General features: G+C 34.1%; 6 protein-coding genes and 1 long non-coding RNA gene across 20 annotated transcripts; 2 read left to right on the plus strand and 5 right to left on the minus strand.

The window, feature by feature from the left end:
• Positions 1–6,132: 6,132 nt before the first annotated feature.
• LOC129292206 (homoserine kinase) lies at positions 6,133–10,183 on the minus strand. Of its 7 annotated transcripts, none has more exons than XM_054929767.1 (3): positions 10,004–10,183; positions 7,504–8,676; positions 6,133–6,493 (listed from the first exon to the last, which is right to left on the minus strand). In XM_054929767.1, the coding sequence occupies exon 2, from the start codon at positions 8,621–8,623 to the stop codon at positions 7,514–7,516; it is 1,110 nt and encodes a 369-aa protein (XP_054785742.1). In that variant the 5' UTR covers positions 8,624–8,676; positions 10,004–10,183; the 3' UTR covers positions 6,133–6,493; positions 7,504–7,513. The 7 variants fall into 7 exon arrangements, with proteins under 7 accessions (XP_054785742.1, XP_054785745.1, XP_054785744.1 ...); XM_054929770.1 differs by having other exon boundaries at positions 6,133–6,454; positions 9,999–10,183; XM_054929769.1 differs by having other exon boundaries at positions 6,133–6,486; positions 9,999–10,183.
• An 8,337-nt stretch (positions 10,184–18,520) lies between these two features.
• LOC129292941 (glutaminyl-peptide cyclotransferase-like) lies at positions 18,521–29,798 on the plus strand. 3 transcript variants are annotated; one of them, XM_054930664.1, is made up of 11 exons: positions 18,523–18,939; positions 19,793–19,849; positions 20,634–20,669; positions 21,451–21,515; positions 22,588–22,651; positions 27,898–28,015; positions 28,117–28,214; positions 28,355–28,425; positions 28,558–28,585; positions 28,935–28,983; positions 29,424–29,798. In XM_054930664.1, exons 1-11 carry the CDS (start codon positions 18,742–18,744, stop codon positions 29,570–29,572), a joined length of 933 nt encoding a protein of 310 aa, XP_054786639.1. In that variant the 5' UTR covers positions 18,523–18,741; the 3' UTR covers positions 29,573–29,798. The 3 variants fall into 3 exon arrangements, with proteins under 3 accessions (XP_054786640.1, XP_054786639.1, XP_054786638.1); XM_054930663.1 differs by having other exon boundaries at positions 18,524–18,939; positions 28,929–28,983; XM_054930665.1 differs by lacking the exon at positions 29,424–29,798 and having other exon boundaries at positions 18,521–18,939; positions 28,868–28,983.
• Positions 29,799–30,211: 413 nt separating this feature from the next.
• On the plus strand, positions 30,212–32,581 carry LOC129293787 (probable serine/threonine-protein kinase At1g01540). 6 transcript variants are annotated; one of them, XR_008589216.1, is made up of 7 exons: positions 30,212–30,791; positions 31,103–31,204; positions 31,295–31,417; positions 31,510–31,671; positions 31,763–31,886; positions 31,977–32,176; positions 32,257–32,581. XR_008589216.1 is itself a non-coding variant. In XM_054931893.1 (7 exons), the coding sequence occupies exons 1-7, from the start codon at positions 30,235–30,237 to the stop codon at positions 32,341–32,343; spliced, it is 1,356 nt and encodes a 451-aa protein (XP_054787868.1). In that variant the 5' UTR covers positions 30,212–30,234; the 3' UTR covers positions 32,344–32,581. The 6 variants fall into 6 exon arrangements, 4 of the variants coding, with proteins under 4 accessions (XP_054787868.1, XP_054787867.1, XP_054787870.1 ...); XR_008589217.1 differs by having other exon boundaries at positions 31,802–31,886; XM_054931893.1 differs by having other exon boundaries at positions 31,510–31,701; positions 31,802–31,886; positions 31,967–32,176.
• Positions 32,582–33,617: 1,036 nt separating this feature from the next.
• Positions 33,618–36,793, minus strand: LOC129291970 (probable polygalacturonase). The gene is made up of 6 exons (XM_054929459.1): positions 36,732–36,793; positions 36,022–36,342; positions 34,911–35,031; positions 34,627–34,801; positions 34,465–34,535; positions 33,618–34,331 (listed from the first exon to the last, which is right to left on the minus strand). Exons 1-6 carry the CDS (start codon positions 36,765–36,767, stop codon positions 33,634–33,636), a joined length of 1,422 nt encoding a protein of 473 aa, XP_054785434.1. The 5' UTR covers positions 36,768–36,793; the 3' UTR covers positions 33,618–33,633.
• A 4,713-nt stretch (positions 36,794–41,506) lies between these two features.
• Positions 41,507–44,481, minus strand: LOC129293881 (probable polygalacturonase). Its single transcript, XM_054932004.1, has 6 exons — positions 44,359–44,481; positions 43,669–43,983; positions 43,117–43,237; positions 42,829–43,003; positions 42,658–42,728; positions 41,507–42,526 (listed from the first exon to the last, which is right to left on the minus strand). Exons 1-6 carry the CDS (start codon positions 44,392–44,394, stop codon positions 41,826–41,828), a joined length of 1,419 nt encoding a protein of 472 aa, XP_054787979.1. The 5' UTR covers positions 44,395–44,481; the 3' UTR covers positions 41,507–41,825.
• A 4,462-nt stretch (positions 44,482–48,943) lies between these two features.
• Positions 48,944–51,116, minus strand: LOC129293882 (septum site-determining protein minD homolog, chloroplastic-like). The gene has a single exon (XM_054932005.1). The coding sequence runs from the start codon at positions 51,054–51,056 to the stop codon at positions 50,034–50,036; it is 1,023 nt and encodes a 340-aa protein (XP_054787980.1). The 5' UTR covers positions 51,057–51,116; the 3' UTR covers positions 48,944–50,033.
• An 8,545-nt stretch (positions 51,117–59,661) lies between these two features.
• On the minus strand, positions 59,662–61,203 carry LOC129292668 (uncharacterized). The gene is made up of 3 exons (XR_008588930.1): positions 61,044–61,203; positions 60,314–60,379; positions 59,662–59,769 (listed from the first exon to the last, which is right to left on the minus strand). It is a non-coding gene; the product is annotated as an uncharacterized LOC129292668 (long non-coding RNA).
• Between the last annotated feature and the right edge of the window lie 765 nt (positions 61,204–61,968).

Below are 61,968 nucleotides of genomic sequence, written 5' to 3' on the forward strand. Positions count from 1 at the left end.
GTTTGATGTGAAACTCATTAAATTCAATTTTTGTGCTCAACACTCGACCATTCATTTTATTATTTACACTTGGCCATTTGGGAAGGAAAGGCGAGAACCTCATTGATGTGAAACAGAAAAGAGGAAAAGGGAGGAGAGAGAAGAGATAAAGGAGGAGGAAGAAAAAACTGTATAACTCTTATTCAAATGTCAAAAACTAAATACAATGGAAGAACCCTAGAGCTATTTATAGAGCCCTAGAATTAATAAAAATAATAATAAATCTAAATTTAAATTAAATCATAATATAAAAGATGAAAATAAGGTATCTAGCTAGGCTAGATATCTTATTTTATTTGAGATAATACTTAAAGATAAAATAAATCTAAGATACTAAAGAAATAATAATAATCCCTAGATATTAAATCAAATCTTAATACCCTAAATCAAATCAAATGCAATTTTCATCACTCATTCTTCCTTGCTATCCATTTCCTCGTGTGAAGGCTTTCCCTTTCTTCTTGTTGGCTTCCACCCCTATGCTGTTCAAGAGGGTCTTCATCGTCAGCGTTAGCCTAGATGCTTCATCTTCAGCGACATCTTCATCAAATTCGAGAGTCCTTCTCGTCGATGAATGTTTGAGAGCTTCACCCATGTTTCATCCTTAATTCTTCATCGCTCTTTGTGGTAAGTATGAAATTAGTTATTAAGATAATGTATTTTTTTTAAAAAAATAAAAGCTATGATCTATGATTCTCTTGTTTAATTGAGTTGAGAATAATTGATCTGTTAGTATTTAAAATCATTAGGAGAATCCAATATTGATCATGGGTGTTTTGTTAGTTCTTATTTTTGGGTGTTTTAAAGATATGTACTACTGGGAATTCAAATTGTCTACAAATTTTGGGAAGTATCATCCTTCTTGAATTAAGATAATGTATTTTTTTAAAAAAATAAAAGCTATGATATGTGATTCCCCTGTTTAATTGAGCTGAGAGTAACTAATCTGTTAGTGTTTAAAATCATTGGGAGAATTCAATATTGATCATGGGTGTTTTGTTAGTGCTTGTTTCTGAGTGTTCTGAAGATGTGCGCTACTATGAATTTTATTGTTCTGCAAATTTTGGTAAGTATCATCCTTTTTGGATGTAATGTTTAATGACATTTTCTAAAAAAAAACTAAAGAAGAAGTTATAATTCTAGGCGGCATCAATCACTTAGCTTAATAGATTTTTTTTTAATCTTAGCTTTGAAAGTTAGTTTCCTTAAGCTTATTGAACCTATGCTAGATATATTGCTTGTCAGCTTATGTCACTTTTTCCTTTAAAGAGGGGTTGAGAAAATTCATATCTAATTGTTAGATATATTTGGAATTCATTTCTTTTTTATTCTCTTCCATTTTGTTTGCTGCATGATCTGAGGCATCAATTTTTTGCTTTGTTACCTATTTAACCATATGTTTCTTTGGCCATAAATTGAGATTTCATAAAGTGTACTTCTGCATTCAGATAGTGTGATAGATAATGGCAATGATTATACAATGTGAAATTGGAATTGCAGTTTAGAAATGAAGTAGTAAATGGGATCAACTAATGAGGTATGAACAAAATGAGCTACATGACTCAAAAGAGAACAACCTAAGAGTGGCAAGTGTTGTACAATAAATTAATAAGCAACCATCACTAAAAAGAGAGAAACCCAATAGTAGTAAGTGGTATACAATATCATTCAATGAGCAACTATCACCAACAAGAGAGTAGCCCCAAGAGTGCCAAGTGCTGTATAATCATCCAATGAGCAACCATCACCAAAAGAGAGCAATTCAAGAGCAGACTACTATAAAATATCATTCAATGAGCAACCATTACCAAAAAGAGAGTAGCCCATAGGTAGTAAGTGTTGTACAATCATCCAATAAGCAGTTTTCACTAAAAAATTAGCAACTCAAGTGTAATAGAAGAAATGACTAGAATAAAAAGAACTAAACTGTGACTTATTTAGGAGGTAGATAGTTGGATTGTGAACCTGTATTTGTACCAAATGGTGTGAATAAATATTGTATTGTATTGAAATTGTAATGTGTAATAAAAGTTATATTGATTTAAATAAAGTGACTTAATTTTCCAATCAAATGTTGTAATTTACCATTTGTAAATACTTGACTGAATTCAAGTGTTTCAAGTGAAGTCATATCACAATCAAGTGTTGCCTACAATGAATAAAATAAAAGGTATGATATAATGTGTATGTTCTAAGTCAACAAACTAATACGAGTGTTAGGTACCATCAAAAAATTGGTATAAGATACTTGACTTGGAATAGGTGTATCTAAGATCATATGATCATAACATGCTTGAGTTGATGAGGTAGCTCTTTTAGGTACATCCAAGATCATAGGATTATATTGTTATTGATGATGTTGTAATTAGGGAAAAAATGAAACCATGAATACCTTATAAGCATGTTGTACTTGAAAAAAGAATAAAACCATGATGTACTTTAAAAGAATAAGGAATTCATTACTTTATGATGCTTCGTTAGAGGTCTTGTCTAATTGTGAGGCTTTCTTAGTAGCTTGTGAAATTTACTTGGAGCTTTTAACACTTCTTTTTGGAATAGACTCATCCGCCCAACTTCTATACTGTTTTTTTTTTTGTCTTTTTACCTTCTCTCTTTTTAAACCCTACCACTTTACCATCACCCTTATTATCTTCAAGGACATAATCACTCTTATAATTCTCTTCACCATCCCCAATACACCTTGATGACTGTTTTATGTGAAGCTTAATCACTTTCTTTGTAAGCTCCAATACACCTTGATGAACTAGAGAAAACGTCCCTAGACTTTCTGATGCATCACTAGCTAACTTAACAAGCATGGGGCATAATCCCTATATCTTCTTGACCTTTCTAGTTTTGGATCGACCTTAATATGCTTTGCCTTTAAATCATACATTATACTGCATCTAGCTTCTATTGTCCACCTCTTTATTATATATTTTTCTAAGAGTAACTTGATATCATGTTTATACAATACTCTCAATGCATGACAACATAATATGCCCACTCATTTAAATTTTTTGCAACTACAAGTAATTGTCTCAATTGAAAAATCAAATGTCAAACTATATTCACCTCTCCTATTAACCATGGTGATGACATAATCAAACAAGGCAGTACCATCTTCCTCATCTCCATTTTTGTTTCTTTCATTTCTTTCTTTTATACATGCAGTATCACGTAGATTACACTGGACTTGGAACAAGTCAAAACTTGGTCAAGTGTAGACCTTAGAAAGCTGACAAAGCATACATAAATTTTACAATATCAACCTTGGCAACTTATCATGTGTCTCAAATTCATGTTCTAATTCCTTATAGCGTTTGTCCTCTATAACTTGTTCAAACTATTGAAAGAATTGGTTTATATTTAACTTAGGATTTGTGCAACTCTTTACATATGAATTGATACTTTCACTTATTCGAGTACTTCTCATACCAAGTGTCCTTAAGCTTTTTATATAGCATGCTGCTGCCTATATCTCTTTTATTTCATACATGGACCTCAACCATGTGTTTTCTCCTATATCATGCTTTAATAATAATTCTTGCTATGCTTCCTTAAATTTTGTTTCATCCCAATAATGATACATGCAATTGTTAAAATTGCTTGTGATATGAGAATCATCCTTTTTTGAGTTTTTAAGGTGCTTTATTACATTCCTTAAAATATGCCATGTACACAAGCAATGCTTCACTTCAAGCATCATTTCTTGTAATGCTCGTGCCATTACAACATCTTAGTTAATAAAGACTATTAGTAGCTTCACATTTTTGTATGCACGCAAAAATGTCTCAAAGAGCTATTTAAAACTTTCAATAGTCTCATCATATAATAATGCAGCTCTAAATATCACTCCTTCTTTATAATGGTTCATGCCAGAAAAAATAACTAGAGGCCTATGGTCATGATATGTGCAATAAGTTGTATTAAGTGAAACTTCTCCAAAGTAAGCATAATTAATCAACATGCGTGCATCAACCCAAAACACATTTGTTACTTGCTCCTCCAAGTCCATTTAATGAGCATGAAAAAAAGATAGATTTTTAGCTAATTGATCTTCAAAGTAGCGAAAGATACATCTAGCTTCCTCGAATGACATGGCTTGTCGCCTTCTTGAATTAAGATAATTTTTTGCATTAACTCTTGTAAATCCCAAACCAGTTCGGCCTCTTGCATATTCACTCATTAAATTAAAAGCTGATTTTTAATTAATTCCAGCTTTGTTAGCCGCTTCTAATTCAAATGCTTGAGCCGGTGTTATTTCATAAAATGATCAAAACATGTGAATAGCTTCAAGAGACTGGAGGGAATGATTATGATCTAGAAAAACCTCACTTATTTTGTACTTTTGATTTACTTATATAACTTTCATTCTAGCTTTGCAACACGTTCTTGACTCTGGTCTAGGCTTCATGATGTTTTTAACTCATTTATCTAGTTTTCGCACCCCTTCTTTATAACAAACAAATAAGTAGAATGAATATGACCCATCTTTTTTACTTTTATTAAATCTCTCTTTTCGAGCACTAAAACCTGTTCTTCTACCATAATTACTCCAAAATTCCCATGCATCTTCTATATTGTCAAATTCAAGATCAAGTCTAAGAGTCAAATTTATATCCACAATATAAACCTGCAAAACTAACTGATAAACCCAAGATTAAGTATACTTACATATATATGTAAATAATATACAGATTATAGGAACAATATATATATAAACTATAAATAAAGAGCCATCATGTATACAATAAAAGAGTTGAACACATTCAAAACAGAGATATATAAAACCGAAAGGTAGGTTGAAACCATATAAAATCAAAGAGATATTAAGGCAAAGAGATGAAGCTATATATATATATATTACAAAAATAGAGGTATAAAAACTAATAGTAAAGCTACCGGCATATGTATAAAACTAAAGAATATACAATATCGTAAAAAACTGAAGAAGCAAGCAACCACCAAATATAAGTAAATGAAAACCATCCACTACCCTTCTCATAGATGAATGTAACAAGATTTTACTCACCAAGATCCAAGTTCAACAAAATCTTTTTTCTTGGTTGGCAATTTCTTCTCATGCACTTGGATGAAGTTTTTTTGGAGGCAAACCCATGAATTTCCTGCTCTGAAACCAAGACTTTTGAAAGCAGAAGAATAGGAAAATAAATACAACAATGATGAAGGGCTGGGATTATTTCATAAAATGAATGGCGTAGATCTTTTTTACCAGCTAAAACGGTGTGTTTAAAGGAAATGGAGAGATAGAGGAGAAATAGCTCAATGGAGAGAAGTCGATCCCTATAATATACAATATTTTTAAAATCAAACTAGATATTAAATCAAAAGGGCTAATGATTCATAGTTTTTATAGTCTAATCGGGTTAGACTAATGGTCGAACCGATAATGTAATAATTATATAAAATAATATTAAATATATATAATAAATACAAGAAAAAAATTTATAATATGTTAAGAAAATGTCATAACATGATTGTAATTAAATAATATTATAAATTATAATTTTATAACTTGTCAAATATAGATAGTGAATTCAAAAGTATCTGTACTTTCATTTATAATTGTCAACATCCTTATAAAAAAAATGATCTTAAATCATATTTTGTACATGTAAATTGTCTGAAAATAAAATTTGCTTTTTCTAAGATTTAGATATTGAATTTTTTTTAATTTTTTTAATATTATGTTTAAAACCTTTTGGTTTTTTTGAAAATCACTCCAATTTCTAATTCAACTTTGATTTTTTAATTCAATAATGGCTTAATTCTAATCCAATCTAATTCAATTATAAAAATAATTTTTTAATCCAAACCAAGCTGTTAATGACTTCAATCGACAGTCCGATCATCTTGTTTAGTCTAATTTTTAAATCATTGATAATATACATTCGGTTAACTTAATGGAGAAAAGCAGACGACAAAGATGAACTTTTCATCGGTCTCAATTCTCAAATTTTTCGTGTTAAGAGGTAGTTCGTATTTCATTATTCTTGTCCATCGTTGAAAGCTCGCAGTCAATTGCCTTATTTTCGTGTTAATTTGGAACTTTGTGTACTAGAAGCTTCATTTTGCACAATTTGTGATCAACAAAATCAAGGCCTCTACCCGTTCATGGATTTTACTATCACTAAAATGATGGATTAAAATGCCAATGATGTAAAGATCCATAAAGCACATTTTCTATGCAGATTGAAAATAAGATTGCTGATTCAGACCACAACCTCTGCATATTTTATTGTGTACTCTTTTAGCAGCAAAGATGGGTGGTGATTCCATAGCCAGTCTACCACTCAACTCATTCAGATCTTCGAAGCAATCTTCAGAAGCAACTCCCAGCATGGCGTTAATCCTTCTCCTACGCTTCTTTGTTGATCAAGCCAGCATTTAGCTGCTACACAGGAGGCCAGAGAGTTGCGATATCTGAAATCTACATCAACATTCTGGTACCATAAAAACTATAACACAGAATTAAATAACGAAGTCAATTTAATTTAGCCTACGCAAATCTGTCAGCCAAATTCTTTTTACACAAATATACAGACCTGCTACAAGAAACAAGAAAGGAAATACCAGATTCCTGCAACGAAGCAGCCGAAATACAAGGGTCTCTGGCTACATCCCTCATTCATGTATGCCAGGGGAATGCGTAAGCTCTTTTATTTCAAATACGTAAGATCTTGTTTGGTTTCTGTTAACATTTTTTGATTTTAAAATCTGTTTCATAATACAGCTTTTAAAATTGTTTTTCAAAAAAAAAAAACTGTTTGATTATGTTAATTTAAAAACAGTTTTAAAATTAAGAAATTAATCAATAGCAATGATCAATGATGGTTAATAGTGGTGGCTTAAAATAATTATTGGTCAAGGTAACTATAGTCTTCAATAATCAAATGTAATATATTTTGAAAACAAGGAAAATAAAATGAAAAAAGTTTTAAAATGTTTCTATTTTATTTTTTTCTTAAAAGCAAAAAATGAGAACAGTTTTGGAAATAATTAAATTCAAAACATTCATCCAAACAAGTTTTTTAAATTTTTTGTTTTTGAAAACAAAAAACTATTTTTAAAAACAGAAACCAAACAGGTCATTAATTTCTTTTTTCTTTTTTTCCTTTCTTTTTTTCGGAGAGAGAGAGAGAGAGAGGTTTCTGGTCAACACAGTCTGAATCAACATCCATAACAATAGCCATGGGAAAGTATGAGAAACAAAGCATGACGAAAGATTTTTTATTTTGTTTGCAAATGCAATAACAATCAGGCCATTAAACAAAATCTAAGTAGATCGTAGATAATTTTTTATGTTGTTTGCGAGTAAATGCAATGGCTTTCTCCCCCCCCCCCAAAAAAAAAAAAAAAAACAAAACTGACTTGGTTTTCTCTTTTAAAGACGTACCAAGAGATAAGTAAATGAAGGAAAATGAACAGTGTGGAACATACCTTAACAAGTTCAATTCTTCATGCTATTAATAGGTCTAGCACCAACCCGATCAAGTCGCTTCACATTTGCACAAGCCTTCAAGTTTCCCTCTTTGCAGAAAGCTTCAACCATATGTTTCCCAATTTCTTTCCCTCTCTCCTCATTATCTGTCACTGCCACGGCTGTAGGCCCAGCTCCACTGATGGTACATCCAAATGCCCCTGCCTCTAAGGCAGCTCTCTTGACAGCCTCCATCCCAGGTATCAAAGGAGCACGCCTGGGCTCAACAATCCTATCAGATGATAATGCCTTCCCCAAACCCGCCAAATCCCCTTGCAACACTGATGCCACCAAAGCCCCTGCTTGGCTACAGTTCCACACATGATGTGGCATACCAATCTCAACCGGTAAAGTAGCTCGCATTTTCTTTGTGGGTGCTTCAAACTCAGGACTTACCAATACAAAAAATAAATCCTTCTCACTTGGAAACTTCAGTTGGATCAAATCCAAGGGCTCATAACTGCGAATTAACACAAAACCACCCATGATAGCTGGTGCCACATTGTCAGCATGATAACCTGAAACCTTCTCCTCTGATTTTAAGGCAGCAAGAACCAGCTCCTCAACACCCAACTTATTACCAAAAATCTCATTCACAGCAACAGCAGCTGCTGCTGCACTAGCAGCACTGGATCCTAGCCCACTCCCTAAAGGCAACCCCTTCTCAAGGGAAAGAGAAAGACCTACTGACCGAATGCCAAGCATTTTCATGACTTCAATAGCGGCAATCCCAGCACAATTCCATAGTGGGTCTTTGCTGAGCTTTTTGTTGTTGTCGCCAGAAATATCAGAGATAAAAATCTCACCAGGGTGGACAAGAGGGTCAACACTTAGGGAGACAGTATCTCCAAGGCCATCAACAGCACAGCCTAGGAAATCAAATCCAGGACCAAGGTTAGCTACAGTGGCTGGAGCAAAGGTTTTTACAGAGGTGAATACAGGATCAGGCTCAGCAAGGAATATGGGGGTTCTGGAGGGGAGAGACAAGTTGCATCTTAGGAGAGGCTTGATTGATGACACTTGAGTTGACTTTGGGATCCCGAGTTTTGCTGTGATGTAGTAGCAGCAGCATATTGCCATTGGAGAGACTGATACAAATATGAACACTGAATACTGACCTAACTCTTCAGCACCTGCATTTGTGAATGGGGATGAGTTAAGGCTGGGAGATGGTTCCAATCTACCCCTACAATTTTAATAAGATGTATTGTATATAAATTCAATTTATTTATTAGATTTTGCGAATTTCCTTTTGTCATTTCAGCAACCACAATATCTATGAAAAGCTTTAACTATTGAATGAGGCCATATCTTTGAATCACTTTCCATCAATCAAACACAAGACAGTTAAAGCAAAATACAGCACAAATCACTCTAAACTTATTGAAACTAAATACAGCACAAACATGAAAATAAATTCGGAATTAAAAAAAAGTGCAGATCACTTCTCAAAAAACTTTACTGCAAGACAAATATGAAAATGTTCTATTCATAAAAACAAATGCCAGAGAGAATGTTTGTAGCATCAAGCAACAATTAAAGTTTGAGCAAAGGCAGATCAAAAGATGACTGACTCTAATTAGAAGTCGCTCGCTTTGAAAGGTATCAATCAACACCATTACAATCCGTAGTCAATATAACACTTTCTGATTATTCAGTCATATAAATCGTAGTTGATACTGTTTGAACCTAAAACAAGCAAGGCCCGAAAGATAGCAAACCTAACACGCCTTTATGATTTTTTCACCAATAGATACAATACTTTCTCACCATAGTTATCACCAATTAAAAACCGGCATTAAAACCATAGGAAGAGTAAGCAGTAACAAGGGACAACGCTTTCAAAAAAGTGGCCAGTAAGGGAAACTATGAAGCAAATTCCAGAAATATATGAGCTAACAGCAAATGGGTAGAAGCAAAAAGGAGAACCAGAAACACTAGCCAAATGTCTTTCACATAACCAGGAACTAGTTTTCAATAGTCATACATTGCAGAAAAAGTTAAGTTCTTCAAAGGCCATTTTAAGTTACCGCAAGAATGTTGTATCCATGCCATTAAAAGAACGCAATAAAAAGTTCAAATAAGTTGCTTGAGGATTCCATTCTAAATTTCTCATAACAGAACCCTGAAGATAGGGAAGCAAATAAAACAGGAAAATAAGCATTAGCAGCTACACTTACTGGTGAATTGATTCAGCCAAAAGACACAAATATCATAAATAAAACACTTTGATGCTCATAAGGCGAGAACTATTTCACGCACAATTCTCCCCAAGCACCGAAGAAAATGCAGAATAGATACGATCAATTGCTGTTGCTTCAACCCAAGAAGTGAAGATGCTGGTTTTCAACCAGAAGAATATAGGTAACAATAGCCGAGAAAGATCAAAGCTTGAGAGATAAAAGGGGTGACCGGCGAGGAGGACGAAGGTCTTAGTGAAAGAGAGAAAGAGTACCTCACCAAAGACGACGAGGACGAATCGGAGAGTGATCAAGAGCGCCAAGCACCTGAGAGCAGCGATGACGAGGAACGGCAAGCAGAGACAGTCGAAGTGAGTGAGGCGAAGATCGCAGCGAGAGGGATCTGCGTAAAGAGATCGCAGCGAGAGGGATTATAACTCTCACCATCTAATTATGAGCTCCCCTGAAAATCAACGGCATGTAAATACAAACTCGCCATTAAATAAAAAAGGGCAGTTGACCTTCTAAAAATTTTTCTCGGTGCAACTGTGCAAGGGGGAAAAAACATTAAGATTATGGAATAACTCTCACCTACTAATATTTCCGTGAGAATGATTAAAAAAAAATTTGGATTGATGACCGAAGGCATTAATTACCTGTATCATTTAAATTATTAAAATTTATATCAATAATTTAAATAAACTTACTCATTTATTATTTTAAGTAAAGTGTAAATTTAAAATTATTTATATAAATTTTAATAATTTAAATGATACATGCACTCAATACACATTATAAATATAGCCACTAAATCTTAATTCTTAAAAAACCTGACATATATAAATCTTAATTTAGTATTATGAGGTGTGATAATTATTATTTATTTTTTGAGGAATTATTACTATTTTTTTGACAAAATGATATATTTGCTCTTCTTGATTAATTGCATTGGGAATATTATTTTGATTAGGTTATTTATTAAAATAAAATAAAAAATAATTATTTTTTTTATAAATTTGTTTATTAATCAAGTGCAAGTACTAATAATTTAGGTTGAAAAATGACTATTTTGGTTGGATTCCAGAGGAATAAAAAATAATAGAAAATGATTATTTTTTATGTAAATTTGTGATTTATAAATGAAAATGAGTACTCTCTTTCTAAAAATGTTACTTTAATTGTATTTCATTGATAAAAAAATTTTACAGAAAGGAAGTAATTATTTTTTATTTCATATTAGTTAATAATTTAATTAAAGTTGTCATTTTTCAATACATAATAATCATGGAGGACAAATATATCATTTTATCAAAAAAAAATGCGAAACAAGTACGTAAGAATTAAATACTTTATCCTTTAAAAAATATAAGATATTTTTAATATTTTAAAGTATCATTATTTTACTTTTTTTTCTCAAAAATGTCTCTACTAAATAAAACACTTTATTTTTATTTTAAATTCAAGCACTCTATTAAATAAGGATAAATATGAAAAGATGATATTAATTTAAAAATAACTAACTACTTTATTGGGAGCAATATTTGATTGAAAATGCCTCGGGTTGCATTTGGATAAGTGAATTTAAATTAAAAATTTAAATTTAAAATCTCATATTTGAAATCTCAAATTTAAAATTTATAAATTCTAAATTTTTTGTCGCCATGATATTAAAAAATTTTAAATTATAATATTAAAATTCTTTGTTGGAATCTAAAATAAAATTTTAAATTTTAAATTTGAATTTAAAAGAAACTTAAACGATCTCAGCCATCCGTTCCTAGTCAAAATTGATGGTTTGAATGGCAAACTTTCATGAGGACCAAACCATCAGTGCTAACTCAGACTATAGCATTGGCGAAGACCGAGACCGAATGATTGACTTCAACTATGAGAAGATTAAGACTAGATCGCCATTGCCATCGAGATTGTGCTTGCAACCAGGATTGAATAATTGCTCCCACCGTAACTAAGTCGATGACTCTAATCGGGACCAGACTGGGTTGATGATTGGTCATGGTTAGCGTTAGTGGTCCAATCCCATCACAAGAGGTGGTTAGATCCCATTTAGCACAAGTCACTCGGTCTCGATGGAAGTTAATCATTCGGTCCCGATGGAAGTCGATCATCCAGTCTCAATTGTTGTCATTTTTTTGATTTCGGTGGAAGTCAGCTGTCTTGTCTTGATCGTCACTGTCGATTCAATCTTAATGGAAGTAGGCCATCCAATCCTAATTGTCGTCATTGGTGCAAACTTGGCGAAAGTCGAGCATTCGGTCTTGGTTATCACTGTTTGTATGGTCTTGGTCAAAGTTGGTCATCCGATCCCAATCATTGTCAGGGTGTGGTCTTAGTAGAATTTGACTTGATGGAAGTTAGGGGCCTATCCAAGTCATCGTTAATAGTCTAATCCCAATGAAAGTCGACCATCCAATTTAGGTTGGTGCTAGCGATTCAGTTTCGATAGAAGTTAACTGTCTAGTCTGGATTATGGCCTGCACTCCGATCCTTACTGGTGAGAACAGTTTAGTCCCAATGAAAGTCAGTCATCTAGTCCTGGTTGGCCTTGGCGGTGTAGTCTTGTTTGGCAGCGGAGGTCTAGTCTAGGTCAAAGGTGGCGGCTTGGTTCCGTTAGCTTCAGTGATTCGATCCAATTACCATTGGTTAGCCGATCAAACCTTCATGAATTTGGGTCAAATTGCAGAAGATATTGAGTTAGGATTTGAAATAATAAGGGTTTAGAAAGAATTTTAAATTACAAAGAGATTGAAGTAAAACTTGAATTTGGATTTGAGTCTAATCCAAATTCATATATTTTTAATTACCCAAGCAATAAATTTGGTTCAAATCTATATATATATATATATATATATTTAATTAGTAATAATTATCTCATTCTAGGTATTCAATTGGCATCAGCAATTCCCCCCCTTTTTTCCTAGATTTTTTTAAGCCGAAAGAAAGGCTATTTAAAGGGAGAATGATACAAAAGTACGCAAATGATAGAAATGTACTTTAAAATGAAGTATTTCTTCTATCTCAAATTATAGAATACTTTTAAAAGAATTTATCCATCCTAAAATATAAGACATTTTGTATAGATTAAGGTTTTATTAAATGTACCCATTTTAATATTACCCTCTCTTTCTTTATAATTAATTTCTATTTCTTTTTTATATATTAAATGATAGGTATTTTTAAAAGTTTATATATCTATTTTGAAAAAATAAGGTTGTTAAATATATTTAATAAAGTTTATTATTATGTAAAATTTTATCTAAAAATATTTTATAATTTAAAATAAAGGGAGTAATTATTTTGAATCTTGGAGACTTCTTTGTCATATTATCTCTTTTTAGTGGAATGGCTTTTATAGCCCTCTGTACTTTGTACAATGAAATTGAAGCCACATCACCCCTGACTTGTGCGAGAATTTAAGGTCTTGTTTGGTACACAGGCTTCAATTTAGAAGGATTGAGATTTGGACTGGTATTGGGATTAGGATTGGGATTGAGAGTGGGAATGAGGTTTTAAAATTATGTTTGGTATAGAGTAATATTTACAAGGAATACTTATCTATATTTTATTTTACAATTAAACATAAATCACAAAAGACCATAATGCCCTTAAATTAATAAAAAGAAAAAAGCTGTAATCTAGCTTCTGCTGCTCCTCCCCTAAAATCACTCTCCTCCTCCTCTAGAAGGCACGACGCTGCATTTGCTCACACTCTCCTTCTCCCCTAAAAAGCACGACAGCGCATCTATGATTACTCTCCTTCTCCTCCAAAGAGCACGGCAGTGCGTATTGTAACATCCTGATTTTTATATAATAAAAAAATTGTGGAATTTAGGTTTTGAGGAAAACAAATGATAATAATAGGAATTTATATTATTTGAGGTTATTTAGAAATGATATTATGGTTAGGTATTTCATTATAAATTTAAAAATTTAAATTTAAAATCACATAAGCAATATTTAGTTAAGATATAATATATAAATAATTTTTTTATATGTGTTAAAAAAAAAGAGAAGGTAGAAGGAACAAAAAAGGGGGGTGGAAGGTTATTGTTTCTAAGTCCCACATTGGTTAGATGAGGGAAGAGAAGAGGTGCCTTCATGTATAAAAAGGAGGGGGTGTGTGCATTAGGAAGCATGAGAGGCTAAGATGCAATTTAGAGAAAATTACAACTTTTGGCCCAAAGGTTTGAATAATTAAATTCAAACCTATAGTTTTTTTTAATATAATTTTAGGACCACAATCCCATTTTTATATTATTTTTCTCTCTTTCTCTCACGTTGCTCGGCGTTTTCTCGCAAGGGGGAATTATTTTCTTTTTCTTCAGGTATGTTCTAACTTTTCTATTTAGATTAGCATTTAAAAATTTATTTAATTACAAAATTAATTTTTTAGTTATTTTCTAAATAATATTAGCTTTCTAGTGATATGATTATTTTGTAGGATAGAGTAAATATTTTGATTAGGATTTTTCTATAGGATAGTTAATCTGATAATATGATGGAGTAAAAATATAGGTTAAAACTCTTAGGGATATAATAAATATTATAAAATATTTTCTTGAGGTTGAAACTCATGTTTAAAAATTTTTGAGTTAAAATCTAGATCTATATGGTTGAATTTATGTGGAATTTGAGATGTAGGGATAATTCTATGATTATTAAATATTTATTTAAGTATGAATAGGTATTTTTGAGGTTATAGAAGGTGATTTGAGGTTTCAGGATAATTCTAAAATTTTTAATTTATTTTTAGATGAATTTTTAGAATATAGAAGGATGAAATTATGATACTAGAAGTGAATTGAGGATAAAAAAAATAGTTTATTAGGGTACGAGAATTTTAAAAAAGAATTTGGGAAGTTAAATGAGGCATAAATCTTAAATTAGTGTTAATATGGATTATAGATCTAAGACTTTCTAACTCTTTAAATTAGAGTTATTTATTTTAATGTAAAATTAATATATAGTATTGTGAAATAATTATGTAGATTATATTGACAAAGATAGTGGTGAAAAAGGAGTTGTGAAGGGAAACTTATTATTCAAGACACAAGGTAACCATTATTAATGTGTTGTGATGGGTGTGTTTGTGAATGGTTATGTGTTGTTTTGTTGTTTGGGAAAAATTATGAAGTATTGAAAATAAATACTGTATATACTTGTTTGAAATTATTGCCAAGTGGGTTAAAAAATTTATTTTTATTTATCAAGATGAGATATTATTGTTCGGATATATTCCTGTTTGGATATTTGAATGATGCATGACTTGTCAGGGTATTTAATGTATGGTGTTAATGAGAATTTCTGTTCAGTTAATTATTACCACGAGGTAAGCTCTGATTGAACCCAATGAGTGGCGTGTCGCTTGGTCCAACTCACCTTTGGCCGGGTGATTTGGCGTCCGAGCATGGTGAAAGGAGGATATAAGGTGCAGTCATGCAAATTAAATACTTGTTCGGTTTGTTTGGAAATATGGTTCGATTAAATGTTTTTATGTGCCCACTTAGCAATCGCATGATTAGTTACATCCACATGCCTCATTACATATTAATTTTTGGTTACTGGAACTTTTAAGTCTCATTCCCCGTGGTTAATATTTTTACAGGAGCGAGTCCGGCCTAGAAAGCACCAGAGGTGTAACTATGGTGTATGAGACACCATCTTTTACGTTACCTCTTATTTTGGATTATACAATGTATCTTGTGCCAACTTAGGACATATCTTCTTTGTGAAACATGTAAACTCTAATCCTTTTTATTAAAAGTATTTATATGACCAAGAGGATTATGTCTGTCCCTCTTGATGTATGATTTGATTTGAATATCATGCCATGAGGATTATGTCTGTCTCTCATGGTTTTAATTACTTTTTTTTAGATATTTTAAAACTTGTATTATGTCTTGGATATATCATGGTAAGAAAATTTTTTACCACGATAATGGTTTTAATAATTTGTGAAAAATCGGTTTGTAAATTTGAGGGTGTTACACGTATGGCCATTCCCTTTGCTCTCTGTGCCATACTCAATGTTCTTCTTCTTCGTCTTCTTGCTGTTCCTTTTCTGGTTTTCATGTAGATAGACAGAGTGATAAAGGTCTACTTACTAGTGAATAGCGACACAAATGGCTTTCTGGTTTGCGATGCATGAAGGCCACTTATTCATTGGTGATGTAGATCGATGAAGTGATGGAGATCGACAGAGTGAGACTTTCCCCTTCTCTCTTTTCGGTCATCGACGTGGGAACAGAGACGACGTTCATTCGCTGTTATGTAATCGTTTGTCCATTGTTGCTCAACTCTTTCCTTGCGTGTTCTTCATCCTGATTCAAGCATCGATGTTGTGCCTAAACGTGGTCGCCGTCATCGTCGCCGTCTTTGTTGTGGCTGTGAGGTAGGGTGGAGGCTAGAAGGTAGAGGGAGGGCCGATGGATAGGGGGTGAAGGGCAAAGGGAGAGACGACAGAGGGGCGGGGGAGGGCATTTTGGCTAAAAATAAATCAATCCCAGAATTAATTTTCTACTATTAAGGGGTGGGTAGTATTGAGTAATCCCACCTTAAAGGGATTGGCATTGAAATTAAATTTTTCATTATTTCATACCAAATATGAAAATGTGGGATTGCCTAATACCAATCTCAATCCCACCTTTCTAATGCTTTGTACCAAACATAGCTTAAGAGTCCATAACTCGAGCTTCCAATAATGTTATTGACAAAAATTACACTTTTAAACTAAAAATTTTAATTTTTTTTGGAATACCATTTTTTTATATTTTGAATTTAAATATTATAATTATTTTTAATATGAAGATCATTTGGAATTAAATTTTTTTGATAATTATTACATTTTAAAAGTAACTATTACCAATAAATAATAAATATTTTAAACTATTTTTTAAAAAATATATTAAAGTCGCAAAATTTAATCTTGAAGAAGAGTTTCAATTTTTTTTTTTACTGACATTCACAAACTTTTGTGTATTTTTTATGGATTTGAGTTTTAGCGGATGATCTAAATCTATTCATTTGATAATGATAATAATCATTCAATTTAATTGAAAACTATTAAAAATTTTATCATATAATACTTAAAAAATATTAAATCTAAAATTTTTAGAAGAGATGAAGAGTGTTTTGATCATAATGGTTGTTTTGAATTTTAAAGAAAAATATTCTAATAATTTTCAAATACTGATGAAATTTAAAGATTATAAGTGAGTCCTTCACGAATGAGTAGATTTAGAATATTCATCAAATTTACATATGCTTTTATATTTTTAAATAATTTGGTATTACTTTTAAATAATGATTAGATTATTTTTGTACTAACTTTGATATCATTATGCATATTTTTATTATTTTTGTCACTTTAGGTTATTAGATGTTCCTAACTCACTATTTAATGGGTATTTTTATCCCTTTACCTTTAAATTTATATTTATATATAAATATAATTAACTATGTAATAAAAAGTTTTAATTTTAATCTATAACTAAAATCATCATATTGAAAAAAGCGTCAATTTTAATATAATGCTTTGTTGATGATTTATTGACTATAATTTGACTTATTTTAATCACTAATTTTTGAATTGGCGTCTTGATTAATTAAATAATCCATTAATTTTTGTTAACTTTTAAAATATTTTAAGAGAGAATAACAATAAAATCTTAAAACTTGGAATTCATGATAATTAAGTCCATAATAAAATTTTCTTGTTTTTTTACTAGTTAATTATAAATATTGATTGAGATAATTATAAATTTAAAAATTTTAAATAAAAATAATATATTTAAATTTTAAATATAACAAGTTGATAGTTTTATTTATAATTAATTCAGTTAATATTTATAACTTATTTTTTTAATATTTTTATCAAGAATTTTAATTGTCATAGATTTCAAGTTGTGGGACTTTATTGTCATTCTTCAACGCTTGAATTTTGTTGGAAAAAAAAAACAGTTTAATTAGGTTTAGGGTTTATTTGGATATATAACTTTTAACTTTTGAGATATACTTTTATAATTTTTAGACGTAGGATGTTGTTTGAAAATTTTATGATTTAGCACACTGACTTTTTGAATATACATTGAGGAAGCTATTGAAAGTAAATTTAAAAACTTAATTTTTTGAAGCTTTTTAAACTGACTTTTTGATATTGAGTTTTTGAATTTACTATACTGCCTTTATTTCCGCATAGTACTTAGTGCGTGCTCTGTTTTATTAGAATTTGAATTTAGTGCAATAGCCATGAGGCCAAATAAATTATATAGGAAAGTAATTTTGTAAACCTTCTATATATAAAAAAGAAAAAAATATTTTTAATCCTATTTAAAGGATATATCATTTAATATTAATGACTGTTAAATTATTCATTACATTTTTTTAATATTAAACTTTATATTTTTTATTTTTATTATTTAACACATTAAATTTTATGTTATTTTAATTTTTTTTTTTACATTTTTAATATATTATATTTGTATAATAAAAATTATAAATTATCATAAATTAATATCTTTTTTTATCATTATATATTCCCAAGCACAAATCAATATTAATTTAAATAATTTTTAATTTATTAAACTGACTTTTAAAAAAAATATATTTAAATATAAATTTTATTATAATAATTAATTTTTATTAAACTAACATTTATCAAATAAAATTTTATAAAATAAATTTTTAATAAATTAAAAATCAAACACACACACAGAGTCCGGTTGGAACGAGGAGTTCGGTTTCGTTCGAATGTTTACAAAATAAAGTAGTCTGCTACATTTGGTTACCCCGGCTTTAGGCTGGAACAATAGTCCATTCCCGTCGCATCATGCTTTCATTTGCCGGGAAGCCAACACCTGTCGTAAAATTCATTGTTCGCAGGGACAAAGTCAACACTCTGCTTTGCTACCCAGAACTTCTACTCCGCTCATGGTTTTCATTGCCTGAACCACTCGCCGATAGCGCAGGGCATTTTCGTTTCTTAACGATAACCATTCTTCCATGGCATCCTTGTGGCGCAAGACCGGCGCGTACACTACGCTTTCCCTGCTTCTTTCTGCTTCTCTAGCTATTGCTGTCATCGATCACTTAGCTATTCCGACGAAAAAGTTGAGCGACTTCAAATATGGTGAATCATATTCTTACGAGATGGTCAGTGTGATCAATGAATTTCCTCACGATCCTGAAGCCTTTACCCAGGTAAATTTGGGGTTTCAGTGATCTGATATAGTTGGGGATTCCTGTTATTTTCTATGTTTAACTTTCTGGATATATCCAATGCGTGCTTGATAGCTCATAATGGGGTTATCTTATAGCAGAAATTGTGTTCTTCTTGAAACTTTAAGGCAGCTATTTATTGGGACGAGTTGCTACTGTTTACTTCTTATTCTCCTTTTACTTCTGCATGCCCATGTTTGTTATTTATCTTTTCTTTTGTTATTTTTACATTTATTATGTAATGTGGGGCTGAACCGCAGAGGTATTTTTGTTCATTCTGATAATATCATCGAGAATACAATTTGAGACAAACACGGTCATTTTCTCTTCAATTTTGAATAATAAATTCGGGTCTTCGTCTGAAATATCTTAGAACAACGGGCCTTTAAATCTTGAAGGACTTTTGTAGAAGGCCCCGATTGAATTTAAGAGATCCAAATTCATCAAAGGACCACTTGTTAGGTGTTGGCTCTATGAATTTTCAATTGAATTTGAAGAAAACTACTGCTTTCTACCCAAAATAAATATAAGGACTGGTATACAAGCAGAACTAGCCTCAATGATTGCTCATGCCAGGACCTTATTGGTCATGTGAACATCTTTCTTGAGTGCTCTACTTTCAATAACAGAACTTCATGGATGATTCATGATTGCTCCCATCAAGCTATATGACCTGTGCTAAGCAGTGATATAATTTCTGATATTTTATGAAGTTAGTACTTAGTAAATGTATACCTTGCTTCACTAATGCAAGGCCAAGGTTTTGATCTAGAAATGATCTTATTTGTAACTCATGGAAGGGGAAAAATTCTCGTCTCTGCTTATTTAATTTCAGGGTCTTGTTTATGGTGGAAATGACACTTTATTTGAGTCAACTGGTCTTTATGGAAAGGTAAGGTTATTTTCTTTTCTTTTTCCTTGTTTTCCCTTTTTCCCTTTTACTTTTGTGAGCCGTTTGTCTTGCCATTTTTCCTTCTTAGATGCGACCAAATGTTTTACCTATAAAATGTAAACAGGCAGGTGGATATTGTCTGCAGTCGTTGTTTGCAATGGATGATTATGAGATTAAGTTGGCAATGCATAAAGTTCTTACAAGTGAAATGATTACTTCATCTATTGTAATTTTCTCAATGATTAGCTATGCCAGTGCATTCCTGTCCATATGGTTCAAGATGGTCACCTAAGCTTTTCATTATAAATTTATAATCGTTTGAGTGTCATAGTTACTGTGATATTTCTTTCAGTTGGATTGATGTGGTACAGTCTATATAATTTAACCACGTGACATTTTGCTATTTGGCATAAGATTTACTATGTACTAGGCAAAAATCCCCTCCAATTCTGAAATTAATTTCTCTGGCAATAATTTGTTTTTCTTATATTGGTTATGAAAGTTCTGAGTAATTGACAGCTCTTTGAATTACTGGGCACTTGTTTCTTTGAAGCTTGCTTCATGAGTAAGTTGTAAATTCATTCCTGATTGTTTGCATTCAGTACAGTTTCTTAGTCATCCTAGTCTAAAATCAACTTAAATTTAAAACTAAGCTGGATTGTCAATATAACTGCTGCTAGTGTTATCTAAGAGCCAGGATTAAACTGCTTTGGAACTTTTACGTAGGGAATCTTTCATTTTATATTTATTATATTTTATTTAACCCTTTCGATACTTGTTTCAGTCATCTGTTCGCAAAGTAGCTCTTCGCACTGGGAAGGTATGGGCCTGTTTCTTGATTCTCTCTCATTCTTTTTTAATTTCTGAGTTCATTGTTTTTGAATTATAAAAAGAATAATAATTAGTTTTATACAAACTATGTAGTTGGTTCAACCCATAGAAGAAGAGACAACTTCTTTTAAGCCTATGCTACTGACAAATTGTATATCATTGTGCATATCCTTTTCATTGCACTCTAATAGATATAGTCAAACCAAAAATAATCATTTATAAATTGTTTGGACAGAAGTACAGCATGAGCACTGCTAAAAAAGGAAATTATAGTAGTGGCTCATTGCCAAGGCACTGTGACACCTTTATGTTGAAACGACTATGAATATTAGTTTTTGTTTTTTTGTTTAATAAATTTTATGTCTTGCCTTTCTCTTTTCACTTGAAATTTCTCTGTTCATTTTAAAAAGAAATTATCTCCTGATCTTTCTGGTGGCTCCGTTTTTTACTTCTAAAACATCACAGAATACACTCATTACTCTCAAAAATAAACTTAATAATTTACAGCCATGACTTAATTGTGCCCATGGTATCTGCTATCAGAAATTTAAAATTTCTACTTAAGTATGCACAAATACATACAAGAATGTTTATTATGTTTGATGCTTGTTATTTTTTGTTTAAGCAGTGAAAACTATGGCATGGAAAACCCCCTTGTGCAGTTGTGTGTAGTGTTGTGAAGTTTGTTTGACTGGACTTAGTAAGTGGTAGTTATACAATAAGATGCCTGTGGAAAAAAATTGTCTGGTTATTATTTTTGCTACTTTCAGGTTGAGACTCTTCAGAAGATTGATGATTCTATATTTGGTGAAGGATTAACTCTTTTTGGTGAAAGGTGTGTATAGTATATATAGTAAATTACGCTGCAGCCTGGTTTATTCTTGATATGAAAGTCAATAACCAAACTTAAACAAAGCTCTTTAATTTGGTAAGGCAAGGTGCTTAGGGTTCTGTTGTGAAAATTGGATTTTAAGTTCAAGTGAAGATAGAAAAGTTGTAGATTAAAGTTTCACTGATGCTGTGGTTAGGGAAGGGCAATGTGAAGGCAACACTGATTTTAGGGTTGGGTTAGTAATTGTTTGGGTGCAGTGCAGTGAACGTATCTGCTGGTTTGATGGGTTTCAAACCAAACCCGTGGAAGAAATTACAAAGGCTTTGATATTTGTCAAAGAAATCATGTCCAGGTGGGTTGACAACTATCACAAACAGAACAGTGGAAGAATAGAAGAAGATAGCTAGACATTGCACAACCAAGAAAGGACAAAATTTGCAGCCATAAATAATAAAACTGTTGAACATACTAAAGATAAGAAGCATTACAGCTGTTTGATTAAGCATATGATAACTTATTCAACAAAGAGGGGATAAAATCCCAAACACATAAGCAAGACTTAAACGTTAAAATAAGACTTTTTAAAATATAACATAAACGCCAGTGCAATTACAACCATAGTCCAGGAAATATGGAAGTTACTAGAATGCCTCTTGGGACTGAGAATATCACCTTTTTTTCATAGAAAGTTCTAAAGCCTTGACAAATATTTGAGTAATCGAATGGCCAGTGGCACTTAAACAGTTCTAATTCTAGAAAAAAAATGGTATAATAATAGAAAGCAAACATCTACAATCCTTTTCTGGATCTGTAAGGTGACTAGAGCTTTGCTGATTCACTAACTAGGATAAAATACTGTCACCTTTCTTAGTCCTACAACAATAGTATCACCTTTGTTCCACTACATATCAGAAGTCAGAACCATTGATTTCTTAAAAACAGTAAGAATCGAGGGAATGTAGACCCCTGTGGCTGTAAAGCTGATATAGATACTATGGTATGTCGTATTTTTGTTTTACTCTTCCACTTAACAATTGGGTTTATTCTAACGAGCAATTTGTTATACTTTCTGTAGGTTGTTCCAAGTAGCTTGGTTGCAGAAGACTGGCTTCATATATGACCACAACAATTTAAGCAAAGTTTGTGCCTAACCTCACCCATGTTTTGTCTTTGACTCGTTTTGAGTTTCTATTTTTAATAAGAGATGAAGTACTCTCGATGTATATTCATATTGACTGTGTACCATGTTACGATCAGTAGTCATTGCATTATGTGCAAGGTAGGAATTTGTATTAGATCTTTCTGTTAAAAGTTTTTTCCTGTTAAGAAAAGGGGTTTTGACTTCAATAAAATATGCTGTACTTTGGTGAAGACTGAAGATTTACTGAGCAAAAAACTGAGTCCTCTATACAGTGGGTGGTCGCATACATGTATACATACTCAGCTGATATATGGCCGAGAAATGAGGGATAGAGAGAATAAAATAAAAGGCTTCCTAATATATCTGATCCTATAATAACTATCAGATATTTACATTAAATATAGTATATTTCCATACTCTCCCTTAAGTTGGACCATAGATGTTAATCATGTCCAACTTGCTGATGAAATAATCAAACTTATCTCTACTCAAGCCTTTGGTGAGAATATCAGCTGTTTGCTCCCTTGTTGGTATGTGTCTCATCTGGATGATGCCAGTATCAATCTTCTCTCTGATAAAGTGTCTATCTATTTCAACATGCTTGGTCCTATCATGTTGGACTGGGTTGTGTGAGATGTTGATTGCTGCCATACTGTCTGAATACAGAGTGATAGGTAGGTTAACATCCTTTTTTAGTTCCTCAATCACCCTTTTAATCCATATACCTTCACAAATTCCCAAAGCAATAGCTCGAAATTCTGCTTCTGCACTACTACGGGCTACTACACTTTGCTTCTTGCTTCTCCAAGTAACCAAGTTTCCCCAAACAAAGGCGCAGTATCCAGATGTAGATTTTCTATCCTCTTGATCACCTGCCCAATCTGCATCCGTGTAGAGTTCCATACCGCGCTTCTCAGATTTCTTAAACCATAAACCCTTTCCAGGAGTACCTTTCAAATACCTGAGAATCCTGTAGACCTCATTCAAGTGTTTCTGCTTGGGGTTATGTGAATGTTGACTCACCATGCTAACTGCAAAGGTGATGTCTGGCCTAGTATGTGACAAATAGATTAATTTCGCCACCATACGCTGATACCTGCCCGTATCAACAGACTTGCCAAGATTCTCTTTATTGCTTTTCTTGTCAACTCGGATAGGTGTATCACTAGGTCTACACCCAAGCATGCCAGTCTCGTTTAAGAGATCTAGCATATATTTTCTTTGAGAAATAGATATTCCCTTCGTGGATCTTGCTACCTCCATGCCCAGAAAATACTTCATTTCTCCAAGATCTTTTATCTGAAACTCTTGAGCCAACGCCCTTTTAAGATCTTTAATCGCCTCAGCATCATCGCCTGTAAGAACCATATCATCCACATAAACTAACAAAACAGTAGTTTTAGTGCCTTGGTGTTTGTAGAACATCGTGTGATCACTTTGACCTTGTTTGAACCTTGCCATTTTTAGCACCCGTGTGAGTTTCTCAAACCACGCTCTCGGAGACTGCTTTAGTCCATATAAGGACTTCTTCAATTTGCACACTTGATTCGATTTATTTCCTAGGAACCCTGGTGGCAACTTCATATATGCTTCCTCTTTCAACTCACCATTTAGGAAGGCGTTTTTTACATCTAATTGATGTAATGGCCAATCAAGGTTGGCTGCTAGTGATAGAATTATTCTAACAGTATTGAGTTTGGTTACTGGTGCTAATGTCTCCGTGTAGTCTATACCATACACTTGGGAGAACCCTTGAGCGACAAGTCTCCCTTTGTGTTTGTTTAAAGTCCCATCAGCATTGTATTTAGGTGTGAAGACGCACTTACATCCAACTGCTTTCTTTCCTGGAGGTAATTCTACCACATTCCAAGTATTGTTGTTCGTCAATGCCTCCCTTTCCTCCATTACAGCTTGTCTCCATTCAGGTACGGCCATAGCCTCTTCAATGTTCTTTGGTACTGTAACACTGTCCAAATGGGCGGTAAATCCAGAAAATTTAGCAGACAATGCTTGATAAGACACAAACCTTTAGATAGGATGCCTAGTACAGGCTCTCGGCTTCTTCCTCATAGCTATCGGTAGGTCAATATCATTCTTACCACCTGATTCTTCCAGACTTCCTCCATTATCTTATTTTAGACCTACATTTGGTTCTGACTCTTGGTCAGTGCTTGAGATATGGGTCTGTTTTCCTGTCTTGTTTTTCCGTGTATAGGTCTGTGCAAATCTAGTGTCTCCCCCTGTTGTGGACATCTCCTTTAGACTAGGATTTGGCATATCATTTCTAGTATTGGTGTTCTCAATTCTTAGGTCCAAATCAAGATCAGTGAGTTCAAGAGACAAATGATGAGGTACAGCTATAAGGTTGGGTGTTTCAGGTATTTCACTCATGTTTTCACCCATGCCAATCTGCAATTCATTCCAATTCTCCCCCTGGATTGGAGATTGGGAGTAGAAGGATTCTGTTTCGTGAAAGGTGACATCACAAGTGGTAAAGATATGTTTGGTGGTGGGATCAAAGCACTTGTACCCCTTTTTAGTGGCAGAGTAACCAAGAAAAACACATCGGACAGCTTTGGGGTCAAGTTTGTTTGTGTGATGAAGATGAATATAGGAAGTACATCTAAATACCCGTAAGGGTAAAGTATTTTCCAGGTAGGGTAGATTGTAAGTTTGGTGTAGAACTTCAATGGGAGTTTTATATGACAAGGTGCGATTGGGAAGGTGGTTAATAAGGAAGGTTGCAGTTAGGACAGCATCATCCCAGTGATATTTAGGAACATGGTTGTTAAAGAGAAGTGCACGAGCTGTTTCAAGAATGTGCCTATTTTTCCTTTCAGCAATACCATTCTGCTGAGGACTGTAAGGACAGGTACTTTTGTGAACAATTTCATTGGAAAGTAAAAAGGTGGAGAGATGTTTGTTGAAGTATTCTGTGCCATTATCAGTGTGAAGTGTTTGAATAGACGTGTGAAACTGATTTTTTACCATATGATAGAAATCAATGAACACATGAGAAACATCAGATTTGTCTTTTAGAAGGAACACCCAGGTAACACGAGAATGGTCATCAATAAAGGTGATGAACCACTTTGAGTGAGTCCTATTAGGGACCCGAGAGGGCCCCCATAGATCACTGTGAATGATTGTAAAAGGCTTTGATGCAACGTATGGCCGATTAGGAAAGGAAATACGATGATGTTTTGCTTTTTCACAAGAGTCACAATAGAGCTGAGAATAATCACTTTTATTGCAAATTAAAGGAAATAATTTTGACATATAATTGAAATTAGGATGACCAAGACTTTTGTGCCACAACTCCAACTCACTAGTCTTAGGAAGAGACACTTTATTGCATGATCTAACATTATTGACTTTATTTCCATCCAAGTAGTAAAGACCATCAAATTCCTTAGCACTGCCAATCGTCATCCCCGTCAGTAGATCCTGGAAAAGACAATAAGTAGCAAAGAAATCAACATGACATTTTTCATTCTTTGCCAATTTACTTACTGAGAGTAAGCTACATTTTAAATTAGGCACATGCAGAACATGATGTAAGGTTAAAGTAGATGAGAGTTGTATACTCCCTATACTAGAGATAACCGACTCTGATGCATTGGCAATCTTGACAGTAAAGTTCTTTTGGCAAGGTACATAGGTTGTAAATAATTTAATATTATCAATCATATGATCTGACGCGCCTGAGTCTACTATCCAGCAATCTCCAGTGCATACTCTTTTAATAGTAGCTAAGGCTTTAGAAAAATACCTCTTTGTACCACATTAGCAATAGGTTGCTTATTAGTTTGCAGGGCTGACAGCATTTCAATGATCTTACTTAGTTGATCATTTGAGGGCTGTGAGTTATCATCTCCCATGGAGCTTTCAGCAACATATCCACGACTTTTTCCCTTTCTTGGCTTCCAGTCGGGTGGCTTACCATGGAGGTCCCAGCATTTATCCTTTGTGTGGCCCACTTTCTTACAGTGTTCACATGTGGGACGTCCTTTAGTGCTTCTAGGATCATTAGACTTGGCAGCTAGAGCAGATGATTCAAAAGTACTGGTTTGAGAAATGGGTTCATCTTTCAACATTACCTTCCTTCGGGAGTACTCCCTTCGGATCATTGTAAAGGCTTCACGGACAGATGGCAAAGGTTCCAAACTCAGAATTCTGCCACGAATATCATCCAAGTCTGAATTAAGTCCGACTAGCAACTCATACAGTTGTTCTTTCTCCAGCCGTTTTCTGAATCGAGCAGCATCCTCAGAACTGGTCCATTCTTCAGCAGTAATTAGATCAAGTTCCTGCTATAGAGCAGTTTTTTCAAGGTAATATTCACTTGGGTCATGATTACCTTGCTTTACGAGCCATAGCTTGGATTTAATCTCAAACACTTGAGAAGCATTCTCCCCATCTGAGTATGCCTCCTTCACAGCGTCCCATATCTCCTGAGCTATTGGGAGAAATAAAAAACTCTTCTTCACAGCCAGTGCCATTGAATTAACCAGCCATGAGCATACCATTGAGTTTTCGGTCTTCCAGAGCCTGAGAGTCTTGACATTCGTTGCCTCTGGACATTGGGTTTCACCGGAAACGTAACCCCCATTTGCCACGACCTTCTACCGCGAGCCGCACCGTCCGGGCCCATTCTCGGTAGTTGATGCCGGTGAGTTTTTCTGAGACAAGAAAGACGAGTGAGCTCTCTTGTCCAGTCACGAGGTGTGCGACTTGACGCGAGCTCGCACTGGACGAACTCTCCAAGCCAGTCGACTCTGTATTTCGGTGAGTCTCAAGCTGAAAGCTCGAGCCCCTGTTCATCTCTGATGATTCAGTTGCTCGTTCCTCTTCGTGCTCTGATACCATGAAGATTTACTGAGCAAAAAACTGAGTCCTCTATACAGTGGGTGGTCGCATACATATATACATACTCAGCTGATATATGGCCGAGAAATGAGGGATAGAGAGAATAAAATAAAAGGCTTCCTAATATATCTGATCCTATAATAACTATCAGATTTTTACATTAAATATAATATATTTCCACAAAGACAATGAGAAAAGATGTCTTAGTGGAGTTCCTTGCTTGTGATCTTATCGAATTCCATACACAATCTCTCTTATTTCTGCATTTCCAACCCACACAACCTGCCAGTTTATACTTTCAATAGCTCTTGATTAAAAGAAAAGAAAAGAAAAGAAAACTTAAATGTCTAGCTATTGGGTATTCATTTCCTGTAGGTTGGAGAATTTATGCATCAGATGAATGATGGGTGGGGTCTGGCAACTGATGGAGAAGTTTTGTTTGGAAGTGATGGCAGTTCAACATTGTATCAGATGGATCCTCGTACATTCAACAGTTGCTTATCTAGCTTTAAAACTTGACACTGCTTTAACATGTTTATAATTGTTTGCCTTGTAATTTTGTTTCACTGAATTCACTTGCTTGTTTTGAGCCAGTTCTATCAAAATCTGTTGTCTACTACAAGGGGCATCAAGTAAAATTTCTCAACGAATTGGAGTCTGTAAATGGTGAAGTTTGGGCAAATGTTTTGGGGGTATGTCCTTGCATGTTCAGTTGTGACTGTGTTTGCAGAAGATTTCTTTATATACATATCTGCAAAATACAGACAAATGTGTTTGTCAAAGTTCTTTTTTATGCACCGTTTTCTGAGGTTGACATATTTTACTTCTGTAGGTTGACTGCATCGTAAGAATCTCTCCCAAGGATGGTCGTGTTATTGGATGGATTGTCCTCCCAAATTTAAGGTCAAGCTTATTCCCCCCTTCTCCATCATGCAAACTTGTCATTACATAAGGCATTTGTGAAGGCTTTATTTATCTGTTAAGTAAATTTGTCATCTGTGTTGTTTATGGCTGCATTTTGTTTATGCACTGCAGAGAGCAAGAGGTGGTGGCTCAGAATCAAGTAAGTAACCTGAGCCCTTTCTTTTACGGAAAATATGACTTTTTTTTTCCCCTTGGGCTTTAGCTTGTCAATTTAAAATTTTAAGTTGTGACACCTGAAAACGTAACACACAAGGCTGTTTTTCATAACGAATTTTTTATTGTGTTCCTCCTTTGAGGATCAACTTATCATTAGAGGTAACTGTTCTTTTATGTGCTATATTGCTCAAATTTAATCAATAAGCTTTGGCTCGGTGCTATTGGAGACATTTTCACGAATGGAAAATCCAACTTTGAATCTCAGTTAGACCAAAGATTAACTGAAGAAGATATATAGCTAACATCTGGACCTTGCCACATTGTAGAAGCAGATGGTTTTGAATGGCATAGCATGGGATAGTGAAAAGAAGCGGATATTTGGTAAGCTGTAACATTCAATTGCTCATAGAAATAAGAGACAAATCTAGACATGATACTTCATAGATGCTGGTGCATAAATGTTTTTGGCAGAAGAGCTAAAATATGAAATAATAGTGGAGATAATCTCCATCCACTTTCAGCTTCTTCATGAAATCTGATGAAAGTGGAGATTCATTTTGGACTCTTAAGGGTTATATATGAAACAAAGTGATTGAGGTCTCCCAAAAGAAAGAAAGAACACACAGACACAGACACATAGAGGTCTTCCGAACCTAAAATTTGGGGTATGGGGGAAAGGGGCAGGGGCTGAGGTTGACCCCATAAACATTAAAGTCACCTCAATGTTAAAAGGATAGGGTTCTGTCACACTTCTTTTTTTACGCACTTTCTATTTTCTTCAGTTAATCTTTTCTTCATGTGACTAATTTATTTGCTTGCAGTGACGGGAAAGCTATGGTCAAAGATATACGAAATCAGAGTTGTTCCTATAAATAAACCAATTGAAGAAGGGTTCATTGAGCAGCTTTGCTTGCCTCCACTTCACAAATTTACGTACGACAGAAGTGAAAGTTTGAGTATCAGTCATTAACTATGAAGGGTTCTATCATGTTGGTTTCTGTAAATCTGTCCTGAGAGTTTCGTGGGTCCTGTCGCTCTCTCTCCAATCCTCTTGTGAACTAAGAGGATCCTTGTGTGAAATGTAAGAGAAAAAATGATCGAAGAATTCGTTTGAGATGATGTATAGTCAAACAGAGTGAATACTAATGCTGTGGTTAAATAAATTCTCTTGCTGAATAAATTTATTATTCTATGAAGCCTTTTGTGACATGGTAAATAAATAGTAAATATCCTTTTTTGGAATTATTTCATGTTGGCATTTAACTTTTTTTTTCTTGTTATCTAAAATTATTTCTATCCTATTTCAGTTAAATACTTTTGGCTGAATGTTTGTTGTTTTTCAATACGCAGCTTAGATAAAAAAAATATTGATCATACATATCACGGGAGGATCATGAATATCATGAGTGATCCCAGGATGTAACGTTAGAAATAAGATCAGCACATGACACTTGTGTCCCTGAGCGTCATTTTATTTTATTTTTTTTATAAAAAGTCCAAGTTAATATGGGGGGAAAAAAATCTAAATCAAATTCCCGCTAATTTCTCAAGTTCGTTAGTATATTCGTTACTTGACTTGAGAGCGTGAGTTCATTTTGAGCCTATTCCACCTTCCTTCTCCTTCCCCTTGCAATGTCCTCTTACCATACGTCATCGACCCTGAAAGCAAATCTCGAAAAGCCGACCTCCTTCTTCGGTGCTCCGTTATGGACTCTGTTCCTAGCTTTAACTGCAGCGTTCATCACTCTCATGATTTTCATCGCTCTCTGCATTTGGCTCATCTGCTTTCGTCATCGCCATCCCGGAAAGCCATACGAGTCCCGATTTTCTTTGCCCGAACCAATTGCTTCCAAGCGTTACCGTCGTCTTCGTCACGATTCGTCATCCCTCGATAAGAGGCTACTCTCAGGCAATGTTGATGCCTCTGGAATTCTGATGAACTTTGACAGGTTCTTTCCACATGTCAGTGACGTGAGGGAAGATGGAGATTTAGAATCAATTGTTGGATGCTCACGTAGGAGTAAGAATGTTTTGGGTCAGAGTATGGAATTCAGCTTCCAGGAGATCATGGAGGCGACGAATGGATTGGCTAAAGAGAATGTAATTGACACAGGAGACCATGGAATTGTTTATCTCGGTTTGTTGCGTGATAATACTCAAGTGGCAGTGAAGATGCTAGTGAGCCACAGGTACATGTAATTGCAGAAAGGTATAAAAATGATTATTATATCGTTATATTTCTTTTGAATATCACATAAACTGATTAAAAAAGTTTGAATAACCCAAAAAAAAGTGCATATAATAAAGGTTGAAATTTTTTTATGCAATTTTATCCTGCTTCTTGGAATTCGTTCTAAGCATCAAAGTTTTACAGTGTCCGTGCATATATGCATGTGCACGGCGAGATTCTAGTTTTGCTAAAAAAGAGGTATTCCGCATGGACAGTATTTATCTATATTTGTGCGATCTGCATTTAGTTCTTACTTTTTTTCTCCTTCAGTTGCCAAACTGAGGATTTTGCACTGCAAATGGAGGTATTTGGATGCATTAGACACAAGAAACTGGTCCAACTGCTTGGATATTGTACTGAGGGAGGTTACAGGTGTGAGCTTCAATTATTATGAGAGTAAAGAAGCCTATGAATTATTGCTATTGAAGAATTTTTAGTATCAATATGTTCCCTGTCTATTAGGATGCCAGTGTCTGAATACGTAGATAATGGAAATCTGCATCAATGGCTTCACGAATTTCCAGGACAAGTCAGCCCTCTAGCATGGGAAACCAGATTGAATATTATCCAGGGTGTGGCAAAGGGGTGAGAATTGGAATCTCAAAACTCAAGAATTTTGTTTCCTTTACGGAAATCTTTATGCTTTTACATGGCTTGAAGACTACAAAATTTTGCAGATTGGCCTATCTTCATGAGGACGTTGAACCTAAGATTCTCCACGGAAGCTTAAAATCCAGTAATATTTTGCCTGATCACCAATGGAATCCCAAGATCTCTGATTTTGGCCTTACTTACCTTTTCACTGCTAATTGGACGCACGATATGATGGAAACATCAAGGTCAGTTTCTTTGCTTCACAAAATTCTCAGGTATCAGTTACTTTCATGCAATATCATTTCCAAGCAAGTTTAATGTTTCATGATATTTCAGTTATATAGATCCAAAAAGTCATTCCACTTTCGATTTCAGCGAGAGCAATGATATTTACAGTTTCGGAATTCTTATAATGGAGATTGTATCAGGAAGGATTCCTGTATATCGTAGCCTAGCCCAGGTAATCTAAGAGGATTTTCAACCCTATTCACTCAAAAGCATCCTTTATATGATGAATTTAGCATGATGTTTAAATTGAAGGAACATTTAGTTGACTGGTTTAAGTCCAAGATTGCAAATGAAATTATTGACGACCTGGTGGACTCAAAGTTGCCTGAAATGCCTCATTCCAAGGAACTCAAACAGATGATTTTGGTTTCTCTTCGATGTGTTGACCCTGATGTGAATCCGAAACTCAAAATGGGAGATGTCATTCGCATGCTTGAGCCTCGCGACCTGCTTCTTTCTAATGTAAGAGCAGCTAGTTCTCAAATGGTAAAAATTTACCAACTTCTGGTCTATTATATAATTTCCACTTCCTTTTTCTGAAGGAACGCGACATTGAAAGGGAAGTTTATGAATACAATAACTCGCCCCAAAGTCACCCTGCACCAGAATTAGGCGACAGTCCGAGATAAATACAGAAGGCCAAGTTGCAGCAGCAGTGATCACTGCGAGAAAATCGCAGGAAAAAAATATAATTCTGGTCTCAAGGACCTCTGACAAACTTAATTGGAAGAATTTTAGCTTATGTACATAAAGTTCTTGGATATAAGACTAAGCAATAGGATTCATTGGAATTGGAATGTTTCTGTGCAGAGATCCTAATGTGAACCCCTTCCTCTTGAACAAATTAACTTCAACCTTTTGCAGGTGTGAATATGTTTTTGTGCATGTGGGAGAATGTCATTGAAAACGATATATATATATATATATATAGTTTTTTTTTTTTGGGTTAAAGGGAAGATCCAAGGGGAGAAGATGATGAATAAGACAGAGACCTCTGAATTGGTTTTGGAGTCATGAATTAAATGCTTGCTCTTGTTGTCATGTTAACATTGAGAAGTGAAAGGGTGCGAAGAATGATTCTACCTTGAGCGAAGTCAGATTCTTTCATGCATGGATGATTCTTTTCAAGAGTCAGGATTGCTTGTTATGGGTCAATGCTAAAGTTTTTGGGGCAAAGCACCTGAAATTTTCTCCAATGAACACTCAATATTTTAAACTATTAGTTAAAGCAATTTTATCTTCAAAGAAATTAAACCGAAGCATTTTTGTCTTTGTCTTTAAATTCTCTATCGGTTTACATTGGAGTTTCAATTAGCATTTTTCAATCATCAATGTTAGGAATTTGACAACAAGGGCAAACATACTCCATTTTAATTAGTTTAAAGACAAAATTGTTTCAGTAAATAGTTTAAAATACTATGTGTTCCTTAAAGAATATTTTAGAGATAAAAATGCACATTTACTCTAAAGTCTTTCACATTTGTCTTTATTTTTGCTCTTATTATTTTTTAATTTGTAGTTAAATTATTATTTTATTTTTAACTGTTTTTGCCAAAAATTGACCAACACGAATCTATTATACAACAATAACACTGCAACAAGCTTTTAATTTTTAGTATATGACAGTCATAATTTATATGCTCTTTAAATGAAAGGAATAATTTTATGTGATAAAGCACAACAACTTCGCACTATAACTATAAAATAAATGAAACGCCTAAACCAAAGTAGGTCAAATTTCATTTAGTAATAAGATTATAACCGGCCGAACGTAGTATGAGTGATCCATGGCTTTACATAGTTTATAGCTTCTTTCGGCACCTTTACTCCCCCGTTACACTTTAATTTTCCTAAGCTCCAGAGTTGTTTACCAAAGTTCTGTGATATAACACAAGAGCCCAAACTTAATGCAAATATTCTTAGAAGAAAGTAACAGAACAAGTCTTCAACTGAACACTCTCAATGGGCAATCTGTCTTTTGGGTGAGGACAGTCAAAATTTTCTTCCTTCTCTGGCAACAAATTACAGGGCTTAGGAGTCACATCGCTTGTGAATCCCTCAACATCAGTGCAATTCCATTGGAGTTTCTCGGGCTTCTCAGTCAGTTTGATTTTCACATTAGAAATGCAGATTCCTGTAAAAGGATCACCAGAAATCCCATCAAGTCTTGCTGAGTATGTCACATTATCCGCTATAACATCTCTGTAGTTTATTCCACTTATCTTTGGGAGTGCTTTGGGATCAAATCCAGGATCTGGATGAGACCCATAAGAACCTGTCATCCAGAAAACATATTTCATAGTGTCTAAGGTCATTCCTTTCACAAATATGTCTTTCACATAAGCTCCTCTCCCAACTGCAGTTTTGATTCTAATAGCTGATTGAGTGTTGATTGCATTGATGTTTTCAGCCCTAACATCTTGGATGCCACCAGACATCTCGCTTCCTAAAGCGATCATTGCGCTATCTGGGGATATGCAGGTAAGCCCTCTGACAATGAGATGTTTAGTTGGCTTCCCAAATTTAATTCCATACTCATCCCAGCCACTTTTTACAGCGACACAGTCATCACCAGAGACAATGTAGCAATCTTCAATTTTAACGTTTGTAGATGAATCTATAACAAAAAGCAGGAAGAACAATGATAATTGGATGATTGCAGTTTTCGGCTAGTGCATATTGTCTCCACTTTTATTTTACCATGTAAAACAAGCACAGGCAAGCGTGTAATAGAAATAGCAACTAATTACCAGGGTTTATGCCATCAGTGTTTGGAGAATCAATTGGTGCAATAATGGTTAACCCTTGAACTATTATATTGCTGCATATATGAACAACCAGAGATTAAGAGCAATGATTATGAACATAATCAGTCCATAAAGATAATGAATTTGAAAGATTAATTATCAAACCTGCTGTAAACAGGGTGGACAAACCAAGAAGGAGAGTTGAGCAAAGTTAAATCAGAAATTTGGATTTGATCAGAGAACATGATCTCAATCAGGTATGGTCTAGTGACTTTCAATTCACCCTTGTGGAACTTCTCCCACCAATAAGAACCTTGCCCATCAATTGTGCCGTTGTTACCTAATTACCAAATTGCAACAGGTCAGGCAATTATCATCTTTGTATGTGACATGAACACAGTAAACAAAAGGTTGTCATTAATTAATGATGACTTGGTCTAACTGGTTACCAGTGATTACAACATCAGTAAGGTAATTTCCAAAAATGAGACTGCTAAGCCTTCCACCTGGTGCATCTCTTCCTCTGCCGTAAGATGGTAGCACAGGTAGTTCAGGCCATTCTGATTCATCCTGTCAATTTTGCTATGCTATGTTAGAGACATTCATAAAATTGTTTCAGTGCTTTTTTTTTAAACAGTTCAAAAATTGGAATTAAAAAAAAGAAAAAACATAACTTTGGATCTCTACACTTTACTTGAGTTTCGCTATAGGTTTTTGTACTTTTTTTGGGTATTCTAGATCCTTATACTTGTTTTTTTTTTTTTTAATTCTAAGTTCCTCCATAAGCAATGTTATAGGGGCTTAAGGTGCAAATGGAGAAAAGTGTATGGACATGGAACACAGGAAAAAAAGCGCAGGGCCTATAGCAAAACTCGAACATAGTGAAGGGAATAAAATTATATTTTCCAAGAAAAAAAAAAAGAATCTTTGACTTGGTGGAAGAACAAATGATCTTGAACTACTGTACCAAGAAATTATATTTCATAGGCAAAATCTTCCAATTTTCAAAAATCATTCAAGTACTTCATGTTCCATCATTTCAATCCCCCATGGTACATTTTTAACAATTCCCTAGATCTTGTGACCTTAAAAACTGGTGTTGGTATCATAGAGTGCATCAGAGTGGTGTATTAAAAATGAAATAACACTATTAGAATCTGTTTGAATTATCATAAAGTGAGATTAAGGAAAAGGTAAAGTTCACTTTCAAATCAAAATAAATTCATTTAACTCTTGTTTGGTTACTAGAAAGGAATGAATTGAAGAAAATCAAGATAAAAATAAAGTAAATCACAATTCTTCCCATGGTAAATATGATAAAAGTCATTAATATATGCTACAAATATGAGAATTATCACATCTTCCAAAAATCTCAGAAATCATAATTTCCAACTTCATGAACTAAATTACCCCTATCTCTTATGAATGTACTCACCTATCCCCTTTGATTATATTATTTTTATCTTTATTTTTTAATTAATTTCATTCTATTTCTTTTAGTAAATAAATGGGACCTTACATGCTAAATATTTGACAACAAAAGAAGAACAATGAGGATACCTGAGATCCAATAATGACGGCATCTTTATGGAGAAAAAGAGTGAAATGGCTGGTGAGATTAAAGCTGCCAGTGAGCCATTTGCCGGGTGGCACAATAAGCTGTGCTCCTCCATCAGATGCATATTGGCTCAGATGGCTGATAGCAGACTGAAAGGCCTTTGTGTTTGATGTTTTGCCATCACCAACCCCTCCAAAATCTGTCAACACTGCGCTGTGCTTCCTGCAGTTAATGGCATGATACCGTATCGTCTCTGATATTCTCACTGATTCTCTGCACTCTACTGATCCCAATATCACAATCACTGAGATTATCCCAATGAACTGTAGAAAAACCAGTGATTGTCAGATGTAATGGTTAATATGAAATGTTCCTGAAATGTCAGGTTCAAGAAAATAAACAAGTGTATCTAAGGATCATTATCATTACTATCAATATAACATCTATAACAAGTTGTACAATTCACGTGTCATGAAATGTGAAACTTCATGTAATGTACAAGGGACTTGGCTAGTTTCTCATGAAGCATTAAGCAAGTAACAATGTGGAGTGAGAACAAGACATGAAAAGTGAAAGGAAATAAAAAAACAGAACCTGGAGAAAGGGAAAGTGGTTTATGTATTACATTCAAAATGACAATGAGCATGAATCAAAGCATAACCATCGTTGATAAATATATCAGACAGGCTCCTAGGTATGGAAAGAGAATTACATAGGAGTTTCTGAGCTCTGGACGTAGCGACTTCATGGTCTGAGAAATGATCTGTAATGAAGTTCTAGTTTTCTGAGGAAGACACAGAAAAAGAAGGCATGAGCAATATATAAATATATATTTGGAGGGGATTTTTTTTTTTTTTAATGGAAAAGAGGATGTTAAGGATGGTGATTTGTGAATGCACCTGCAACGGAAAATTTTCTGAGCCTTCGATGGAAAAATATCATGACATTAATATGGTCCATTTCATGTTTTGAAAACATCTTTCTCAGTTTGTCTAATAATAAATCAAATCTAAAGGAGTGTATCTCGTCAGTGATATCGGATCCAAGATTTTAGTTCGTCTGTTCTCTTTTTTGTCAGAAAAATAAAGTTGCCTTTTAAATAAAAATGGTGCCACAGAAGAAGATACATGGAAATTATAACGATCAAATAATAAAAGTATATAATGATGTGCACTGAAACTACAGTATTCCGTTATTTTTGTTCATGCATGACCATTTGTCCCCTTGAATTTTGACCTTATGATTCGTTTGGATTTTGGAAATAAATAGATATCCAACTAAGCAAAGGACAGGCATAATATAATCAAAGTTATTTGTTTTAAATTAAATCAAGAAATTTAACTTTTTTATATATATTTATCCTATAACAAACTCATATTATTAATATTATTAATACATAAAAATTTATACTCTCTCCGTTAAAAAATATAAGTCATTTTTAGTCTTTTAAGGTGAATCATTGTCTTTTTTTCAAAAGTGCCCTTATTAATAATAACTTTATATTTATTATAGGGTGTTTAATAGGGGTAAATATGAAAAGATAGGGTTAGTTTAAAAACAGGTAACTACTTTATTGGGGGTGAGATTCGATTAAAAATGTCTTATATTTTTGAATAGAGGGAGTATGTCTTAGTCAATAAAAAAAATGCATGTGTCTTAATTTAATTAAATAAAAGCATATTAAATATATAAGACTAAATATTCAAGAAATTTTTTTGCATGAACTCAATGTACAAATATGTCATGTTATACCAATTTAATCAAATAAAATCTTATGTGCCATTATTTTTAGAATATAGTATATCTTTAATTTCTTGTTATGTTTCCATCCAAAAATTTGAATTACACTTTTTTGTTTTGTTTTTATGTGTCATTATTTTTAGAATATAGTATATCTTTAATTTCTTGTTATGTTTCCATCCGAAGATTTGAAATACAATTTTTTTTTACTAACAATTCTTTCTATTGGAAGCAGTCATGTTCAAGATATGATCAGGTACTCTCTGCGCGCGCGTGCGCTCTGTAGTCTGTCAAATTAAAATGTCCCAAGTCATTTAAATAAAATTTTATGTAACATTATTTTAATTGATTTTATTCTTATAACATAATATATATTTAATTTATTATATTTTTTCTTTCTACTATCATTAATATCATAATCAATGGCAAAACGGGTGCGCCATGTTATTTATCGTCTGTTTAATAAAAATATGATATTTAATTAGATGACATTGAATATAAACTGATTATAATATTAATGATAGAAAAAAAATATAATAAATTAAATATGCATTTTATTATAAAAATAAATTTGAAATACTTTAACAATACCTTTTTTATTCATGACTATAATTTTTGCTATTGACTTCTGGAATTTGATTCTTTTAGAAAAATGTTCTCTTTTTAAGTAATGAATAGTATAACTTGCCATAACCTTTTCGAAATTAAAAAATTGCTATAACTTATTACTATTTTAAACTCAGCACAATATATGAACCTAACCATTTACTAAAAATAAAAGAACTAATTTGAGATTTTGAAATGGAGTTTCTTTGCCTACTTAAATGCTTAATCTTACGCAATCTTTCATAATAATTTTAAACTTTGATCTGTCAGTGTAAATATTTTCATCTTGAAACCCTCAAATGTGAGAAAAAAAACTCAAGATTATTTATATTGTTAATACGGTGTATAAGTACCACTTTATGAAGCATCGATATTTTAAATTGTCTCACATATTTATATCGGTATTATGTCTGATACTAATACTCAATGATACTTTTTCATATGCATCCATAAAATATCAAAATATTATTTTTAATTTTAATACATATCCAATATTTTTAGATTGTGAATTGATACTTTAAAGCTAATACTTTGAGGCTATTTTTAAGAAATTAAATTTTATTAAATATTGCAACATTAATTTTTTTTGTTTCTAGTATATTTCTGTGATTTACTTTTAAAGTCAAAAGTTGAATTTTCCTTAAAAAATAAGTTTTATATATAATAAAAGGATAAAGATTATATTTTTTAATTATAAAAATGTATGAATATAATCTTTTGGCATATAAACCCTAAGTAAGAAACTATTAGTAGAGACTAAGTGGTAGGTAATTAGGTAGAGATTAAATAAAAGTATAATTAATAATTATGTTTTGCTTGGTATTATTATAAAGAACTACTCCCTCCGTTTAAAAATATAAGGCATTTTTTGAGGAGCTGAATGTTAAAAAATGTAAAGCATTTTTAGTATTTTCAGATGCAATTATTGCTTTTTTTTAAAAATTTTTTCTATTGATGAATGACTTTATATTTATTATAGGGTATTTAATGAGGATAAATATAAAAAAAATAGAATTAGTTTAAAAGAAGGTAACTACTTTATTAAGGAGCGAGATTCGATTAGAAATACCTTACATTTTTTAACGGAGGGAATATATATATGTCAGGTTGGATATTTTTTAAGTTGAAATTATATTTTTAACGTTTTTACGATTTTTTTATAAATATATTTGCCTATATCCAAATATATCATATCTTATATTTTTTAAAATAAAAAGCATTGACGTATCGCATCCGACATGTATATCAGCATCTGTGCAATATAGGTATTACTATTTAAAGAGGAAAAAAAAAAAGAAGCATATATGTGATCATCTTTACACTAATAACAGATGGGTTATAACTTATAATCAATTGAAACCAGTGAAATTCTACACACTCCGCTAAAATGATGGAATATTGAAACTAATCTAACAATTGAACCACCAGAAACAAACATGGCAGAACTGAAAAAAAAGGTTTCACAGACTTGGTAAAGAATCAACACTGAACCTAATATCATTTGCCATAATGGCACTAAAGACTGCGATATGGTTGAGTAGATCTTAGCTAAAAGTTAGAGAGTAATCCTCATACTAATACCGGAAATTTAATAGTGAAATGAAGACAAACTGAACAAGTAGAATGAGTAAAGTGTAAAGATAAGCTTCATTAACCCTACAGTTCATGTGAAACAGTTTTTTTCCTTTCCTTTCCTTTTCTTTTTGTGTTTTTGATAACAAAAAGTAGCAAAACAGTGCTACCTAACCAAACTCCCTAGTGAGCTGATCAGGCCAATCTGAGACAACCAGCCTATGAAGATCATCAGGCGGTTGAATAATCCTATGCAAACCAGGTGAACCCTCATGCCTTGTTTAGCAAGAAAATCTGCCGCTTTGTTATGAACTCCCCCAATAAATTGAATCTTCACCTCCCACTCTCCATTAAGAACTTGACGAGTCTCGATAATCAGATCATAATCATGATATTCTGGGTTCGGCTCATGTTGCAATACAGCCAACGCATCGGTAGAATCAGTCTCAAGCTGAATCTTTCGACTACCACAATGCCATGCCAGTTTGAGCCCAAGCAAGCACGCCCATCTTTCCGCTGTCAAACAGTTGTCTCCATTCAGTCTAGAAATGAAGCCATGCAAAAATTCACCTTGGTCCCCACGTATCAGTCCACCACAAGCTAGAACATTAGTTGAGAAGGCATAAGCACCATCTACATTAACTTTCACCCCACCCATAGCCGGTGGTCTCTACCCCTCCAGTCTATTCCCAACTCTGACGATAGTAGAGGTATGCCTATTCAAACTACTATGGGCTTCATCAGCAGCAGACGACATGGCTCTGGTATGCGTCACAATATCATCCAAGCAAGTTAGCTAGCTTATGGTCAAATGTAAATCTATTACGTCTCTGCCAAAGACCCCAACCTATGATCGTAAACATCACTCCCCACTCCGTCTTCGAGGTACGACTCCTCGCGGAGATATTGCTAACAATCCAGCCTTTCAGGTTATGGGAAAAGAAACGAGTCCACGCAGATCGAGGGATAAGTCTTCTCCACAAGAGTTGTATATGACCACAGTCACGAAGGGAATGAAGCACTCTCTCTGTTTCTTCATTGCACATAGGACATCTCCTATCATTACTGAGGCTACGTCGTAGTCTGGCATGATTAGTAAGTAACCTGTCACGATAAGCCAGCTACAAAAAAGTTCGACATCGAAGTGGGGCTCTAACCTTCCAGATTTTCTCCCATCCAATATGTCGTTCATCAGAGGTAATCATCTTATACGCAGATTTTACCGAGAATAACCCATTCTTCTCCCCACGCCATCTAACCTTCCAGTTTTTTCCTTTTCACTTCACGTAGAACAAGTAGTTGCAGCTGAAACACTTTCACAACCTCCAACACTATATGGAACTTAATCATGTTGCTTGTAATTTGTCCACTTAAACCACTGAAATAAAGTCTTCTATATATTTCTACCGCAAATATTTATGAGAATGATCTATACTTCTGTGACCATGCGTTATATATATATATATATATATATTGGGTTCAGGGGAACTGAAGAGCATATCATTTATGCAGTTTCCACAGGAAGGAGACAACTTTTAAAGCCTTTTATCAGATAAAGAGTGATAGCATAAATGATTCTTTTCAAGAGTAAGGATTGTTTGTTATTGATCGATGTTTTTCAGATTTTTCTTTATTTTTACTCTATTATTGTTTTTTAATTTATCGTTAAATATAACTTCTTTTCGTATTTTTATTTTAAATAAAATATGAAAATAAAAATGCAGGCCGTCAAAATTAAAAATTTCCCCACCAAAATCCATTGATAATAACTCTACAACCTTTTTTCCGATTCAGTATATGGCAATCATAACTTATAATATCTTCTAATTTATAATATCCTCTTAGATAGAAGTATAATACCAGAGCCAACTTTTAAAGCGAAATACTCTTAGTAGAAGAGAGTACTAGAACAAGTCTTCAACTGAACACTCTCAATGGGCAATCTGTCTTTTGGATAAAGGCAGTCAAATTTCTCTTCCTTCTCTGGCAGCAGATCACAAGGCTTAGGAGTCACATTGCTTGTGACACCCTCAATATCAGTGCAATTCCATTGGAGTTTCTTTGGCTTCTCTGTCAATTTGATATTCACATTAGAAATGCAGATTCCCGTAAAAGGATCACCAGAAATTCCATCAAGTCCTGCTGAGTATGTCACATTATCTGCTATAACATCTCTGTAGTTTATTCCACTTATCTTTGGGAGTGCTTTGGGATCAAATCCAGGATCTGGATGAGACCCATAAGAACCTGTCATCCAGAACACGTATTTCATAGTGTTTAAGGTCATTCCTTTAACAAATATGTCTTTCACATAAGCTCCCCTCCCAACTGCAGTTTTGATTCTAACAGCTGATTGAGTGTTGATTGCATTGATGTTTTCAGCTCTAACATCTTGGATGCCACCAGACATCTCGCTTCCTAAAGCAATCATTGCGCTATCTGGGGATATGCAGGTAAGCCCTCTAACAATGAGATGTTGAGTTGGCATCCCAAATTTAATTCCATACTCATCCCAGCCACTTTTTACAGCGACACAGTCATCCCCAGAGACAATGTAACAATCTTCAATTTTTATGTTTGTAGATGAATCTATTACAAAAAGCAGGAAGAAAAATGATAATGAGATGATGGGAGACTTCAGCAAGTGCAGATTTTGTCCACTTTCATTGCCATGTGAAACAAGAAGAGACATGCATGTAATAGAATTATCAACAAATTACCAGGGTTTATGCCATCTGTGTTTGGAGAATCAACTGGTGCAATTATGGTTAACCCGTGAACTATTATATTGCTGCATTTATAGACAACCAGAGAACAAGAGCAATAATTATGAACGTAATCAATCTATGAGATGTTTGAACATAACGAATATGAAAGATTAATGACCCAACCTGCTGTAAATAGGATGGACAAACCAAGAAGGAGAATTAAGCAGAGTCAAGTCAGAGATCTGGATTTGATCAGAGAACATGATCTCAATCAGGTATGGTCTTGTGACTTTCAATTTACCCTTGTGGAACTTCTCCCACCAATAAGATCCTTGCCCATCAATTGTCCCATTGTTACCTAATTACCAAATTGCAACAGGTCACTGTAAATACCACTATATATGACATGAACATAGTAACAAAAGGCTGTTGTCATTAATTAATGATTAAGAAACTGATCTAAGTAGTTACCAGTGATTACAACATCAGTAAGGTTAGTTCCAAAGATCAGACTGCTAAGCCTTCCATTTGGTGCATCTCTTCCTCTGCCATAAGACGGTAGCAAAGGTAGTTTAGGCCATTCTGATTCATCCTGCCAATTTTACTATGCTATGTTAGAGGTAGTATTTTAAAATTTTTAGTTAAAAGGAGGGAGAATTACGTTAAAGTCCCATATAAAAAAATTAATCATTACAAGGCCCATTTATAACTGAACTAAGGTCATTGACAATACAATCAGCTGTCAATGGCCTTAGTTCAGATATCAATAAACCTTATATTGATTTTTTTTTTTTTTGTATGGGGCTTGGATGTAATTCTCTCTAAAAAAATATTTGACACAATAAGAGAACAAGTTACACTTAACTAATATAACAAGAAACCATATTTAGATTGACAAACTTTCAATGGTCAAAGATCGAGTACTTCACATTGTACCATTTTAATCCCCCCCTAGTATATTTGACTGTAAAATATTTCGTTCATATGCTAAAAAAATTGACAACGAAAGAACAATGAGGATACCTGAGATCCAAGAATGGCAGCATCTTTATGGAGAAAAAGAGTAAAATGGCTGGTGAGATTAAAGCTGCCAGTGAGCCATTTGCCAGGTGGCACAATAAGCTGTGCTCCTCCATCAGATGCATATTGGCTCAGATGACTGATAGCAGACTGAAAGGCCTTTGTGTTTGGTGTTTTGCCATCACCAACCCCTCCAAAATCTGTCAACTTTGCACTGTGCTTTCTGCAATTAATGGCAGAATACTCTATCTTCCCTGATCTTCTCACTCTGCTCTCTACTGATCCCAATATCACAACTATTGAGATTATCCCAATAATCTGTTGAAAAATAAGACATTGTTAGATGCAACGGGTAACAAGATTTGTTTCTCACATGTCAGGTTCAAGAAAACAAAAAGTGCATGTAAGAATCATTGTCATTATCATGAATATAAAATTTATAACAAGTCATGAACAATCAAACTTCATATGAGGAACTTGGCTAGTTTCTCATGAAGCGAGTAACATTGCGGAATGAGAACAATACACATGAAAAGGGTTCATGAACAAAGTGAAAAGAAATCTAAAAACAAAACCTGGGGAAACGAAAAATGATTTATATTATACATTAAAAATGACAGTGACCATGAATCAAAGCATAATCATAGCCGATAAATATATCGGACAAGCTCCAGCGAACGGGAAGATAATTACATAGGAGTTTCTTTTCTCTAGACATAGCGATTTCATGATCTGAGAAAGTATCTGTAATGATGTTCTAGTTTTCTGAGGAAGACACTGAGAAAGACGAAGGCATGCGCAATTTACAAAAGAGGATTTGAGGATTGTGATTTGTGAATGCACCAGAAACGGAAAATATTCTGAACCTTTTATAGAAAAATCTCATGACATTAATAGTAATGTGGTCAAATTCATTTTTTTAAAAAAAATCTTTCTTAGTTTGTCTAATAAATCAAATCTAATGGAGTGTATATCGTCCGTGGTATATTATCCAAGATTTTAGTTTGTTTGTTCTCTTTTTACAGAAAACTAAGTTGTTTTCGGAATCAATATGACGTCGAACTTCGACGTAACGATCAAATAATAAAAGTACATAATGACGTCCATTGAAAGCACAATGCATCTGTTTCAGGTATGTTCATGCATGACCGTTTCGCCCTTTGAATTTTGACTAACACTTCGTTTGGAAATGGATGGATATCTTATCCCAACAACTCTAAATAAATTGAAGGTCCAATCAGCTTTTTGATTGATTATGGAAATGCTTTCAAACGATGGTCAACTCTTTTTATTGCAAACAATTTTTTGGGCCATACATTAAAATATAATAATTATTTTATAATTGGGAAAGTGTCAATTTGGGAACTATTTTAATGCATACAAAAAAAGCATTAGTTCGAATAGTAAGAGTGATGACCATTTAAATACAAAGTATTAAATTTGATTTTCTATAAATACAAAAAATACCTTTAAGATAGCCAGTAGCTACCATCCGTTTGCAGCTCAACCTAATCTGAACTTAAATTAGTTGAAGTGTAATTTGACTTTGAAAAAAGATGTTATGGACAAAAAAGCCCATACATGATTGGAGAATAGGCGGTTTTGAAAATCAAAAGATCTGTCACATGGACAAAACATTCCAGTTAGAAAGAAACTCAAGGGAAAACAAAAAAAATTATATTCTTTCTGTTTAATTAATGAAGCATTGCAAATTGCTTTGTTAAGGAATGACTAAAAAAGTGTATAATTTCTATCTTTTGCATTAAGGTATGTAATTTCTCTAATTGATTCTTTTTTAAAAAAGAAAAAAAGAAAAATGAAGTAAGAATTTGATCCCTATAATTTATCCATAATCAATCATGCCACTATAGTTTCAAGTTTCAATGTTTCTTAATCATCTAAGAGTAGTCTTTATGGTTTGTAAAAGAAGTAAGAAAACAAAAAAGTAAGAACAAAAATATTTCACAGAAAAAAGTTATTCTCAAGTTTAGAACTTTTACGTAGTTAACCAGCGCCCCTCCCTCCATGTCATTTTTCCTACGTTGTTTTCAAACCAAAAGGATTAGTTCTTCTATATGGTTATGAAACTACAAGAACATGATTGACAATAATTATACTATAAATACTAAATTGATAATTGAATGAAAGTTTAGAAATTAAAGTTTCTTTTTTCTCTTTTTTTTCATAACAATCATTTTCCCTTCTTTTTTCTTTTTTCTTTTTTAGTACCATGTTCCCAACCGAGCATGGGTGCTTTGGCCCGTAACATTTTTTTAAGACCAGAGAAAGACTTGCATTTAACCATCGTTTTCCAATTTTGGGGTTCTTAACTCTTGTTATCCTCCAAGCGTTATTTGCCCTCTATACTAATTCTTAAATAAAATGGCTAAAATATATATTTAACCCTTTAACATTATATAATATTTTATTTTAATTTCTTAACTTTATAAAATATCTTTATAATCCTTTAATCCTAACACTGTTAATTTTACCCCAATAAATTTTTACATTGAACTTTCAAATATTGATAAAATAATTTCAAATATTAACATATTAAATTTAATTTTTTTTTAAAATAACAATGATTGATACAAAAAAATAATCATTTAAAACTAACAATTTTAGGATGAAATGACTAAAAATATTTTATAAAATTAATGGATCAAACTCAAATCTTATATAAAATTAAAGAACTAAAAGTATATTTTAATTAAATAAAATTTAATTTTAGATTCTGTTCTTCATTCCTATTGGACAGGATAGAATTAAGTTGACCTCACATCTTTTTGTCATAACAATATTTCTTTCATTCAATTGGACGATGTAGATAGTCATTAATAATCCATAATCAGTGTTAACCCATAAAAACGGGTGCCATAATGAACTTTATTTATAAGTTAAAATATATATTTAATCTTTTAACTTTATATATTTTATTTTAATTTCTTAACTTTATAAAATATCTTTTTAATTCTTTAACTTTAACATTATTAATTTTATTTTAATAAATTTTTATATTGAACTTTTACATATTAACAAAACATTCTCAAATGTTAACATATTAACTTTAATTTTTTTAAAATAAAAATAATTAATACAAAAAATAATCATTTAAAACTATTAATATTAAAGTTAAAGGACTAAAAAATATTTTATAAAATCAAAGAACCAAATTAAAACTTTATTTATATTAAGAGAAAATAAAAAATATATTTATATATATTTCAGTTCCTTTCAATTTATTTAGGTATTTTGCCTAAGGAACCGAATCTGATAACGGGAAAAAAAAAACAAAAAAAAAAAAAAGCAGAACCAAAATTGAATGGACCAAATTCAATTCAATTCATTTTGGTTTTGCTCACACCTACATACATGTTGGCGAGACTCATGCAATTAGACAAAATAAGACTTCACGCAAGCATAAACTCTGATAAATTTGTCACTAGTCCTAATTTTTGCATCATATATCAGCATTTGAATTTGGAACCTCATAAATACCTGTAAAGGCTTGTCATGAGCGCCAATGCTAGCATTCAAGTCCCAAGTTTGACAGTTATCTAACGCGAAAAAGACTATGATGGATAATTACTACGGTGATATTAATTTGGACAAGTTTTTGCACCAGATGCTCTGCTCACAATACAAGGAAGAAGCCCGTTTGCAATATATAAATAGACACATGATTTAGGCACAACCATCTAAGGCAGTATAAACTCATTTCTAGGTAATCCTAGATAATCTAGTTGGCCGCAAGGGTGTCAAAATAATTTCAGCCAATGTTTGATTGGAAATGGAAAAGGGAGAAGACAGCCAAATGTCACGGATGATATTTCCGTGACCGTGTAAAGACCAATGTAAAGAACGATCCGCTTGTTAGCCTCGCACAATATGAGTAAAGGGGGCGACATTAGCATTGGGGGTATTCTGCCTCAATCTTCGGACTGTGTGCACAACTGGTCGGGGCTAGTGCCGCCTCCCTGATGAGCCCATGGCAGGGCGAAACCAGTGTGATCCGTATGTGGTAAGGCTTGTCCTGAGGATTGTGGTTGTCCTCCAGGACGCCGCACGGGCGCTGTGTGCTGCGCCAGACTCTCAGCTCGTGACAGAGTGGTATCAGAGCAGGACGTACTTTACTGCCGTGTGCCTGTGGGGTCCCACATTGGGACTAGTCGGCCTCGACACCGCTCCAGAAAGGCCTCCGAGCAAGTGGGTCCAAAAGTGGGGACTCGGGCGGGAAGGTTGGCCATTGTCGACTCCACTCCTGTTGGCTCGTGGGTGCAAGTGGGTCCGAAGAGTGCGGGACTCAGGTGGCCACTCAGCAGTAAGCTGATGTGTTTGTGGCAGTACTGTACGTACGATCCTTGGGCGGAGTCGTTCTCCCCTAGCACGAGGGCGTGCTAGATTAGGTGTGGGAGAATGTCACGGATGATATTTCCGTGACCGTGTAAAGACCAATGTAAAGAACGATCCGCTGGTTAGCCTCGCACAATATGGGTAAAGGGGGCGACATTAGCATTGGGGGTGTTCTGCCTCAGTCTTCGGACTGTGTGCACAACTGGCCGGGGCTAGTGCCGCCTCCCTGATGAGCCCATGGCAGGGCGAAACCAGTGTGATCCGTATGTGGTAAGGCTTGTCCTGAGGATTGTGGGTGTCCTTCAGGACGCCGCACGGGCGCCGTATGCTGCGCCAGACTCTCAGCCCATGACACAAAGCACAGAAAATGAAACTACTTTTTTTTAATGTGATGTATATTACTCTCTTCAATTCTAAATACAAGAGCTAGTTAACTAATTCACATAGATTGAGGAAACTAGGTATGTTGGTTATTTGTTAAAAAAAAAAATGTGAGTGGTTATCCTAAAATACTCATCCTTTTAATCATTTACATGGACGTATTATCAGCATAGCTTACATCATACAAGAATCTTACCACAGAAGTAGTTTGGAGAGGGGAAAAAAAAAGATAGGAAACAGAGAAGATTGAGGTCTTACATGTAGGATCAAAACAAACTCTTCAACAAGCTCCTACGTTTATGATTGTTATGACTGGAGGGAGTATTTCCTTGTTATTCTGAGTCAACAGTGTGTGTCACTTCTTCGTAATAGATAATGAGTCACTTCCATTCAAATCATCTTTCATTTATACCTTTCATTTCTAATATTATGTAAACCAAACTTATGGCACATACCCTTTAACTTCTGTTTCTCTCTCTCTCTCTCTCTCTTGATAGAACCCTATATGTTCTTTATAAACAATGAAGTACCAAAACTAGTAGTCTACTCAAACCTGTATCCTTGCAATATATCTTGTATATCCTTTTAACCGTCCAAAAGGAGGTTCATCACCTTTACAATAATAACAGATGGGTTAGAAACCACTGAAACCAGTGTAAAATTTTATACACTTCACTCAATAAAATATGGAATATTACTATAAATCTGACAATTGAGCTACAAGTAACAAACATTGCAGAACTAAACAAAAAAGGAAGAAAAAAAGGTTTCACAGGCTTGGTAAAGAATCAACGTTGAACCTAACATCACATGCTACAATGGCACTAAAGACCGCAATACGGTTTGAGTTGATCTCAACGAAAAGCTAGAGAGTAAAGATAAGCTTCACTAACCCCACAGTTGATGGTAAACAGTTTTTTTTTTTTTCCCTTTTCTCTTCATTTAGAACAATGAAGTTGCAGCTGAAACACTTTCACAACCTTCCACAATAAATGGAACTTTATCATGTTGCTTGTAATTTGTCCACTTAAACCGCTGAAATAATTTTCTTTTTATCCTTGCGCTGAAAATATATATATGACAATCATCTTTACTTCTGTGCTAAGAATGCAGTTTCCACAGGAAGGGCCAAATGAAGAACTGAAGAGCGCGTCATTTATGCAGTTTCCTCGGGAAGGAGAAAACTTTTAAAGCCTATAATCAGATAAAGAGTCGTAGCTTTATTCCTAAATAGAAGGAAATTACTCGTGCCAGCAGAGGATCAATAATGCAACATGCCAAACATAGTAGAGGAGAACTAAACTAGATTCACCGATCAGGTAGAAATTTATCAGTGAACCACCAATAACTTGTTAGAATGGCAACAAAAAGAATCTAAACGCCTGCAAATGAGTTTCAGACACTAATCCTGACAATGATACTATAAATTTACCAGTAAACTGAAGAAATGCTTGGTGAAGAAAATGAAGAAAGTTAAGCTTTACTAGCCCCGCTGTACGTAGCTTCCTCCTTCTACCTACATCTAAAACAAATAATCGCCGCTAAAAAAACACTTGCTTTACCACAAAACCTGAAACGCCAAAATATCATGACAAACCAATCTATCTCAAAGCTTGCAATTCTCAAACCAGATTCTAACCCCAGCCTAAAAAGGAGAAAAACCCACGCTTTGGCTCCTCCTCAACCATCACTGCCTGCATACTATCCTGCTCTACAAGCCTCCATGCCGCCTGCTCAAAGGCCAAACCGGCCAAAGTTGGGGGTTTATTCAGTACTAGCGGGTACCCTCTATTTGTACTCCGAATCACCTCGGCATCCTCAGGAATCACCCCCAGAAGAGGCAATCCTAGCATTTCTTGAACATCAAGCACGGACATCATATCCTCCCCTTTGATCATATCCGTCCGAACCCGATTCACAATCATCTTTATATCCCTAATTCCATCACATTCGAGCAATCCCGTGACTCTATCAGCATCTCTCAAGCTTGTAATATCTGGTGTGGTAACCAGAACTGCCTCATTGGCTGGGGTTATGGCAGTTATGAACCCCGCATCAATCCCTGCAGGACAGTCAATTATAATGAAATCTGGTGAACCTTCCTGCCTCGACTTCAAGGCATCCACGAGCCAAACCAAGGCTTTTCCACCAAACCCAATCGGCAGTTTAGACCTGGGTTTGGATATACAGAGCAATTCAAAATTTGACCATCGCTTATCTCTCACGAGAGCTTGGTCAAGCCTGCAATCGCCGTTGAGGACTTCAACAACAGTGTAGTTAACTCGATTCTCGAGGCCGAGAAGGAGATCGAGGTTCCGAAGCCCAACATCAGCGTCAATAGCAACGACAGAAAAGTCGAGACGGGCAAGTGAAAGTCCGATATTGGCGGTAGTGGTGGTCTTGCCGACGCCACCTTTGCCGGAAGTGATGACGACGACGCGAGGAGTTTCGCCGGCCAACTGGGGTTTTCTGTTCCATTGGAGCACTGCTTTTACGAGGGAGGTTGAGCAGGGCTTAGATTTGGGTTTTAGGGGTTGGACATTGAAGGAGATGGGGCACAAGAAGTTGCTATTGAAGAATGCGGGCGCAGAATTGAGAGTCTTCGTCGGAAGGCTAGAACTCGAAGCAGAGACCGGGGAAAGCTTGAGAGCTTGCATCGGGGACGAGAGTGGAGGGGGTGACAGTGAGTGCTATTTTTGGCCAGACTGTGACTAGTGACTACGCGGGATCGCATTTGGTGCTCATCAATGCTGCTAAGCACCGTGCTCATCATCTCCATGCAATGATCTAGGCCCTTCATTTTTTTTCTAAAATGATATCTGCCGTTAACTTAAAATTATTTTTAAAAATATGTTTATATTAAAGTTATTAAAATAAAAATTATAAAAAAATAATATTAAATATGAACTATTCAGAATTTATTTAGATAATCAATTAATTAAAATTATAAAATTTTTAATATTAAATTAAACTTTTTAAATTATGTCTATACTATCCAGAGTATGTATGGATAATCAATTTGTAAAAATTATGAAAAAATAATATTAAATTGGGTTATTCAGATTAAATTTGTACTTACCAAATTAGTGATAAAAAATTTATTAAAGACTTTTATATTTTTTACATATTTTTTATTTTAATAAATATAAAATAAAAGTAAAAAGTTTAAATTGAGGCAATCTAGACCTTATCAAGGGTGATAAATATTATAATATTTATCCTCTAATAACATAAAAAACAGTTTATATTTAATATTATAATATTTATATCTTTTTTATAAATATAATATTAAAATACTTTAAAAATAATTTTAAATCAATGGCAGGGATCATTTGAAGAGAAATAAATGACTCAGATCTTCCCACATTAGCAATGAGGACCAAATGTGTTTTCGTGACGGCGCTTGGGGACGAAAGGAAAAATGAAAACTGTTAGTGATATATGCAAAAATAAATTATTAATATAAAATATTAAAATTAATTATATAATACTCCTTCCGTCCTAAATTTTAGGACACTTTTAAAAAATTTCTTCATCCTAAAATATAAAACACTTTGGATAAATTAAGGTTTTATTAAATACACTAATTTTAATATTATTAATTCTTTTTTTATAATTAATTTACATCCCTATTCTTTTCAATGTATTAAATGATGAGTATTTTAAAAATTTTATATTTTTATTTTAAAAAGATAAGATTGTTAAATATATTTAATGAGATTTATTGATATGTGAAATTTTATTTAAAAATATTTTTTAATTTAAAATGAAAGAAATATAAATTTTATAGAAAATGAAACTTTATCTCTTGCCTTGGAAGAGGCTTTTTTACCAACAAATTGCAAACAGTAAAAAAAATTATCGAAATGCTACACCGTGAAAAATATTTACCTAAATGCTATACTGAGAATTGTAACACCCTCAAATTTACAAACCGATTTTTCGCAAGTTATTAATTCAAGAAATCATTTTTTTTTTCATTGAACCCTTATCATACCCTTATCATGGTAGAAAAATTTCTACCATGATACATCCAAGACAATATACCACAGGTCTTAAAATATCTCAAAAAGTAATTAGAACCATGAGGGACAGACATGATCCTCATAGCATGTTATTTAAATTAGGTCATGAATCAAAAGGGACAGACATAATCCTCTTGGACATATAAATGCATTTAATAAAAAGGATTAGAGTTTACATGCTCCATAGACAAGATATGTCCTAAGTTGGCACAAGATACATTGTATAATCCAAAATAAGAGGCAACGTAAAAGATGGTGTCTCATACACCATAATTACACCTCTGGTGCTTTCTCGGCCGGATTCGCTCCTGTAAAAATATTAACCACGGGGAATGAGACTTAAAAGTCTCAGTAACCAAAAATTAATATGTAATGATGCATGCGGATGTAACTAATCATGCGATTGCTAAGTGGGCACACAACATTTAACCGAACAATATTTTCAAACAAACCGAACAAGTATTTAATTGCATGACTGCACCTTATATCCTCCTTTCACCATGCTCGGACGCCAAATCACCCGGCCAAAGGTGAGTTGGACCAAGCGACACGCCACTCATTGGGTCCAATGAGGGCTTACCACGTGGTAATAATTAACCGAACAGAAATTCCCATTAACACCATACATTAAAATACCCTGACAAGTCATGCATCATTCAAATATCCAAACAGGAATATATCCGAACAATAATATCTCATCATGATAAACAAAAATAAATTTTTAACCCACTTGGCAATAATTTCAAACAAGTATATACAGTATTTATTTTCAATAATTCATAATTTTTCCAAACAACAAAACAACACATAACCATTCACAAACACACTCATCACAACACATTAATAATGGTTACCTTGTGTCTTGAATAACAAGTTCCCCTTCACAACTCCTTTTTCACCACTATCTTTGTCAATATAATCTACATAATTATTTCACAATACTATATATTAATTTTACATTAAAATAAATAACTCTAATTTAAAGAGTTAGAAAGTCTTAAATCTATAGTCCATATTAACACTAATTTAAGATTTATGCCTTATTTAACTTCCCAAATTCTTTTCTAAAATTCTCGTACCCTAATGAACTATTTTTTTTTTTTATCCTCAATTCACTTCTAGTATCGCAATTTCATCCTTCTACATTCTAAAAATTCATCTAAAAATAAATTAAAAATTTTAGAATTATCCTGAAGCCTCAAATCACCTTTCTATAACCTCAAAAATACCTATTCATACTTAAATAAATATTTAATAATCATAGATTTATCCCTACATCTCATATTCCACATAAATTCAACCATATAGATCTAGATTTTAACTCAAAAATTCTTAAACATGAGTTTCAACCTTAAGAAAATATTCTATAATATTTACTATATCCCTAAGAATTTTAACCTATATTTTTAATCCATCATATCATCAGATTAACTATCCTATAGAAAAATCCTAATCAAAATATTTACTCTATCCTACAAAATAATCATATCACTAGAAAGCTAATATTATTTAGAAAATAACTATAAAATTAATTTTGTAATTAAATAAATTTTTAAATGCTAATCTAAACAGGAAAGTTAGAACATACCTGAAGAAAAAGAAAATAATCCCCCCTTGCGAGAAAACGCCGAGCAACGTGAGAGGAAGAGAGAAAAATAATATAAAAATGGGATTGTGAGTCCCAAAATTATATTAAAAAAAAACTATAGGTTTGAATTTAATTATTCAAACCTTTGGGCCCAAAGTTGCAATTTTCTCTAAATTGCATCTTAGCCTCTCATGCTTCCTAATGCACACACCCCCTCCTTTTTATACATGAAGGCACCTCTTCTCTTCCCTCATCTAACCAATGTGGGACTTAGAAACAACAACCTTCCACCCCCCCTTTTTTTTTTCCTTCTACCTTCTCTTTTTTTTTTAACACACACATAAAAAAAATTATTTATGTATTATATCTTAACTAAATATTGCTTATGTGATTTTAAATTTAAATTTTTAAATTCATAATTAAATACCTAATCATAATATTATTTCTAAATAACCTCAAATAATATAAATTCCTATTATTATCATTTTTTTCCTCAAAACCTAAATTCCACAATTTCTTTATTATATAAAAATCAGGATGTTACAATTCTCCCCTCCTTTTAGAAATTTTGTCCTCAAAATTTAATAGATAAGCTTAGAAACTATGTACCTAAGCAAATAAATGTGGATAATCTCGCCTCATACTCTCCTCGGTCTCCCAAGTAGCATCACCTAGGGCTCCACCCTTCCAAATCACCTTCACGAGTCGGATGGTCTTATTGCGTAGTTGTTTGTCCTTAAAGTCCTCAATTCGCTCCGGTTCGGATCTAAAGGTCAAATTCTCCCTCAATTCTACTTCTTCAGGTTCAATAACATGGGAGGGATCCGGGTTGTACTTCTTCAACTGTGATACGTGGAACACATTATGGATACCTGCAATCTGTGGAGGTAATGCAACTCTATATGCAGTAGATCCAATTCGCTCCAAGATCTCATACGGGCCCATAAATCTAGGTGTCAATTTCTTTGCCTTAATGGATCTACCAATGCCTGTCACTGGAGAAACCTTCAAAAATACATGATCTCCTACTTCAAACTCTAACGGCCGTCTCCTCTTATCAGCATAGCTCTTCTGTCGGCTCTGAGCGGTTAGCAATTTTTGCTTAATCATTGCAATCTTCTGGGTGGTTTGCTCTACAATTTCTGGACCAATGATACTCCTCTCACTTAATTCTGTCCAACATAAAGGCGATCTACACTTCCTTCCATACAAGGCCTCATAAGGCGCCATCCCAATACTAGAATGATAGCTGTTATTATAAGCAAATTCAGCTAATGGCAAATGATTATCCCAACTACCTGGTAGTTCAATGGCACAAGCTCTCAACATGTCCTCCAAAGTCTGGATCGTCCTCTCTGTTTGTCCATCTGTTTGGGGGTGGTATGCGGTGCTAAAACTCAGTCTGGTACCCATAGCCTTCTGTAGCGCACCCCAAAAGTTTGAAGTGAACCTTGGGTCACGATCTGACACAATTCTAGAGGGTATACCATGAAGTCTAACTATCTCCTTAATGTATATCTCAGCAAATTTCTCTAATGTAGAGGTAAACTTGATCGCCAAAAAGTGAGCTGATTTGGTGAGTCGGTCTACTATCACCCAAATAGCATCCTTACTCGAGGGTGTTCTTGGCAGTCCAGTGATGAAATCCATAGAAATATCATCCCATTTCCACTTTGGAATATCTAACGGTTGCAGTGTTCCAGCTGGCTTCTGATGTTCTATCTTTATCTTCTGACACGTTAAACATCTAGAAACAAATTCAGTTACATCTTTCTTCATTCCTGGCCACCACCAACCTCGCTTCAAATCATGGTACATTTTAGTTATACCGGGATGAATTGTATATTTGCTCCTATGAGCTTCTTCTAAAAGGATATTCCTCAATCTTGGATCATTAGGTACACAAACTCTACCTTTATACTTCATCACTGTGTCCTCAGAGATGGTAAAATTTGGGGCCTTACCTACCACTATCTCCTTCCTTATATTCCTTAAGTAGTCATCACTTTGCTGTGAGACTCTGAGATCTTCCCAGAATTTGCTCTCAAAGTCTGCTACCTGGAGTGCGGCCATTTGATGTTCAATCACATCTACTGGAACATCATGAAAACTGTTCCATAAATGATATTCATGAACCATCAAATGTGCAGCATGAATAGTCTTTCTACTTAAGGCATCAGCTACCACGTTAGCCTTACCCGGATGGTAATGTAATTCAAAGTCATAATCCTTTAGAAATTCCATCCATCGTCGCTGCCTCATATTAAGCTCTTTTTGATCAAATAAATACTTCAGGCTCTTATGGTCACTGAAGATTTGAAACTTAGATCCATACAAGTAGTGTCTCCATATCTTTAGAGCAAACACAACTGCAGCTAACTCCAAATCATGAGTAAGGTAATTTTCCTCGTGTGGTCTCAACTGTCTGGAGGAATAGGCAACCACTCGGTCATTTTGCATCAAAACACATCCTAAACCCTTTAAAGAAGCATCAGTGTACAGAGTGTACGGCACCACAGGGTCAGGAATAGTCAATACTGGAGTAGTGGTTAACCTCTTTTTCAATTCTTGGAAAGCAGCTTCACATTTGTCAGTCCAAATAAATGGGGCATCCTTCTTAGTTAGCTTAGTTAAGGGCATCGCAATTTGCGAAAATCCCTTAATAAAGCGACGATAATAACCTGCTAGACCTAAAAAGCTTCGTATCTCTGTAACAGATTTTGGCTGTTCCCACTTCATCACTGCATCAATCTTGCTAGGATCCACCGCAACTCCATCTCTGGACACAACATGGCCCAAAAACTTTACTTCTTGGAGCCAAAATTCACACTTGCTTAATTTGGCATAAAGCTTATGTTCCCTCAAAACTTGCAAGACGATTCTTAAATGTTCACCATGAGCCTCCTCATCCTTTGAATAAATAAGAATGTCATCAATAAACACTACTACAAACTTATCTAAATAGGGTCGAAAGATCCTATTCATGTAATCCATGAATACCGCAGGAGCATTCGTAAGTCCAAACGGCATCACCATGAATTCATAATGCCCATATCTCGTCCGAAATGCTGTCTTAGGTATATCCTCTGCTCTCACTCTCAATTGGTGGTACCCTGACCTTAAGTCAATCTTTGAGAAAACTGCGGATCCCACAAGCTGATCCAGCAAATCATCGATTCTCGGAAGTGGATATTTGTTCTTGATGGTTACTTTGTTCAATTGTCTATAATCAATGCACAATCGGAGGCTTCCGTCCTTCTTCTTTACAAAAAGGACTGGAGATCCCCAAGGTGAAACACTCGGTCTGATGAAACCCTTCTCAAGTAGCTCTTCATTTGCTTTTTCAGTTCCGCTAACTCTGAAGGGGACATCCGATAAGGAGCCTTAGAAATTGGCCCTGTACCGGGTACCAATTCAATTGAGAACTCTACCTCGCGCTTTGGGGGTAAACCGGAGACTTCGTCTGGAAATACATCCGCAAATTCTTTGACAATTGGGATATTCTTCACGCCTTCATCAATCTCAGCTTGGATAGAGAAGAAAACCATGTAGGCCTGGCAACCCTTCTTCATACATCTATCAACTTGCGCCGCCGACAAGAAAACATGATCTTGAGTCTCGACTGGGGTCACCGACAAAGAAGATAAAGACACACTCCTCTCTCTACAATCTAGGATAGCACCATTTGCAGCCATCCAATTCATTCCCACAATTACATCCATACCTCTCAGTGGTAGGATAATTAAGTCCATAGTTGTTTTCCTATTTTTAAACTCGACTACTAGGTTAAGGCATGCCTTAGCGGTCCTCACAGATTCTCCCGCAGGAGTAGACACATTCATATCAAACGGTAAAATACACACAGGCAAATCAAGGTTCTTTACACAAGTTTCAGAAATAAAAGAGTGTGTAGCACCCGAATCAAATAGTGCAACAATATCATGATGAAGGATTTTGATGTTACCTCTAATGGCATCTGGGGAGTTCATGGTGTCCTGAGTAAGAGCAAACACACGACCAGAGACAGTAGGATGTTGGGAAGGGTTCTTCATATTTGAGCCCTGGTTGTCCCACAAAACTTTGCAATGTGACCGGGTTTCCCACAAATGTAACAGACCCAGCACTGTCCGAAATGACGACGCCCGCATTTAGTGCACTGTTGAGAGCTCGCTGTACTCGGGGCAGGGGTAGATACTGTTGGGCTCCTCTGTGACCCGTAATAACTACTATGATAGCTCCTCTGTCCTTGGCCCCTTTGAAATGGACCCTTCTGCCTTCCTTGGTTCCATGAGCTACTCGAACCCTGATGGTTTTTCTTCATAATGCCTCCGGTGGGTCGAGGGTAGGTTGGGGGTCTACTATATGAATAACCCCTCTTCTCTCTCTCAACCTCCTTCTTACTGCGAGCTACTACTTGTAGTTTTTATGCACATTTCATCATAATCTCGGATATCTAGATGAGCCAATTGTTCCCTCAATTCTGGTCTAGCCTTCTCCAATAAGCGCTTAGCCTTCCATTCGGAATCATCCCTATACTGCAGGTACGTGGAGTATCTAGATAACTCCTGAAACTTAGCAATGAATGTGTCCTCATCGAGGTTCCCTTGCTTAAAGGCATGGAATTCCGCTTCCTCTCAGACCTTAACTCTGATGGAAAGTAATGCCTGAATAATTTTTCCTTGAATTCCTCCCAGGTGAGTGTAGAATCATCCCTGGGCCCTGCTGTCTCCCACCAATCTCTTGCTCCTTTCACTAGGAGCACTAATGCTACTTGTACTTTTTGATTGCTGGTGCATGTGACTACTCGAAAGATGGATTCGAGTCTCTTCACCCATTCCTCTACCACGGATGGTTTAAGGTTACCATCAAACGTAGGAGGGTTAAACTTCCTAACAGTTTCCCACACATCAGTAATGGTCGGTGGGGCTCTCTGTTCCTCCTGCCTAATTTCTTTCCTTCTAGACTCATGATCTCTCAGAGTGGCAGGATGTGAGGAACTGCCTTCCCCCACATGACTCTCAACATGAGCCCTATCTCCATTTTCAGTTACCTTTTGCCTCTTTAGCTCCGTCAACTCTTGTTCGTATCCTTGAACCTTGTCTGTTAATGTTTTTACAAGCATTCTTAATTCCGCCAAGTCAGGCTCCTCATTTGGCAGTGGCGGTGGCAGGTGCTCATGTTGGAATCCTGAGTTACCACGAGTAACAGGCATTTTCTCTCCCCTCCTAAAGGATACAAGATATAAATAATAAAATTAGCCTAGCTATATCATGGCCATACAATGAGAAGCACCATAACAATGTATATTGCCAACCGACTATATGCTCTGATACCAATATGTAACACCTCAAATTTACAAACCGATTTTTCGCAAGTTATTAATTCAAGAAATCATTTTTTTTCATTGAACCCTTATCATACCCTATCATGGTAAAAAATTTCTACCATGAACATCCAAGACAAATACACAGGTCTTAAATATCTCAAAAAGTAATTAGAACCATGAGGGACAGACATGATCCTCATAGCATGTTATTAAATTAGGTCATGAATCAAAAGGGACAGACATAATCCTCTTGGACATATAATGCATTTAATAAAAAGGATTAGAGTTTCATGCTCCATAGACAAGATATGTCCAAAGTCCCGTAAGTTGGCACAAGATACATTGTATAATCCAAAATAAGAGGCAACGTAAAAGATGGTGTCTCATACACCATAATTACACCTCTGGTGCTTTCTCGGCCGGATTCGCTCCTGTAAAAATATTAACCACGGGGAATGAGACTTAAAAGTCCCAGTAACCAAAAATAATATGTAATGATGCATGCGGATGTAACTAATCATGCGATTGCTAAGTGGGCACACAACATTTAACCGAACAATATTTTCAAACAAACCGAACAAGTATTTAATTGCATGACTGCACCTTATATCCTCCTTTCACCATGCTCGGACGCCAAATCACCCGGCCAAAGGTGAGTTGGACCAAGCGACACGCCACTCATTGGGTCCAATGAGGGCTTACCACGTGGTAATAATTAACCGAACAGAAATTCCCATTAACACCATACATTAAAATACCCTGACAAGTCATGCATCATTCAAATATCCAAACAGGAATATATCCGAACAATAATATCTCATCATGATAAAAAAAATAAATTTTTAACCCACTTGGCAATAATTTCAAACAAGTATATACAGTATTTATTTTCAATAATTCATAATTTTTCCAAACAACAAAACAACACATAACCATTCACAAACACACTCATCACAACACATTAATAATGGTTACCTTGTGTCTTGAATAACAAGTTCCCCTTCACAACTCCTTTTTCACCACTATCTTTGTCAATATAATCTACATAATTATTTCACAATACTATATATTAATTTTACATTAAAATAAATAACTCTAATTTAAAGAGTTAGAAAGTCTTAATCTATAGTCCATATTAACACTAATTTAAGATTTATGCCTCATTTAACTTCCCAAATTCTTTTCTAAAATTCTCGTACCCTAATGAACTATTTTTTTTTATCCTCAATTCACTTCTAGTATCACAATTTCATCCTTCTACATTCTAAAAATTCATCCAAAAATAAATTAAAAATTTTAGAATTATCCTGAAGCCTCAAATCACCTTTCTATAACCTCAAAAATACCTATTCATACTTAAATAAATATTTAATAATCATAGGTTTATCCCTACATCTCAGATTCCACATAAATTCAACCATATAGATCTAGATTTTAACTCAAAAATTCTTAAACATGAGTTTCAACCTCAAGAAAATATTCTATAATATTTATTATATCCCTAAGAATTTTAACCTATATTTTTAATCCATCATATCATCAGATTAACTATCCTATAGAAAAATCCTAATCAAAATATTTACTCTATCCTACAAAATAATCATATCACTAGAAAGCTAATATTATTTAGAAAATAACTATAAAATTAATTTTGTAATTAAATAAATTTTTAAATGCTAATCTAAACAGGAAAGTTAGAACATACCTGAAGAAAAAAGAAAATAATCCCCCCTTGCGAGAAAACGCCGAGCAACGTGAGAGGAAGAGAGAAAAATAATATAAAAATGGGATTGTGAGTCCCAAAATTATATTAAAAAAAACTATAGGTTTGAATTTAATTATTCAAACCTTTGGGCCCAAAGTTGCAATTTCTCTAAATTGCATCTTAGCCTCTCATGCTTCCTAATGCACACACCCCCTCCCTTTTTATACATGAAGGCACCTCTTCTCTTCCCTCATCTAACCAATGTGGGACTTAGAAACAACAACCTTCCACCCCACCCCCCCTTTTTTTTGTTCCTTCTACCTTCTCTTTTTTTTTTAACACACACATAAAAAAAATTATTTATGTATTATATCTTAACTAAATATTGCTTATGTGATTTTAAATTTAAATTTTTAAATTCATAATTAAATACCTAATCATAATATTATTTCTAAATAACCTCAAATAATATAAATTCCTATTATTATCATTTTTTCCTCAAAACCTAAATTCCACAATTTCTTTATTATATAAAAATCAGGATGTTAAAAATGTTTTAATAGAACTATTTAGGGTGTGATGTTCAACGTTTTCAAAATTAAGTATATGTGTTTAAAAAATTTTCTTGGTGATTCCTTCCTCTTTGATTTCTGAGTTTGTGGTGGTAGAGAATTTAAGATTTGGAAGAGGAATGAATTGATGTTGAATAATATGGTTTTTTAGGTTGTTAAGTAGTATAATAAATATCTAGAGTATAAATTTTGTTCTTATGGATCAAATTCTAAACTAAAATCTGAAAATATATATTGATTTTTGAGGTTTAGATGATTATTTAGGAAGAAACGAATATTATGGCTATAGGATTATGATTCTAAGCTAGCGACTTACTTATTTAATTTTTGGATATTTTAGGTGCGAATTTATA

The sequence above is a fragment of the Prosopis cineraria genome, unplaced genomic scaffold (assembly GCF_029017545.1).
Source record: "Prosopis cineraria cultivar Desert tree isolate PC_DT_omini unplaced genomic scaffold, ASM2901754v1 PC14, whole genome shotgun sequence".
Lineage (NCBI taxonomy): Eukaryota > Viridiplantae > Streptophyta > Magnoliopsida > Fabales > Fabaceae > Prosopis > Prosopis cineraria.

Coding starts and splice junctions, on each gene's coding strand:
- LOC129292206 (XM_054929767.1), bottom strand. CDS start 8,623: ATGGCAATATGCTGCTGCTACTACATCACAGCAAAACTCGGGATCCCA.
- LOC129292941 (XM_054930663.1), top strand. CDS start 18,742: ATGGCATCCTTGTGGCGCAAGACCGGCGCGTACACTACGCTTTCCCTG. Junction 18,940..19,792: donor ATCCTGAAGCCTTTACCCAG/GTAAATTTGGGG, acceptor ATTTAATTTCAG/GGTCTTGTTTATGGTGGAAA. Junction 28,984..29,423: donor TGAAAAGAAGCGGATATTTG/GTAAGCTGTAAC, acceptor ATTTGCTTGCAG/TGACGGGAAAGCTATGGTCA.
- LOC129293787 (XM_054931892.1), top strand. CDS start 30,235: ATGTCCTCTTACCATACGTCATCGACCCTGAAAGCAAATCTCGAAAAG. Junction 30,792..31,102: donor AAGATGCTAGTGAGCCACAG/GTACATGTAATT, acceptor TTTCTCCTTCAG/TTGCCAAACTGAGGATTTTG. Junction 31,205..31,294: donor TGTACTGAGGGAGGTTACAG/GTGTGAGCTTCA, acceptor CCTGTCTATTAG/GATGCCAGTGTCTGAATACG.
- LOC129291970 (XM_054929459.1), bottom strand. CDS start 36,767: ATGAAGTCGCTACGTCCAGAGCTCAGAAACTCCTAT. Junction 36,343..36,731: donor CAGAGCTCAGAAACTCCTAT/GTAATTCTCTTT, acceptor GTTTTTCTACAG/TTCATTGGGATAATCTCAGT. Junction 35,032..36,021: donor CCGTCATTATTGGATCTCAG/GTATCCTCATTG, acceptor CAAAATTGACAG/GATGAATCAGAATGGCCTGA.
- LOC129293881 (XM_054932004.1), bottom strand. CDS start 44,394: ATGAAATCGCTATGTCTAGAGAAAAGAAACTCCTAT. Junction 43,984..44,358: donor TAGAGAAAAGAAACTCCTAT/GTAATTATCTTC, acceptor ATTTTTCAACAG/ATTATTGGGATAATCTCAAT. Junction 43,004..43,116: donor TACTGATGTTGTAATCACTG/GTAACTACTTAG, acceptor TTTGGTAATTAG/GTAACAATGGGACAATTGAT.
- LOC129293882 (XM_054932005.1), bottom strand. CDS start 51,056: ATGCAAGCTCTCAAGCTTTCCCCGGTCTCTGCTTCGAGTTCTAGCCTT.